Source organism: Aegilops tauschii, chromosome 5 (genome assembly GCF_002575655.3).
Source record: "Aegilops tauschii subsp. strangulata cultivar AL8/78 chromosome 5, Aet v6.0, whole genome shotgun sequence".
Taxonomy (NCBI): domain Eukaryota; kingdom Viridiplantae; phylum Streptophyta; class Magnoliopsida; order Poales; family Poaceae; genus Aegilops; species Aegilops tauschii.
In genome coordinates this window covers 245364065-245436153 of record NC_053039.3, presented here as the reverse complement: position 1 = coordinate 245436153, position 72089 = coordinate 245364065, and the positions used below count along the sequence as shown (strand labels likewise).

Here is a 72089-nt window from a genome sequence, read left to right as displayed (position 1 = left end):
CGAAACTATTCCACATTGTTTTAAATGAAGACCAAACTCGTAATTCAAATATTCGTCTCCGCGATCAGATCGTAGAAACTTTATTTTCTTGTTACGATGATTTTCCACTTCACTCTGAAATTCTTTGAACTTTTCAAATGTTTCAGACTTATGTTTCATCAAGTAGATATACCCATATCTGCTCAAATCATGTGTGAAGGTCAGAAAATAATGATACCCGCCAGGAGCCTCAACACTCATCGGACCGCATACATCGGTATGTATTATTTCCAAAAGTCTGTGGCTCGCTCCATTGTTCCGGAGAACGGGGTCTTAGTCATCCTGCCCATGAGGCATGGTTCGCAAGTATCAAGTGATTCATAATCAAGTGATTCCAAAAGCCCATCAGCATGGAGTTTCTTCATGCGCTTTACACCAATATGACCTAAACGGCAGTGCCACAAATATGTTGCACTATCATTATCAACTTTGCATCTTTTGGCATCAATATTATGAATATGTGTGTCACTACGATCAAGATTCAATAAACCATTCACCTTGGGTGTATGACCACAGAAGGTTTTATTCATGTAAACAGAATAACAATTATTCTTTGACTTAAATGAATAACCGTATTGCAATAAACATGATCCAATCATATTATGCTCAACGCAAACACCAAATAACATTTATTTAGGTTCAACACTAATCCCGAAGGTAAAGGGAGTGTGCGATGGTGATCTTGTCAACCTTGGAATTACTTCCAACACATCGTCACCTCGCCCTCAACTAGTCTCTGTTCATTTTGTAACTCCTGTTTCAAGTTACTAATCATAGCAACTGAACCAGTATCAAATACCTAGGGGCTACTATGAACACTAGTAAGTACACATCAATAACATGTATATCATATATTCTTTTGTTCACTTTGCCATACTTCTTATCCACCAAGTATTTGGGGCAGTTCCGCTTCCAGTGACCATTTCCTTTGTAGTAGAAGCACTCAGTTTCAGGCTTGGGTCTAGCTTTGGGCTTCTTCATGGGAGTGGCAACTTGCTTTTCATTCTTCTTTAAGTTCCCTTTCTTTCCCTTGCCCTTTTACTTGAAACTAGTGGTCTTGTCAACCATCAACACTTGATGCTTTTCTTGATTTCTACCTTCGCCGATTTCAGCATCGCGAAGAGCTCGGGGAATCGTTTTCGTCATCCCTTGCATATTACAGTTCATCATGAAGTTCCAGTAACTTGGTGACAGTGACTAGAGAACTCTATCAATCACTATCTTATCTGGAAGATTAACTCCCACTTGATTCGAGCGATTGTAGTACTCAGACATTCTGAGCACATGCTCACTCGTTGAGCTATTCTCCTCCATCTTGTAGGCAAAATACTTGTCAAAGGTCTCATACCTCTCGACTCGGGCATGAGTCTTAAATACAAATTTCAGCTCTTAGAACATTTTATATGTTTCGTGGCATTCAAAAAGTTTTTGAAGTCCCAGTTCTAAGCCATAAAGCATGGTGCACTAAACTATCAAGTAGTCATCATATCGAGCTTTGCCAAACGTTCATAACGTCTACATCTGCTCCTGCAATAGGTCTGTCACCTAGCGGTGCATCAAGGACATAATTCTTCTGTGCAGCAATGAGGATAATCCTCAGATCACGGACCTAGTCTGCATCATTGCTACTATCATCTTTCAACATAGTTTTTCTCTAGGAACATATCAAAAATAAAAAGGGGAAGCTATACACGAGCAATTGATCTACAACATAGATATGCAAATACTATCAGGACTAAGTCCATGATAAATTTAAGTTCAATTAATCATATTACTTAAGAACTCTCACTTAGATAGACATCCCTCTAGTCATCTAAATGATCACGTGATCCATATCAACTAAACCATGTCCGATCATCATGTGAGATGGAGTAGCTTTCAATGGTGAACATCACTATGTTGATCATATCTACTATATGATTCACGTTCGACCTTTCGGTCTCAGTGTTCCAAGGCCATATCTGCATATGCTAGGCTCGTCAAGTTTAACCCGAGTATTCTGCATGTGCAAAATTGGCTTACACCCGTTGTATGTGAACGTAGAGCTTATCACACACGATCATCACGTGGTGTCTCAGCACGAAGAACTGTCGCAACGGTGCATACTCAGGGAGAACACTTATTCCTTGAAATTTTAGTAAGGGATCATCTCATAATGCTATCGTCGTACTAAGCAAAATAAGATGCATAAAAGATAAACATCACATGCAATCAAAATATGTGACATGATATGGCCATCATCATCTTGTGCCTTTGATCTCCATCTTCAAAGCACCGTCATGATCTCCATCGTCATCGGCATGACACCATGATCTCCAACATCTTGATCTTTATCAATGTGTCGTCACATGGTCGTCTCGCCAACTATTGCTTTTGCAACTATTGCTATCGCATAGCGATAAAGTAAAGCAATTACATGGCGCTTGCATCTTATGCAATAAAGAGACAACCATTAGGCTCCTGCCAGTTGCCAATAACTTTAACAAAACTTGATCATCTCATACAACAATTTATATCTCATCACGTCTTGACCATATCACATCACAACATGCCCTGCAAAAACAAGTTAGACGTCCTCTACTTTGTTGTTGCAAGTTTTACCTGGCTGCTACGGGCTTCTAGCAAGAACCGTTCTTACCTACGCATCAAAACCACAATGATTTTTCGTCAAGTGTGATGTTTTAACCTTCAACAAGGACCGGGCATAGTCAAACTCGATTCAACTAAAGTTGGAGAAACAGACACCCACTAGCCACATGTGTGTGAAGCACGGTGGTAGAACCAGTCTCATGAACGCGGTCATGTAATGTCGGTCTGGGCTGCTTCATCCAACAATATCGTCGAATCAAAGTATGACATGCTGGTAAGCAGTATGACTATTATTGCCCACAACTCTTTGTGTTCTACTCGTGCATATAACATCTATGCATAGACCTGGCTCGGATGCCACTATTGGGGAATGTAGTATTTCAAAAAATTTGCCTATGATCACGCAAGATCTATCTAGGAGAAGCATAGCAATGAGCGGGGAGAGTGTTTCCATGTACCCTCGTAGACCGAAAGCGGAAGCGTTTAGTAACGCGGTTGATGTAGTCGAACATCTTTGCGATCCAACCGATCCAAGTACCGAACGCACGGCACCTCCGCGATCTGCACACGTTCAGCTCGGTGACGTCCCTCGAACTCTTGACCAAGTTGAGGCCGAGGGAGAGTTTCGTCAGCACAATGGCGTGGTGACAGTGATGATGAAGTTACCGGCGCAGGGCTTCGCCTAAGCACTACAACGATATGACCGAGGTGTGTAACTGTGGAGGGGGGCACCGCACACGGCTAAGAGATTGTCTGTTGTGCCTTTGGGGTGCCCCCCTGCCCCCATATATAAAGGAGGGGAGGAGGAGGCCGGCCAACAAGGGGCGCGCCATGGAGAGGGGAGTCCTACTAGGACTCCAGTCCTAGTAGGATTCGGCCCCACCCTTTTTTCCTTCTACTTGAGGGGGAAAAGGGGAAGGAGAGGGAGTAGGAGAAGGAAAGGGGGTGGCGCCCCCTTCCCAAGTCCAATTCGGCCTCCTCCCTTGTGGGGGGCGCACCAGCCCCTTGTGGGCTGGTTAGACTCCCTCCTATGGCCCATAAGGCCCATATCTTTCCCCGGGGGGTTCCGGTAACCCCTCCGGTACTCCGGTATTAACGCGATACAGTCCGGAACCCTTCCGGTGTCCGAATACTACCTTCCAATATATCAATATTTACCTCTCGACCATTTTGAGACTCCTTGTCATGTCCGTGATCTCATACGGGACTTCGAACAACCTTCGGTCATCAAATCACATAAACTCATAATACAATTCGTCATCGAAAGTTAAGCGTGCGGACCCTACGGGTTCAAGAACTATGTAGACATGACCGAGACACATCTCCGGTCAATAACCAATAGCGGAACCTGGATGCTCATATTGGCTCCTACATATTCTACGAAGATCTTTATCGGTCAAACCGCACAACAACATACGTTGTTCCCTTTGTCATCAGTATGTTACTTGCCCGAGATTCGATCGTCGGTATCATCATACCTAGTTCAATATCGTTACCGGCAAGTCTCTTTACTCGTTCCGTAATGCATCGTCCCGCAACTAACTCATTAGTCACATTGCTTGCAAGGCTTATAGTGATGTGCATTACCGAGAGGGCCCAGAGATACCTCTCCGACAACCAGAATGACAAATCCTAATCTCGATCTATGCCAACTCAACAAACACCATCGGAGACACCTGTAGAGCATCTTTATAATCACCCAGTTACGTTGTGACGTATGTAGCACACTAAGTGTTCCTCCGGTATTCGGGAGTTGCATAATCTCATAGTCATAGGAACATGTATAAGTCATGAAGAAAGCAATAGCAATAAACTAAACGATCGTAGTGCTAAGCTAACGGATGGGTCTTGTCCATCACATCATTCTCTAATGATGTGATCCCGTTCATCAAATGACAACACACGTCTATGGTTAGGCAACTTAACCATCTTTGATTAACGAGCTAGTCTAGTAGAGGCATACTAGGGACACTCTGTTTTGTCTATGTATTCACACATGTACTAAGTTTCCGGTTAATACAATTCTAGCATGAATAATAAACATTTATCATGATATAAGGAAACAAAAATAACAACTTCATTATTGCCTCTAGGGCATATTTCCTTCACTCCTCTGAAACCCTAGTTCATCTCTTGTATCCGATCTTTGCTCAAAACCTCAGATTGGTACCTGTGGGTTGCTAGTAGTGTTAATTACTCCTTGTAGTTGATGCTAGTTAGTTTATTCGGTGGAAGATTATATGTTCAGATCCTTTATGCACATTAATACCCCTCTGATTGTGAACATTAATATGATTTGTGAGTAGTTACGTTTGTTCCTGAAGATATAGGAGAAGTCTTGTTATAAGTAGTCATGTGAATTTTGTATTCGTTCGATATTTTGATGAGATCTATGTTGTCTTTCCTCAAGTGGTGTTATGTGAACGTCGACTACATGACACTTCACCATTGTTTGGGCCTAGGGGAAGGCATTGGAAAGTAATAAGTAGATGATGGGTTGCTAGAGTGACAGAAGCTTAAACCCTAGTTTATGCGTTGCTTCGTAAGGGGCTGATTTGGATCCATATGTTTCATGCTATGGTTAGGTTTACCTTAATTCTTCTTTCGTAGTTGCGGATGCTTGCGAGGGGGTTAACCATAAGTGGTATGCTTGTCCAAGGAAGGGTAGTACCCAAGCACCGGTCCACCGACATATCAAATTATCAAAGTAACGAACGGAATCATATGAGCATGATGAAAACTAGCTTGACGATAATTCCCATGTGTCCTCGGGAGCGCTTTCCTTTATATAAGAGTTTGTCCAGGCTTGTCCTTTGCTACAAAAAGGATTGGGCCACCTTGCTGCTGTAGCGACCAGACCTCAAACAGTCTGTGCTGCTGTGCACCAGTGTCATCCCTGCATCAGTAATGCTGACACACACAGTACAAATGGAGGATTTATAACAGAGTAGCAATCACACACTTATTACAACGAGTATCTCAAAAGAGAATAAGTATGATAAATATGGCTTAAGGCCATCTAAATACGATAACAGCGGAAGACTTGGAAGATAAGTGAGTCCATCAACTCCAACGGCATCACTGAGTATAAGACCACGACCTAAGGCACCTTACTCGTCGTCTGAAAAGTCTGCAACATGAAACGTTGCAGCCCGAAACGGGTCAGCACATGGAATATGCTGGCAATGTAACACATAGAGAGTAATGAACATAATAATGCTATACTGCATGCATATATGGCTGGTAGAAGGCTCTATGGTTACAGTTTTGCAAAAAGCCAATTTTTCCCTACTGCAAAGGAATAAATTTTATTTAACTATCATGGTGGTTGTTAAACATTGAGAATGGTTGACAGCATTCTCAATCCCAATTAAGTATCATCATTAACCCAACAAAATTAATTAAAGTAACATGATGATGAGATTCACATGATAATCCAAGTACTAGATACTCAAGATGTCCATAACCGGGGACACGGCTAACCATGATTAGATTGTACACTCTGCAGAGGTTTGTGCACTTTTACCCATAAGACTCGATCTCCTCCGTTGGGATTCTCGCACTTCATGGTGTTTGAGAAACGGATGACCGAGACACAGTCTTTCAGAAGCGTTAACTCTCTACTCCGGGTAGACAGTACCACCTACAACCCCTACATCTGCTAGTCTACCTCTTCAAGAGCTCACACAACTTAATCAACTATGCTAGAGCCCATAATAGCTTGTGGCTGCACACGGAAGTTTCTAGCAAGAATAATCTCATGATCCCTTTGAACCTGGGTGGCGGTCCTTAGAAAAACAGGCAATCCTGGAATACCCAGGTACCTCAATCCACCCAGATGTGAGTTTTAGTTGCCACCTTAAGTTTAACCATATATTAACAATCTCACATCTGTCATGGATACACTCAAACCCAGTCCACGTCTACTAGCATAGCATAGCAATATAAGCAAACGTAGAAGTAACTCCCAAGGGTTTGATAATAAAACAGGTAATAGGTACTACCTCAACTACTTCCCAATACCCTCAATTTAATTAGATCCTAACCATGCAATGTTTGAGGATTTGTCTAATGCAATAAAACTGGGTAGTAAAAGAGGTATGATCAAAATGTTACTTGCCTTGCTGATGATCCGTGAAACTTAGAGATTCCAAGTAGCAAGCGGCGCACTCCGGGTACTCTATCGCAAACAAACAAGCATACAATAAGCACTCATCAAATGCACAGGTAAAACTCAAATAAAAGATCTAACCAGAAAGTTCAACTTAAGAACTCCGGTTTGCAAAAAGAAACAAATCGAACGAAGCAACGAAAGTCAAACGGCGAAAGAAACAAGCTTCGTTTACTAATCTGGATCTAGGTCAAATTTTACAGTAGCAAAAACTTGTTTGAGTAGGTTAAACGGAAAGAGAATTTCGAGACGAAACTCTAGGCGCTTGAATCGCCTGATTCCGATAAACGAGCGAAAAGATAAACCAGAACGAAAATCTGATCAGAAATCGCGATCTGGAATAATCGCGGAAAAACCGACGAAAAAAAACTGACGAACAGTTAAACGAACGGACGTTCGTTAACAGCGACTAACCGACGAACACGTTCGTTAAAATGAACAGATCAGTGAACGTTCACTAATTAATTAAACCAGAAAAATAATAAACTGATCTATAAAAAAATAAACCTAGGGTTTCAAAATAAATAAATAAATAAACCTGGGCGGTTTTTGAAAAAAAACGGACGGTCGGCGGCGGCTGCGGCTACCACGTCGGGGCAACTCCGGCGGGGCTCGGGACGGGCTCCGGCGGGGCTCGAGGGGGTGCGGCGAGGGGCGGCGGGGCTCGGGCGGCTCTGGTGGCGGCTTCTGGCGGCGGGGCGGGTCGGGGTGAGGTGGGGAGAGGCGGCGGGGTCGGGGGTATTTAAGGAGGGGAGGGGGTGCCGTGGGGGAGGGGGCAAGGCGGCGGCGGCGTCGTCCCCGACAGGGACTCGGGCCACGGCGGTCTCCAGGAGGGAGACGGCTCGGGCGGGGCAGCTGGGCCGTCGGCTAGGCTTCGGCCCAGTCGGCGCGCTCGGGCGTTTTTTTTTAAATAATTTCGCCGAACATAAAAAAATCGTAGAAAAATAAATAAAAATCCAAAAATGCCAAAACAAATTTTCACCGTCTAATTAAAATAATTAGAATGAGATGAACATTTTCTTGGCCCAAAAATGAAGTTTTCAAAACGTGCAATTTTTCTAATGCAATTAAAATTGCAAATAAAATCCGAATAAAATCAAATATTTGATTTTAATATTTTTCCTCCAATATTTAAATTATTTTTGGAGAAGTCATATTTTCTCCTCTCATTTATTTTAATATGAAATATTTTTCGGAGAGAAGAATAATTAAAACCAAAAATCCTCGTTTTATTATTTGATAAAAATCAAATATGAAAACCGGGAAAAATCCCCAACTCTCTCCGAGGGTCCTTGAGTTGCTTAGGATTTTCGAGGATTTGCCAAAATGCAATAAAATATGATATGCAATGATGATCTAATGTATATCATTCCAAATTGAAAATTTGGGATGTTACAAACCTACCCCCTTAAGATGAATCTCGCCCTCGAGATTCGGGTTGGCTAGAAAATAGGTGAGAGTGGTTTTTCTGTAGATCTTCCTCTCGCTCCTAGGTGGCTTCATCTTCAGTGTGGTGACTCCACTGAACTTTGCAGAACTTGATAACCTTGTTGCGGGTGACTCGGCTGGCATACTCAAGAATCTTAACTGGTTTCTCCTCATAGGTCAAGTCACTTTCCAACTGAATCGCTTCCAGCGGCACTGTATCTCTCAGTGGTATATCGGCCATATCTGCGTGGCACTTCTTCAACTGGGAAACGTGAAATACATCATGAACTTCTGACAATCCTTCAGGCAATTCCAGCTTGTAAGCAACTTCTCCCATACGCTCCAAAACTCTGTATGGTCCTACAAAACGTGGCCTAACTTTCCCTTAACTCCAAAGCGCTTCACTCCTCGAAGTGGTGATACTCGAAGATAAACTCTGTCTCCAACTTCGTGAACTATCTCCTTACATTTAGAATCCGCATAACTCTTCTGCCTGGACTGGGCTACCTTGAGCCTATCGTGAATCAACTTCACTTTCTGTTCTGATTCCTTAATCAAGCCTGGTCCAAACAACTGGCGGTCTCCAACTTCGTCCCATAACAATGGTGTCCTACACCTCCTTCTGTACAAAGCTTCGAAAGGGGCCATCTTCAAACTGGTTTGATAACTGTTGTTGTAAGAAAACTCTGCATATGGCAAATTGTCGTCCCAACTAGATCCATAATCTAGCGCACAAGCTCTCAGCATATCTTCCAATATCTGATTGACTCTCTCGGTCTGTCCATCTGTCTGTGGGTGAAAAGCTGTACTGAATTCTAGCCTGGTTCCCAAGGTTTCATGTAACTGATTCCAAAACTTTGAGGTAAACTGGGTTCCTCTATCTGATACAATGGTCCTTGGAACTCCATGCAAACATACGATTCTGGTCATGTATATCTTTGCCAACTTAGCACTGGTGTAAGTGGTCTTCACTGGGATGAAATGAGCTACTTTCGTCAAACGATCGACTACAACCCATATTGAGTCATAGCCTGAACGAGTCCTGGGCAATCCCGTGATAAAATCCATGCCTAGTTTATCCCACTTCCATTCGGGTATCGGCAATGGCTGTAGCAATCCTGCTGGCTTCTGATGCTCTGCCTTCACTCTCTGACATACATCACAAACTGCTACATACTCCGCAATATCCTTCTTCATTCCGATCCACCAGAAAGTATCCTTCAAATCCAAATACATCTTGGTATTTCCTGGGTGAATCAAATACGGTGAATCATGTGCCTCTTGCAAGATCAACTTCCTGATCTCCGGATCATTGGGCACGTAAACGCGGTCCTCAAACCATAAGGTATCGAGCTCATCCTCACGAAATCCTTTGGCTTTTCCTTTGCTCATTCTTTCCTTTATCTCGTCAATCTCCTTGTCTGTCTTCTGAGCTTCTCTGATCTTTTCCATCAGGGTAGACTGAATCTCCAATGTTGCTAAATAGCCTCTTGGAACTATCTCCAAACATAGCTCGCGAAAATCCTCGGCTAATAATTTCGGTAACTCTCCGGTCATGAGGGTGTTGACATGGCTCTTGCGGCTCAACGCATCAGCTACTACGTTAGCCTTCCCTGGGTGATAATGCAATCTCATATCATAATCCTTAATGAGCTCCAACCATCTCCTTTGCCTGAGATTCAACTCCTTTTGCGTGAAAATGTACTTCAAACTCTTGTGATCCGTGTACACCTCAGAGTGATTTCCGATGAGAAAATGTCTCCATGTCTTCAACGCATGCACTACGGCTGCTAACTCCAGATCATGCGTGGCATAATTCTTCTCATGGGGTTTAAGTTGCCGTGAAGCATATGAAACAACTCTTCCTTCCTGCATAAGCACTGCTCCAAGTCCTCAACGAGAAGCGTCGCAATAAACTTCATAATCCTTGCGTTGGTCTGGCAGAATCAACACTGGTGATGTAACCAAACGTTTCTTTAACTCCTGAAAACTAGCTTCACAATCCTCAGTCCAGTTGAACTTGGTGTCCTTCTTTAACAGCTCTGTCATGGGCTTAGCAATCTTCGAGAAATTCTTAATGAACCTCCGGTAGTATCCTGCAAGTCCGAGAAAACTCCGGATCTCTCCAACTGACGTGGGTGATTCCGAGCTTGTTACTGTGTCAACTTTGGCGGGGTCTACTGCTATTCCTTCTCCGGATATAACATGTCCGAGGAATCCAACTTCCTTCAGCCAAAACTCACATTTGCTGAACTTGGCGTATAACTGATGTTCTCTGAGCTTCTCAAGTACCAAACACAAATGCTCCTTATGCTCCTCTTCGTTCTTTGAGTAGACCAAAATATCATCAATGAACACTACGATGAACTTATCCAAAAACTCCATAAACACTTTGTTCATCAGGTTCATGAAATAGGCAGGTGCGTTAGTCAGACCGAATGACATAACGGTATACTCATATAGCCCATACCTGGTGGTAAAAGCCGTCTTAGGTATATCCTGCTCTCGAATCTTCAACTGATGGTATCCTGATCGTAGATCTATCTTGGAAAATACCTTAGCTCCTTGTAAGCGGTCAAACAAATCATTGATCATCGGCAGTGGGTACTTGTTCTTGATGGTCACTTCGTTCAATCCTCGATAATCAACAACCATCCTCAATGATCCATCTTTCTTCTCCACTAGAAGTACGGGTGATCCCCAAGGTGACGAACTTGGGCGAATATAGCCTTTATCCAGTAACTCCTTAATCTGCTTCTTAATTTCCTCCAAATCTTTTGCGGGCATCCTGTACGGTCTCTTAGATATTGGTCATGTGCCTGGCAAAAGTTCAATCAGAAACTCAATGTCTCTATCAGGTGGCATGCCTGGCAACTCTTCTGGAAATACGTCAGGGAAATCCTTCACCACTGGTACTTCCTCCTGTACAACTCCTGATAAGGAATTCACCTGAGTCCTCTTCGGCATATGCCGGGATACATACTTAATCCTTCTTCCTTCTGGGGTGGTAAGCAAAATCGTCTTACTGGCGCACTCAATGTTCCCTCCATACTTTGATAACCAACCCATGCCTAATATCACATCCAATCCTTGCGATTCCAGTACTATTAGGTCCGAGGGAAACACGTAGTTACCAATCCTTAATGGTAACCGATCACACCATAAACTAGCCATATACTCTGCTCCTGGCAAGGTTACTAACATGGGTGACCTAAGGGCTTGGGTTGGCAGTTTATACTTATCCACAAATCCCCTTGATATGTATGAATGCGATGCACCAGTATCAAAAAGAACGAGTGCAGTAAATGACTTAACCAAAAACTTACCTATTACTGCATCTGGCTGAGCTTCTACCTCCTCCACGCTAACGTGGTTCACATGTCCTTTGTTGAAAGGGTTCGGCTTCTTCCCAGAGCTTCCATTTCCATTTCCATTCTGGGCTTCAGGGCATTCAGTTGCATAATGTCCAGTCTTCTGGCACTTGAAACAAGTAACGTGACTTAGATCCCTCTTGGCTGGGGTAGATGGGTTATTATGGTTCTGCCCGTTGCTTCCTCCATTCCCATTACCATTCTTGGGTCCACTATGGTTGTGTGAACTACCTCCTCCATGGGTATGCTGAAACTGTCCTCCCGATTTCGGGGTAAAACGTGGCTTCTGCTGAGCTCCAGAATTGTACTTCCCTTGTCCATACTTCCTCTTACGGTTTTCAATCTGCTGCTGCTTCCCTTCAATCATGAGTGCTCTATCTACCAACTCCTGGTAGTTGTTGAAGGTTGCTACCATCAGCTGCATGCTCAGCTCATCATTCAGTCCTTCCAGAAACTTCTCCTGCTTGGCTGCATCTGTAGCAACGTCATCTGGAGCATAACGTGCTAACTTACTAAAGTCCTCCACATACTGGCCTACGGTGCGTCCTCCTTGGCGTAGGTTGCGAAACTCACGCTTCTTCATAGCCATAGCTCCTGCTGAAACATGGGCAGTACGGAAAGCTTGCTGAAATGGGTCCCATGTGACAGTGTCAATAGGGTGTGTGGCTGTGTAATTCTCCCACCATGATGTTGCGGGTCCATCAAGCTGATGTGCGACAAAACGCACTCTCTCCGCATCTGTGCATCCTGCAGTGGTCAACTCCTTTCCAACTTTGCGGAGCCAATCATCTACAACAATCGGCTCGGTGCTGCTGGAAAACACCAGCGGATTTAGCCTCAAGAAATGGGCTAAGTGATCAACAGGTGGTGGTGGTGGGTTGGTGTTGTTGTTGTTGTTGCCTTGGTTCTGTACTAACACTTGCATCAGGGCATTCTGCTGCTGAATCAACTGAGTGATCTCTGGTGGGAAAACAAATCCGGTGTCGCGTCTCGGAGGCATCTGATAGGTTTAGAAAAGATGAGATATGGATAGAATGAGGTCTACAGAGAAAACACTACCCATATGCTCATGAGACAAACACAATCAATATCACTCAATCAATCAAACAAGGCATACAATCGATCTAACTATCGTTACAAAAGTGCTCGGACTATACTATTTACATGGGGAAATACTACTACTGATATGGTGGTCTACTAGAAATTTTGATCGGTCGAAGACTCCATGATATCTGCTCCAGCTTCATCAACAAAGTCATCTTCACTGGGGTCTGAGTCGGTGTCGTCGATGATGATGTAGTTATCCGGGCAAGTAGAATCGTCATCTTCTCCTCCTGGAGCTGGGTCTCCCATGAATACTCCGATCTTCTTTATCAGGTCGTCATTCTTTTCCAACAACGTGGCGATCTCCTCCTCATATCCATCATGCGTAGCCTTGAGTTCTTCCTCCAACTCCGTGATCTTGGTCAATGCCTTCTTTAGTTCTATCATGTCTGCGCACATCTGGTTTTCCTGGCGACGAATGTGTTGGTTTTGCTCCTGGATGAAAGCTGCAATTGATCCATCCTTCTTGGTGCTGATCATCTCCCATTGCTCATCTCGGTGTCCACAAATCTGATAAATAGTATCCTTAAGCTCCTTGCGATAGACTTCTCCAATGCGTCCCATAGAGATGTGGGCTGCCATGCTCTTCCCTAAACTCCAGGTTGGTGCATCAAAGGAAAACTCTATAGGCTCAGTGACTGGCGTAAACGTCCTTCCTGGAACTTGAACTTGAATCTTCCAGCGCTCATCTTCTGGTAGTGTGGCGTTGTAGGTTCCGGTGAAGCTTGGTATTCCGATGTTCAGGTACTTAGTGACTTCCTTCAAGTGTCATCCAAAAGGTGTCTCTTCATCCGGTTGCATGAACTTGTTCCTTGCATCCGCCATTCCTAAAAGAGTAGAAAGTGGAGAGGAGTCAGAAATGATAAGAGAGTAGTGTTCTAGGGTTTAAGGTTAGTGGTCGTGTCCTACAGTCAGCGTGTGCTCTGATACCACCTTTGTAGCGACCAGACCTCAAACAGTCTGTGCTGTTGTGCACCAGTGTCATCCCTGGATCAGTAATGCTGACACGCACAATACAAATGGAGGATTTATAACAGAGTAGCAATCACACACTTATTACAACGAGTATCTCAAAAGAGAATAAGTATGATAAATATGGCTTAAGGAATTCTAAATACGATAACAGCGGAAGACTTGGAAGATAAGTGAGTCCATCAACTCTAACGGCATCACTGAGTATAAGACCACGACCTAAGGCACCTTACTCGTCGTCTGAAAAGTCTGCAACATGAAACGTTGCAGCCCGAAATGGGTCAGCACATGGAATATGCTGGCAATGTAACACATAGAGAGTAATGAACATAATAATGCTATACTACATGCATATATGGCTGGTAGAAGGCTCTATGGTTACAGTTTTGCAAAAAGCCAATTTTTCCCTACTGCAAAGGAATAAATTTTATTTAACTATCATGGTGGTTGTTAAACATTGAGAATGGTTGACAGCATTCTCAATCCCAATTAAGTATCATCATTAACCCAACGAAATTAATTAAAGTAACATGATGATGAGATTCACATGATAATCCAAGTACTAGATACTCAAGATGTCCATAACCGGGGACACGGCTAACCATGATTAGATTGTACACTCTGCAGAGGTTTGTGCACTTTTACCCACAAGACTCGATCTCCTCCGTTGGGATTCTCGCACTTCATGGTGTTTGAGAAACGGATGACCGAGACACAGTCTTTCAGAAGCGTTAACTCTCTACTCCGGGTAGACAGTACCACCTACAACCCCTACATCTGCTAGTCTACCTCTTCAAGAGCTCACACAACTTAATCCACTATGCTAGAGCCCATAATAGCTTGTGGCTGCACACGGAAGTTTCTAGCAAGAATAATCTCATGATCCCTTTGAACCTGGGTGGCGGTCCTTAGAAAAACAGGCAATCCTGGAATACCCAGGTACCTCAATCCACCCAGATGTGAGTTTTAGTTGCCACCTTAAGTTTAACCATATATTAACAATCTCACATCTGTCATGGATACACTCAAACCCAATCCACGTCTACTAGCATAGCATAGCAATATAAGCAAACGTAGAAGTAACTCCCAAGGGTTTGATAATAAAACAGGTAATAGGTACTACCTAAACTACTTCCCAATACCCTCAATTTAATTAGATCCTAACCATGCAATGTTTGAGGATTTGTCTAATGCAATAAAACTGGGTAGTAAAAGAGGTATGATCAAAATGTTACTTGCCTTGCTGATGATCCGTGAAACTTAGAGATTCCAAGTAGCAAGCGGCGCACTCCGGGTACTCTATCGCAAACAAACAAGCATACAATAAGCACTCATCAAATGCATAGGTAAAACTCAAATAAAAGATCTAACCAGAAAGTTCAACTTAAGAACTCCGGTTTGCAAAAAGAAACAAATCGAACGAAGCAACGAAAGTCAAACGGCGAAAGAAACAAGCTTCGTTTACTAATCTGGATCTAGGTCAAATTTTACAGTAGCAAAAACTTGTTTGAGTAGGTTAAACGGAAAGAGAATTTCGAGACGAAACTCTAGGCGCTTGAATCGCCTGATTCCGATAAACGAGCGAAAAGATAAACCAGAACGAAAATCTGATCAGAAATCCCGATCTGGAATAATCGCGGAAAAACCGACGAAAAAGAAAACTGACGAACAGTTAAATGAACGGACGTTAGTTAACAACGACTAACCGACGAACACGTTCGTTAAAACGAACATATCGGTGAACATTCACTAATTAATTAAACCAGAAAAATAATAAACCGATCTATAAAAAAATAAACCTAGGGTTTCAAAAAAAATAAACCGAGGCGGTTTTTGAAAAAAAACGGACGGTCGGCGGCGGCTGCGGCTACCTCGTCGGGGCAACTCCGGCGGGGCTCGGGGGGTGCGGCGAGGGGCGGCGGGGCTCGGGCGGCTCCGGCGGCGGCTTCTGGCGGCGGGGCGGGTCGGGGTGAGGTGGGGAGAGGCGGCGGGGTCGGGGGGTATTTAAGGAGGGGAGGGGGTGCCGTGGGGGAGGGGGCAAGGCGGCGGCGGCGTCGTCCCCGACCGGGACTCGGGCGGCGGCGGTCTTCAGGAGGGAGACGGCTCGGGCGGGGCAGCTGGGCCGTCGGCTGGGCTTCGGCCCAGTCGGCGCGCTCGGGCGTTTTTTTAATAATTTCACCGAACATAAAAAAATCATAGAAAAATAAATAAAAATCCAAAAATGCCAAAACTAATTTTCACCGTCTAATTAAAATAATTAGAAGGAGATGAACATTTTTTGGCCCAAAACTGCAGTTTTGAAAACGTGCAATTTTTCTAATGCAGTTAAAATTGCAAATAAAATCCGAATAAAATCAAATATTTGATTTTAATATTTTTCCTCCAATATTTCAATTATTTTTGGAGAAGTCATATTTTCTCCTCTCATTTATTTTAATATGAAATATTTTTCGGAGAGAAAAATAATTAAAACCAAAAATCCTCGTTTTATTATTTGATAAAAATCAAATATGAAAACCGGGAAAAATCCCCAACTCTCTCCGAGGGTCCTTGAGTTGCTTAGGATTTTCGAGGATTTGCCAAAATGCAATAAAATATGCTATGCAATGATGATCTAATGTATAACATTCCAAATTGAAAATTTGGGGTGTTACAGCTGCACCTTGTTTACTTTTGTTACTTGTTACTCGTTACAAATTACCTTATCACAAAACTATCTGTTATTGATAATTTCAGTGCTTGTAGAGAATACCTTACTGAAAACTGCTTGTCATTTCCTTTTGCTCCTTGTTTGGTTCGACACTCTTACTTATCGAAAGGACTACGATAGATCCCCTATACTTGTGGGTCATCACTCATCATTCCACTTGGTGAGTTTCTGACCCACAAAAGTATCTACTCCACATAGTCTGAAACTTTCATGCACTCCTGGGAAGTGGTCTTCATTGTTGTCGATGTACTTCCAATCTACCCACTTCATGTCACACACTGTGGGTTTCTTGTCCAACAGAATAGTCTCATACAAGTCCTGCTGCTCCTTGGTGTGAAACCTATACTCCACAGCAGTCCTTCTCCTCACAGCATATGGATCTGATTCTCTCCACAATCTAAGTCATGCATCTTTTCTAACTTTCATATTTTTTGCCACTTGATGATTGTCATCATGGTCAAGGATCTTGGGCTTTAGCTTCCTAAGCACTTGGGCTTCAACATCTTCTTATTCTTCAATCTCAGGCACTGGAGCCTTGTTCTTCTCAGTAGCTGGTATGTTTCTTGAGCTCCTCTTTGGCGCAGTCTTGGGGGCTAGAGCAAAAGCTTTGGGGCAGTCTTGGGCTTAGATGAAGCAGCCCCAGACTTGATGGCATCCCCCATCTGCTTTTGTGCTTTGGGTGCTGGTGCAACATCCTCTTCTTCCTCATCAGACTGAATCATCATGGAGGGTTTTCCAATAACTCTGGCCATGGTCTTCTTGACCCTTTCCTTTCTCTTCTTGCCCTTACCAGCAGCCTCTCCACTAGTTGATTTGGAAGTTTCAAGAGTGGAGGCTCTGGCCTTAGACATGGGCACTCTTTTTGCAGGAGCCTTCTTGTTTAAACCAGGCTTGGTTGATGCAGCTGTGCCAAATTCCTTCTTGACAACCTTTTTCTTGGAGCTGACCTCCTCCTCAGCAGCAATATAATCTTCATCCTCAGAATCTGAATTTCTCTTCCTCCTCTGCCTAGTAGCAGCCTTAGGCAGGTTGCTAGGAGTACTTCTGCTACCTTCATCATAACTGCCAGAGGGACTAGTGCCCTCACTCAGATTCACTTGCTCCTCAGACTTATTCTGGCTATCACTTTGATCTGACATGTCTGACACTGCAAACTGAAGGTTGACCCTATGAATAGTTATAGATGAGATAGAGTGGATGAGCATCACAAAGTGCAGAGGTTTTGCAAAACACATGAGTCAAAAACTTAGTTTTAGTTTTCCACAGAAAGCATTTCGGAGCTACCGATTTGTTAAACTCGGTGACACCGAAGCAACTTTGGAGTCTAAACTAGTGGAATCGGTCAGACCGAGACATAGTTCAGTAACTCTGAGATTTCTAGGGTTTAACTGAGAGTTGAACTCGGTCACACCAATTTGCAAGTTTTGGTCAGACCGAAAGTTACAAGTGCAATGGCCTAAGCCAAATTGGTGAGACCGATTTCCACAACTCGGTCAATCCGAGATGAGTTCGGCTGAAACCTAACCCTAAATTTTCGAATCAAAACTAGTCTAAAGGAAGTTTTTATTGGATAGGATGATCTCATACGTGGTCAGAATCATGGCATTTTCTTCGTGCTAAGAATCGGAGGTAAGGATTGTACAAAGGTTCGAACTCATACCCTAGCTCGGTGATGAGCTCGCTAAAGTGGCGACGGTGGTGTAGAATTACGTTGACAGCGACGGAGACAAGCGGCGGGAGGTTGCTGGCGACGAGAGGGCGATCCGGAGACCTGAGTCGGTAGAGCATGACACGCGCGGGCGAAAGGTTTTGGAGAAATTTCCAAATTTTGACCCGTCGGTATATATATCCTGACCCTGTCGGTGTGACCGAGTGGAACAACTCGGTGGCACCGAGATGCAGAATCGCAAGTGGTTACTGCAACTCGGTGTGGCCGAACAGTTCTAATCAGTTGCACCGAGATTGAAAACCTAGATCAACCCAGTGAGCTCGGTATGACCAAAAAGGATGAATCGGTCAGACCGAAATGCACAGAGAGGTTTTGGAAGTTTAAGTCTATGACGAATCAGTGACTCCGAGTGCTCCTCACCCAGAGGGTTTGAATCTGACTTGATCAAACTTTGTGATGTAGCATGAATAGAGTTTGAGACGAGAAAATCATAGATAGCTAGAGGAAGTTCTTAGGCATTCTTGTCCATCCATTTGGCAAAAGAAGAGCCAAACAATCAAAGCAACAAATGGATGTCCTCGAATGGGAAAAATATGCAATCAACATGCTCACACAATAAAATGGTAAATGAAATATGTGGCAAAGCATGCACAAACACTCTAGCATCTATCAAGCAATTGGCGATGACTAGGTCATCTATATATGAGTATATTCACTTAGGAGTCAAATGAGAACATTTGATCATAGGTCATACTCATCGTTTAGGCACAAGTGGGGTTACCACTTTTACATAAAGCATTGTTGTGTTCACACCATTAGAGTTGCTTTAGCTCAATTCTTAGAGTAAAGCTCCCCCTAGATGTGATATCCCCCCTAAGAGGGATAAACTAACCTTGGGTTTTGTCGATGATGACTTCATGTAGATGTTGGAGATGTGGATGCTCAATGTTGATGTAGATCATTTGGAGCAATCCATTGGAGTGAGTTGCACTTTCAATACCTACACGGGTTAGTCCCACAAGGAACAAACAAGGATATCCATAGACATAGAGTGAAGTACACACAAGATGATGTCCATGAAAGCATTAGGTTACCTTGTCCCTTGACTTACCAACAAGAGGGTTTGTGACTCCTTGAACTAGTGCAAGATGTGGAAGTTGTTTGCACTTGTTCTTGCCAAAATGATATGAGTGAAGTATGTTGGCGGAGTCACCCTCAAGAACTCTCTAGTTCTTCTTCTTCGAGATCCACATCAACTTGATGGGAATCCTTGGAGTTGTAGTCATACTTGATGAAGTAGAACTTGATGTAGTCTTGGGACCCACTTGACCAAGGCCTTGGGAGCTTCTTAAAATGCATCAATCTCCTCTTGAAGCTTGTCCTTGCCTTTTTGCTTGTGGTATTGTGGTGGAAGATCATCTTGAGCTTGTGTTCCCTTGAAAGAAGTAGGATCATACTTCTCTTGTTGAGGAACAAACTTCGTCTTGGGGTATTGATCTTCTTCCCACTCAACTCCATCGGCATTGAACTTTCGTTCAAAACCAACACCTTGATTCTTCCGGTGCCTTCCTTGCTTGCGTACAATTTCCTCGAATTGCTTACTTCCGGCAAGGCTCTTGTAAACACCTTTCTCTATAATTCCCTTCAATAAGCTATTTTCTTGCTCAAGTGTAACTTGGCTAAGAGAATCATTAGTGGAATCAAGAGAACTACTAGAAACAACAACATTGGATTTAACATGATTATTGTTACTACCAGAAGAAGAATCTATCTTGCTATTGTTACTAAATTTTACTTGTGGCCTGTAAGTAGACAAGAGTAAAAGCATGGCAATGTAAGAAGAACTTTTCTTACAAAGATCATCATTGATTTCTTTTAAGAACCCATTCTCTTGCTCTAGATTGAGCTTTTCAAAGCGTAGCTTCTCATGCATCTTTAAAAGCTCTCGATGATCTTCTAAGGTAGTTTCATGAGCTAAGTTAAGAGTGTTTAGTTCTTTAGTTAGACGCTCAATCTCCTTCTTATCATCGTCATTCGTTTTATCTTGATTAGCATGATTAATAGCAAGTTCATCATAGTTTTAATCACTAGAGTTGTCAGCAAGTAAATCATCATCACCTAGCAAATCATCTTCATCACTATTGAAATCAACATACTCTGGGTGTGATACCATTGGGCCTTTAGCCATGAAGCATCTTCCAATTCCTTCATTTGGTGAGTCAAATATGTCATAGGAGTTGGTTGACACAAGTGCTAGACCGACAACACCTTCATCTTGAGTATATTCGGAGTCGGAGTGATAACTTCTCTCGGATTGATGGTCAGATTCAGAGTCGAATACCCATTCACCAACGTGACCTTGATGTCTTCGTTTTTTGTAGCTCCTTGATGACTTGTCCTTCCTTTCCGAATCCTTGCTTCTGCGAGAGGTTCTTCATTCATAACGATCATCTCTACTCCTTCTCTCTCTTGGAGGTGATTCTTCTCTTCTACTTCTCCTTTTACGTGAGTCTTCTCTTCTTTTATAGGGAGTCGTACACTCATTGGAGTAGTGTCCGGGTCTTCCACAATTGTAACAATTTCGCTCACGACTAGAAGATCTTTTGTCATTGTAGGACCTTGACTTGGAACTTCTTTCTTTGCTTCTACTCTTGTAGAACTTGTTGAAATTCTTCACCATTAGGGTCAATTCCTCATTGAAGGCTTGTTTCTCACTTGATGATGTAGGAGCATCAGATGAGGCTTTGTAAGCACCACTTGACTTGTTGTGAAGCTCTTCTTTATCCTTGAGTGACATCTCATGAGCAACAATTCTACCAATGACTTCAGTTGGCTTGAGATCTTTGTAGTTGGGCATCATTTGGATCAATGTGCACACGGTGTCATATTTTCCATCCAAGGCTCTTAAGATCTTCTTGATGATGAATCTGTCGTTCATCTCTTCACTTCCTAAGGCGGCAATCTCATTTGTGATGAGGGCAAGCCTAGAGTACATTTCAGCGACACCTTCACCATCCTTTATTTTGAACTTGTCAAGCTGACTTTGAAGCACATCCAATTTGGATTCCTTGACGGAGTCGGTACCTTCATGCATATCAATCAAAGTATCCCAAATTTCCTTTGCATTCTCAAGACGGCTGATTTTGTTGAATTCTTCGGGGCACAATCCGCTGAAGAGGATATCGCAAGCTTGAGCATTGTATTGCAGCATCTTCAACTCTTCCACGGTAGCTTCGCGATTCGGTTCTCTCCCATCAAAGAATTCACCTTGCAAGCCAATACACACAATACCCCAAACGGCGGGGTTATGTCCAAGAATATGCATTTTCATCTTATGCTTCCAACAAGCAAAATTAGTACCATCAAAGTAAGGACCTCTACGGTGGTAATTTCCCTCGCTAGGCACCATACTCTCCTAGGTTGTGAAACAAAGGCCATGATCGCCAAAGCTATGGAAATCAAGGCAAATGGAGACCAAAGCTCTGATAACACTTGTAGGATCGAAAGTATGTCTAGAGGGGGGGTGATTAGACTACTTGACCAAATAAAAATCTAGCCTTTTCCCAATTTTAAGTTTTGGCAGATTTTAGCAACTTAGCACAAGTCAAGCAATCAACCTACACATGCAAGTCTAAGAGTATAGCAGCGAAATGTAAATCATTGCATATGTAGGTAAAGGGGAGGAGTTTGGAGGGAGCAAACGCAATGTAGACACGGATATTTTTGGTGTGGGTCCTATAGATGGTGCTATCGTACATCCACGTTGATGGAGACTTCAACCCACGAAGGGTAACGGTTGTGCGAGTCCACGGAGGACTCCACCCACGAAGGGTCCACGAAGAAGCAACCTTGTCTATCCGACCATAGCCATCGCCCACGAAGGACTTGCCTCATTTGGGTAGATCTTCACGAAGTAGGCGATCTCCTTGCCCTTACAAACTCCTTGGTTCAACTCCACAATCTTGACGGAGGCTCCCAAGTGACACCTAACCAATCTAGGAGACATCACTCTCCAAAAGGTAATAGATGGTGTGTTTATGATGAACTCCTTGCTCTTGTGCTTCAAATGATAGTCTCCCCAACACTCAACTCTCTCTCACAGATTTGGATTTGGTGGAAAGATGGTTTGAGTGGAAAGCAACTTGGGGAAGGCTAGACATCAAGATTCTTGTGGTTGGATTTGAATATCTTGGTCTCAACACATGAGTAGGTGGTTCTCTCTCAGAAAATGAATGCTAGAAGTGTAGGCACGTTCTGATGGCTCTCTCTACGAATGGAGGAAGGGTGGAGGGGTATATATAGCCTCCACACAAAATCTCACCGTTACACACAATTTACCAAACTCGGTGAGACCGAATACTCAAACTCGGTCAGACCGATTTAGTTCAAAATGTGAACGTCAGGATTTTGGTGGGACTGACATGTCAATTCGGTGGGACCGATTTCAATAGGGTTAGGGCATAACGTAATCTCGGTTAGACCGATCACATGAACTCGGTGAGACCGATTTCTGTAATAGGCAAACAGAGAGTTGGTCACGCAAACTCGATGGGACCGATCACTGATATGTCTTGCTACCTCGCCTTTAGAAATCCTTCTTGGTACCTCTTGAGCATGTGTTGGTTTTCCCTTGAAGAGGAAAGGGTGATGCAGCAAAGTAGCGTAAGTATTTCCCTCAGTTTTTGAGAACCAAGGTATCAATCCAGTAGGAGACTACACGCAAGTCCCTAGTACCTGCACAAACAATCAAGAACCTTGCAACCAATGCGATAAAGGGGTTGTCAATCCCTTCACGACCACTTGCAAAAGTGAGATCTGATAAAGATAATAAGATAAATATTTTTGGTATTTTTGTTGTATAGATTGGAAAGTAAAGATTGGAAAATAAACAATGATAGAAATAGCTAGCTGATAGGAAAATAATATGATGGAAAATAGACCCGGGGGCCATAGGTTTCACTAGTGGCTTCTCTCAAGATAGCATATTCTATGGTGTTGAAAAAATTACTGTCGAGCAATTATAGAAAAGCGCATAGTTATGAGAATATCTAGGCATGATCATGAACATAGGCATCACGTCCGTGACAAGTAGACCGAAACGATTTCGCATCTACTACTATTACTCCACACATCGACCGCTATCCAGCATGCATCTAGAGTATTAAGTTCATAAGAACAGAGTAACGCATTAGGCAAGATGACATGATGTAGAGGGATAAACTCAAGCAATATGATATAAACCCCATCTTTTTATCCTCGATGGCAACAATACAATACGTGCCTTGCTGCCCCTACTGTCACTGGGAAAGGACACCGCAGGATTGAACCCAAAGCTAAGCACTTCTCCCATTGCAAGAAAGATCAATCTAGTAGGCCAAACCAAACTGATAATTCGAAGAGACTTGCAAAGATATCAAATCATGCATATAAGAATTTAGAGAAGAATCAAATATTGTTCATAGATAATCTTGATCATAAACCCACAATTCATCGGATCTCGACAAACACACCGCAAAAAGAATTACATCGAATAGATCTCCAAGAGAATCGAGGAGAACTTTGTATTGAGATCCAAAGAGAGAGAAGAAGCCATCTAGCTAATAACTATGGACCCGAAGGTCTGTGGTAAACTAAACACACATCATCGGAGAGGCTATGGTGTTGACGTAGAAGCCCTCCGTGATCGATTCCCCCTCCGGCAGAGCGCCGGAAAAGGCCCCAAGATGGGATATCACGGGTACAGAAGGTTGCGGCAGTGGAAATAGGGTTTCGTGGTGCTCCTGGATGTTTTCAGGTTATATGAGTATATATAGGCGAAAGAAGTAGGTCGGTGGAGCCACGAGGGGCCCACGAGGGTGGGGGCGCGCCCTCCTACCTCGTGGCCGCCTCATTGCTTCCTTGACGTCCACTCTAAGTCTCCTGGATTGCGTTTGTTCCAAAAACGATCCTCGCGAAGGTTTCATTCCGTTTGTATTCTGTTTGATATTCCTTTTCTGCGAAACACTGAAATAGGCAAAAAAACAGCAATTTGCGCTGGGCCTTCGGTTAATAGGTTAGTCCCAAAAATAATATAAAAAGGTATATAAAAGCCCATTAAACATCCAAAACAGATAATATAATAGCATGGAAGCGAACGGGTCTGTAGCCTAATGGTTGCAGCGACCTAAGTAGCACCCCAGGTCCTGGGTTCGACTCCCGATGGGAGCGGATTTAAACAGGCCTGGGCAAAAATTTCTGGAATAAAAAGGGCTGTGGGGCTGTTGCTCTACAGTAAATATTCACAAAAAAATAGCATGGAACAATCAAAAATTATAGATACGTTGGAGACGTATCAAGCAATATGCGGTATCTACCTGTCGTTCCAAGTAAATTTGTATGTGCCAAACTCTAAACCTTCAAATGAAATTCTGTTTTGTATGCTCGAATAGCTCATGTATCAACTAGGGTTGTCTGTATCTTCCATGCTAGGCGGGTTATTCTCAAGAGGAGTGGACTCCGCTCCTCACTCACGAGAAAAGGGCTGGTCACCGGGATGCCCAGTCCCATGCTCAAATCAAAATAATTGCAAACAAAACTCCCCCAGGATTGTTGTTAGTTGGAGGCACCCGTTTTTTCGGGTAAGCCATGGATTGATGCTTGTTGGTGGTGGGGGGGTATAAACTTTACCATTCTGTTTGGGAACCGCCTATAATGTGTGTAGAATGGAAGATATCAAGATCTCTCGGTTCTTATGTTGACAATGAAAGTGTGCCGCTCAAAATATTATCTATCTCTATCTCAAAAATTGAGCTCTCGCACCTCTACAAATCCCTGCTTCCCTCTGTGAAGGGCCTATCAATTAACTTTTATGCTGAGTCATCATCCTCTTATTAAAAAGCACCAGTTGGAGAGCACTACTGTCATTTGCATACATTACTATTAGTTTATATTGAGTATGACTATGACTGGATCTCTTTTACCATAAATTACAATGTCTAGTCGGTCCTTAATCTCCAGAAGTGCTCTGCATTTATGTTTTGTGGTCTCAGAAAGGGCTAGCGAGATACCATCTTGTTATATCATATTATGATTGTTTTGAGAAAGTGTTGTCATCTGAGATTTTTTATTATTGCTCGCTAGATGATTATGCCATTGATATGAGTAAATATGAGACCTAAGTGTTATTGTGAATATGGTTAGTTCATAATCTTTGCTGAAAACTTGAATGCTGGCTTTACATATTTACAACAACAAGAGCAAGCAGAGTTTGTAAAAGTTTTTCTTTATCACTTTCAGTTTGTCAACTGAATTGCTTGAGGATAAGCAAAGGTTTAAGCTTGGGGGAGTTGATACGTCTCCATCGTATCTACTTTAACAAACACGTTTGCCCTTGTTTTGGACTCTAACTTGCATAATTTGAATGGAACTAACCCGGACTCACGCTGTTTTCAGCATAATTGCCATGGTGTTATTTTTGTGCAGAAATAAAAGTTCTCGGAATGACCTGAAACTTCACGGAGAATATTTTTGGAATATATAAAAAATATTGGCAAAAGAATCGAGACAAGGGGGCCCACACCCTGTCCACGAGGGTGGGGGTGCGCCTACCCCCCTGGGCACGCCCCCCTGTCTTGTGGGCCCCCTAAGGCTCCACCGACCTCAACTCCAACTCCATATATTCACGATCGGGGAGAAAAAATCAGAGAGAAGGATTCATCACGTTTTACCATACGGAGCCGCCGCCAAGCCCTAATCTCTCTCGGGAGGGCTGATCTGGAGTCCGTTCGGGGCTCCGGAGAGGGGAATCCGTTGCCGTCGTCATCATCAAACTTCCTCCATCACCAATTTCATGATGCTCACCGCCGTGCGTGAGTAATTCCATCGTAGGCTTGCTGGACAGTGATGGGTTGGATGAGATTTATCATGTAATTGAGTTAGTTTTGTTAGGGTTTGATCCCTAGTATCCACTATGTTCTGAGATTGATGTTGCTATGACTTTGCTATGCTTAATGCTTGTCACTAGGGCCCGAGTGCCATGAGTTCAGATCTGAACCTATTATGTTTTCATGAATATATGTGAGTTCTTGATCCTATCTTGCAAGTCATTAGTCACCTACTATGTGTTATGGTCCGGTAACCCCGAAGGTGACAATAATCGGGACCACTCCCGGTGATGACCGTAGTTTGAGGGGTTCATGTATTCACTAAGTGTTAATGCTTTGGTCCGGTACTCTATTAAAAGGAGGCCTTAATATCCCTTATTTTCCAATATGACCCCGCTGCCATGGGAGGGTAGGACAAAAGATGTCATGCAAGTTCTTTTCCATAAGCACATATGACTATATTCGGAATACATGCCTACATTACATTGATGAACTGGAGCTAGTTCTGTGTCACCCTATGTTATAACTGTTGCATGAGGAATCACATCCGACATAATTACCCATCATTGATCCAATGCCTACGAGCTTTTCACATATTGATCTTTGCTTAGTTACTTTACCGTTGCCACTGTTACAATTACTACAAAACTGCTACTGTTACTTTTGCCACTGTTATCGTTACTTCCATACTACTTTGCTACTAAATACTTTGCTGCAGATATTAAGTCTTCCAGGTGTGATTGAATTGACAACTCAGCTGCTAATACTTGAGAATATTCTTTGGCTCCCCTTGTGTCGAATCAATAAATTTGGGTTGAATACTCTACCCTCGAAAACTGTTGCGATCCCCTATACTTGTGGGTTATCAAGACTATTTTCTAGCGCCGTTGCCGGGGAGCATAGCTCTATTCTTTGAGTCACTTGGGATTTATATCTGTTGATCACTATGAGGAACTTGAAGGACGAAAAAACCAAGATTTATCCCTCAACTACGAGGGGAGGTAAGGAACTGCCATCTAGCTCTGCACTTGATTCACCTTCTGTTATGAGTAAATTTGCGACACCTACACCTGCTATTGATTCTGATAGGTCGCATGTTACTAATGATGCCACTTCTGCTTTGCATGATACTTATGATGAAACTACTTCTATGCTTGATACTACTGTGCCACTAGGTGAATTTCTTGATGAACAACTTGCTAAGGTTAGAGAGAATGAAATTATTGAAACTGATAATATTGATGAAAGTGATGATGAAGATTCTCCCCTTAGATATGAATTTCCTGATGTACCTGAGGGTTATGTTATGGATGAAGAAACTGCTAGAGACTTTCTTGCTTGCAATGATAGATATGATCTTAAGAAATTATTAGCTAAGCTGAAAGAAAAATCTGTGAATGCTAGAATGAAATATGACCCTGCTTTTGCTACTTCACCTATCTGTATTTCCGATAAGGATTATAATTTCTCTGTCGATCCTGAGATAATTACTTTGGTTGAATCTGATCCTTTTTATGGCTATGAATCTGAAACTGTTGTGGCACATCTTACTAAATTAAATGATATAGCCACCCTATTCACTCATGAGGAAAAAATTCGCTACTACTATATCCTTAAGTTATTTACGTTCTCATTAAAGGGTGATGCTAAAATATGGTTTAATTCTCTTGATCCTGATTGTGAGCGTAGTCCCCAGGATATGATTTATTACTTCTCTGCTAAATATTTCCCCGCTCATAAGAAACAAGTTCCCTTAAGGGAAATATATAATTTTGTGCAAGTTGAAGAAGAGAGTCTCCCACAAGCTTGGGGGAGGCTTCTCCAATTACTTAATGCTTTGCCTGATCATCCTCTCAAGAAAAATGAAATACTTGATATCTTTTATAATGGACTAACTGATGCTTCCAGAGACCACCTGGATAGTTGTGTTGGTTGTGTTTTCAGGGAAAGAACTGTTGATCAAGCTGAATTGCTATTGAATAATATGTTGAGTAATGAAAATGATTGGACACTTCCTGAACCAACTCCTAAGCCAACTCCGAAGAAAAGGGGTATTCTTTTTCTCAGTTCTGAAGATATGCAAGAAGCAAAGAAATCTATGAAAGAAAAGGGTATTAAAGCTGAAGATGTTAAGAATTTACCACCTATTGAAGAAATACATGTTCTTGATAACCCGACACAGGTAGTAAAGGTAAATTCTCTCTATATATATGATAAGGGTGAAATCCCATCTACTAAGTTCGCTAGCCAATGCTTGGATGAGTTTGATGATTTTATTGTTAAACAAGAAAACTTCAATGCTTATGTTGGTACACAATTGAAACGTAATGCTTATATGATTGAACACTTGAGTGATTATATGTCTAGAGTTAAAGGTGAACTTAAACTTATTAGTAAACATGCTTCTATGGTTACCACTCAAGTGGAACAAGTGCTTAAAGCTCAGAATGATTTGCTCAATGAATTAAATAATAAGAAAAATGATAATGATGTTAGAGTTATGACTAGAGTGGGTAAAATGACTCAGGAACCTTTGTATCCTGAGGGCCACCCTAAGAGAATTGAGCAAGATTCTCAGAAAACTAATGTTGAGGCACCTAGTTCTTCTAAAAGGAAGAAAAAGAAAAATGATAGGACTTTGCATGCTTCTAGTGAACCTGTTGTTGACACACTTGAGAATCCCAATGATATTTCTATTTTTTATGCTGGAACACAATCTGGTAATGAACATGAACCTGGTGATAATGTTAATAATGATGTTCATGTTGATGCTCAACCTAGCAATGACAATGGCGTAGAGATTGAACCTGCTGTTGATCTTGATAACCCACAATCAAAGAATCAATGTTATGATAAGAGAGACTTCGTTGCTAGGAAGCATGGTAAAGAAAGAGAACCATGGGTTCAGAAACCCATGCCTTTTCCTCCTAAACAATCCAAGAAAAAGGATGATGAGGATTTTGAGCGCTTTGCTGAAATGATTAGACCTATCTTCTTGCGTATGCGTTTGACTGATATGCTTAAAATGAATCCTTATGTTAAGTATATGAAATATATTATTACAAATAAAAGAAAGATACCGGAAGCTGAAATTTCCACCATGCTTGCTAATTATACTTTTAAGGGTGGAATAGCAAAGAAACTTGGAGATCCAGGAGTACCAACTATACCATGCTCCATTAAAAGAAACTATGTTAAAACTGCTTTATGTGATCTTGGAGCCGGTGTTAGTGTTATGCCTCTCTCTTTATATCGTAGACTTGATTTGAATAAGTTGACACCTACTGAAATATCTATGCAAATGGCCGATAAATCAACTGCCATACCTGTCGGTATTTGTGAGGATGTGCCTGTTGTGGTTGCAAACGTTACTATTTTAACGGACTTTGTTATTCTTGATATTCCCGAGGATGATAGTATGTCGATTATCCTTGGTAGACCCTTTTTGAATACTGCAGGGGCTGTTATTGATTGCAACAAAGGCAATGTCACTTTTCATGTTAATGGTAATGAGCATACGGTACACTTTCCGAGGAAACAACCTCAAGTCCACAGTATCAATTCTATTGGAAAAATTCCAACGTTTACTATTGGAGGTTTTGAATTTCCTCTTCCTACTGTCAAGAAGAAATATGATATTCTTATTGTTCGGGATGTGCATATCCCCGTTGAGGTAACTTAGTGTTATTCGAAAATTCTCCGGTTTCATGCGATTCGGAAAGAGTTTGTTAACAAGACTTGATCAACCTTGTTAGTGGATTCCTTTTGATGAGCATGATATGGATGAAGTTAGAAAGCACAACTCTCTGTACCCTCCTTTTACTTTTTGTTATTTAGATTAAATAAAGCAAAATTAGTATTTTCTGTCTATTTTCTGAATTATCCTTGCTTTAAAAAATACCCTGAAAATAGAAGTTCTCCAAATGTCCTGAAAATGAAATATGATTTTTTGTAGAATATTTAAGAATATCTGGCACTAAGAACATACTAGGGGGAGCCACCACCTGGCCATGAGGGCACAGGGCGCGCCCCCCCGCCTCATGGGCCCCACGTGGCCCCCCTCCACTTATTCTTGCACCCACACACTCCTTCTTCCTCCAGAAAAAATCAACCACACAGCTCAAACCTGTGTTCTTGCTCGTTTTGCTGCGATTTTCGATCTCCTTGCTCAAAGCTCCACTCACAAAACTGCTTTGGGGGATTGTTCTTCGGTATGTGACTCCTCCAATGGTCCAATTTGTTTTTGTTCTAGTGCTTTATTTATTGCAAATTTTTGCTACTTAGGTGACCCTGTTCTTGAGCTTTCATGTCAAATATATATGGTCCCAAGTAGTTCTAATGCATGATATAGCCTCTAGGCACTTGTGGGAGTAGTTGCTATCAATATTGTTGAGTTTGGTTCACTTTTATTTTGAGTCACTAAAAATTTTAGAAATTTTTCAGAGGAAGAAATATGTTTAGGAAAATGTACCAAGGTGGTTCCTCAAAGAAGCAAGGACCCAGTCTCGCGATACGTGAGCCAGACTATGAACTACCAAGAGAAGCTCAAGTGCGGCCTTGTGAATGGCCGTCAGAAGATTTTATGGCCCAAGCAGGCATTAAGGAGGAATTTGACGCGTATGTGCGTAATGCTGAACTTGAGGGCTTCATGTCAGATAAGTGCCCCCAATATTACTACCTGACTGATTCCTTTGTGAGAAGGTTTAAATTTACATCATCACGCAATTCTCACACTGTCCTATTTGATCTTTATGATAAATCTTATACCATGGACTTAGAAGATTTTAATATTGCTTGCAAGCTCCCACAGTGGTCTTAGTGAACCTCGCAAATCTGAATATAAAGACTTTCTTGCTAGTATAAGTGTGGGGGAATCTAGAGAAATAACACAAGCTACCATAGGGAGCATTCATTTTCCTACCATACACTATTTTGCTCTCTTTATAGGTAGATGTATTAACGGTAAGGATGAGGAATGTCACATGTGTGTTCCCGATCTTAGTGTTCTCAAGAGTGCAGTATTAGGAGATAAACAATATAACTTGGGGGCTATCGATGCACGAAGGTTGCATCATAACAGTATAAGTGGGGATTTGTTCGGTGGAATTTATGCAACTCGTTTAGCTAATTATCTTGAGGTACCCATACATGAAAATGATATGGAGTTGCCTCCTGCTTATCTAGATTTTAATGCTATGGTTCGCCTTCAGTTTATTGAGAGGAATGAACAGCCTCTCCAGTACCGACTAATCTTTGATAGACGTCGCGCTGTCCATATTGCTTTCCCTGCTCCTACTTTCTTTGACTTTCAGGCAAAGGGGAGATATGTCATAACCAGGGAGGAGGCAAATGAGTACGAGAGGAGGGTGGAAGCAACTCGCCTCCAAGCTGCAGCTCGTGAGGCAGTAGCGGCTGCATCTCAGTATGACCCCAGTTACAACTTTGGATATCCGCTAGGCCATCCATGGGCATAGACCAACTTAGGCCAAAACCCTAAGCTTGGGGGAGTACGTATTTCTCACCGATATTACATTCATGTTCACACACTCATTCCAGTTGTCGGTGCTCATACTTTTTTATTGTAATATCCATGCTAGTTTATTTTCCTTTTTCTCGCTTTCTTCTTGTGTGTTTGAAAAACCTTAAGAAAAACAAAAAAAATAGTCGTAGCTTTTAGCTAGTTTACTTTCCATGCCTGTAGTAGTAATAATTAAAATAAAATCCCAAAAGATTTCTCGTTCTTCTTTTGCTTGTTGGGAGCTTTCCCGTGTAAATGGTCTTATTTCTTTTCTTTGGGGTCGAGAGGAGAAGACCATAATGAAAATGTTGAAGTGGCTCTTATATGCATTATTGTTGATTTAACCAAGATCCCATATTACCTTGTCTTCTCCCTTGTATTAAATGCTTGCAGATTCCAGCTTAGTCCAATGCACATGCACTATTATTATTATCCACACCGTTCGGTCGTGCAAGTGAAAGGCAATAATGACGATATATGATGGACTGATTGAGATGAGAGAAGCTGGTATGAACTCGAACTATCTTGTTTTTGAAAATATGATTAGTTCATCGTTCCTGATTCAGCCTATTATGAATGAAAAATGTTTGCAATGAAAATTAGAGATTATATTGCTCATGCCATTCTTAATTAGCTAGGAGTTTATAATGGTTTACCTTGCGTGCCAACATGCTATTAAAATGGTTGTGATGTGGTATGATAGGGTGGTATCCTTCTTTGAATGATTCGAGTGGCTCGACTTGGCACATGTTCACGCATGTAGTTGAAACAAAATCAACATAGCCTCCACGATATTTATGCTCATGGTGGATTATATCCTACTCATGCTTGCACTCAATGTTTATTAATTTTAATGCATGTTCATGACTGTTGTCGCTCTCTAGTTGGTCACTTCCCAGTCTATTTCTAGCCTTCACTTGTACTAAGCGGGAATACTGCTTGTGCATCCACTTCCATAAACCCCAAAGTTATTCCATATGAGTCCACCATACCTTCCTATATGCGGTATCTACCTACCATTCCAAGTAAATTTGTATGTGCCAAACACTAAACCTTCAAATGAAATCCTGTTTTGTATGCTCGAATAGCTCATGTATCAACTAGGGCTGTCTGTATCTTCCATGCTAGGCGGGTTATTCTCAAGAGGAGTGGACTCCGCTCCTCACTCACGAGAAAAGGGTTGGTCACCGGGATGCCCAGTCCCATGCTCAAATCAAAATAATTGCAAACAAAACTCCCCCAGGACTGTTGTTAGTTGGAGGCACCCGTTGTTTCGGGCAAGCCTTGGATTGATGCTTGTTGGTGGTGGGGGAGTATAAACTTTACCATTCTGTTTGGGAACCGCCTATAATGTGTGTAGCATGGAAGATATCGAGATCTCTCGGTTGTTATGTTGACAATGAAAGTATGCCGCTCAAAATATTATCTATCTCTATCTCAAAAATCGAGCTCTGGCACCTCTACAAATCCCTGCTTCCCTCTGCGAAGGGCCTATCTATTTACTTTTATGCTGAGTGATCATCCTCTTATTAAAAAGCACCAGTTGGAGAGCACTGTTGTCATTTGCATGCATTACTATTAGTTTATATTGAGTATGACTGGATCTCTTTTACCATGAATTACAATGTCTAGTCGGTCCTTGGTCTTCAAAGGTACTCTGCATTTATGTTTTGCGGTCTCGGAAAGGGCTAGCGAGATACCATCTTGTTATATCATATTATGATTGTTTTGAGAAAGTGTTGTCATCCGAGATTTATTATTATTGCTCGCTAGTTGATTATGCCATTGATATGAGTAAACATGAGACCTAAGTGTTATTGTGAATATGGTTAGTTCATAATTTTTGCTGAAAACCTGAATGCTGGCTTTACATATTTACAACAACAAGAGTAAACAGAGTTTGTAAAAGTTTTTCTTTATCACTTTCAGTTTGTCAACTGAATTGCTTGAAGACAAGAAAAGGTTTAAGCTTGGGGGAGTTGATACGTCTCCATCGTATCTACTTTTCCAAACACTTTTGCCCTTGTTTTGGACTCTAACTTGCATGATTTGAATGGAACTAACCCGGACTAACGTTGTTTTCAGCAGAATTGCCATGGTGTTATTTTTGTGCAGAATAAAAGTTCTCGGAATGACCTGAAACTTTACGGAGAATATTTTTGGAATATATAAAAAATACTGGCAAAAAAATCAAGACCAGGGGGCCCACACCCTGTCCACGAGGGTGGGGGCGCGCCCCCTGTCTTGTGGGCCCCCTGAGGCTCCACCGACCTCAACTCCAATTCCATATATTCACGCTCGGGGAGAAAAAAATCAGAGAGAAGGATTCATCACATTTTACGATACGGAGCCGCCGCCAAGCCCTAATCTCTCTCGGGAGGGCTGATCTGGAGTCCGTTCGGGGCTCCGGAGAGGGGAATCCATTGCCGTCGTCATCATCAACCTTCCTCCATCACCAATTTCATGATGCTCACCGCCGTGCGTGAGTAATTCCATCGTAGGCTTGCTGGACAGTGATGGGTTGGATGAGATTTATCATGTAATCGAGTTAGTTTTGTTAGGGTTTGATCCCTAGTATCCACTATGTTCTGATATTGATGTTGCTATGACTTTGCTATGCTTAATGCATGTCACTAGGGCCCGAGTGCCATGAGTTCAGATCTGAACCTATTATGTTTTCATGAATATATGTGAGTTCTTGATCCTATCTTGCAAGTCATTAGTCACCTACTATGTGTTATGATCCGGTAACCCCGAAGTGACAATAATCGGGGCCACTCCCGGTGATGATCGTAGTTTGAGGAGTTCATGTATTCACTAAGTGTTAATGCTTTGGTCCGGTACTCTATTAAAATGAGGCCTTAATATCCCTTAGTTTCCAATAGGACCCCGCTGCCACGGGAGGGTAGGACAAAAGATGTCATGCAAGTTCTTTTCCATAAGCACGTATGACTATATTAGGAATACATGCCTACATTACATTGATGAACTGGAGCTAGTTCTGTGTCACCCTATGTTATAACTGTTGCATGAGTAATCGCATCCGACATAATTATCCATCATTGATCCAATGCCTACGAGCTTTTCACATATTGATCTTTGCTTAGTTACTTTACCGTTGCCACCATTACAATTACTACAAAACTGCTACTGTTACTTTTGCCACTGTTATCGTTACTTCCATACTACTTTGCTACTAAATACTTTGCTGCAGATATTAAGTCTTCCAGGTGTGGTTGAATTGACAACTCAGCTGCTGATACTTGAGAATATTCTTTGGCTCCTCTTGTGTCGAATCAATAAATTTGGGTTGAATACTCTACCCTCGGAAACTGTTGCGATCCCCTATACTTGTGGGTTATCAATCGCTCATTTCGGTGAGACTGAAACGTTACAAAAAGGAAACAGAGAGTTTGCATTGCGAACTCGGTGGGACCGATCTGTCATCTCGGTTAGACCGAAACGTTACGAAGGGAAACAGAGAGTTTGCAATCCCATCTTGGTGAGACCGAGATCCCTATCGGTGAGACCGAACTAATTATGGGTTTCTGGCAGTGGCTATGTCAAATGAACTCGGTGGCGCCGGATAGATCAAATCGGTGGGGCCGAGTTTGACTTTTGGTTTGGGACATATGTGGATGTGAGAAAGTGGTTGAGGGCTTTTGGAGCATATCACTAAGCATTTTAAGCAAGCAAGCCATTAAGCAACACCTCATCCCCTTTTAATAGTATTGGCTTTTCCTATGGACTCAATGTGATCTTGGATCACTAAAATGAAAATATAGAGTCTTGAGCTTGAGCCAATATGTGTCCTTAGCATTTTGAGGGGTCCACATCTCTAGTCCATGCCATGCCAATCATTGAACTTTCTGAAATGATCATCTTGAAAGAGTATTAGTTCAATGAGCTATATGTTGTTAAGAATTACCAAAACCACCCAGGGATTAGTTGCACTTTCAGCATCGCAACCCCAATCTTTAAGAAACGACAACTTAGGTTTCTTGCCAAACCACAGTTCATACGGTGTCGTCTCAATGGATTTATATGGTGCCCTATTTAACGTGAATGCAGCTGTCTCTAATGCATAACCCCAAAACGATAGTGGTAAATCGATAAGAAACATCATAGACTGCACCATATTTAATAAAGTACGGTTATGACGTACGAACACACCATTACGATGTGGTGTTCCAGGTGGCATGAGTTGTGAAACTATTCCACATTGTTTTAAATGAAGGACAAACTCGTAACTCAAATATTTGCCTCTGCGATCAGATCGTAGAAAATTTATTTTCTTGTTACGATGATTCTCCACTTCACTGTGAAAGTCTTTGAACTTTTCAAATGTTTCAGACTTGTGTATCATCAAGTAGATATACCCATATCAGCTCAAATCATCTGTGAAGGTCAGAAAATAACGATACCCGCCGCGTGCCTCAACACTCATTGGACCGCATACATCGGTATGTATTATTTCCAATAAGTCATTGGCTCACTCCATTGTTCGGGAGAACGGAGTTTTAGTTATCTTGCCCATGAGGCATGGTTCGCAAGTATCAAATGATTCATAATCAAGTAATTCCTAAAGCCCATCTGCATGGAGTTTCTTCATGTGCTTTACACCAATATGACCTAAACGGCAGTGCCACAAATATGCTGCACTATCATTATCAACGTTGCATCTTTTGGCATCAATATTATGAATATGTGTTTCTCTACGATCGAGATTCAATAAACCATTTACATTGGGTGTATGACCATAGAAGGTTTTATTCATGTAAACAGAACAACAATTATTCTCTGACTTAAATGAATAACCGTATTGCAATAAACATGATCCAATCATATTCATGCTCAACGCAAACACCAAATAACATTTATTTAGGTCCAACACTAATCCCGATGGTAGAGGGAGTGTGCGATGATGATCTTATCAACCTTGGAATCACTTTCAACACACATCATCACCTCGCCCTTAACTAGTCTCTGTTCATTCTGTAACTCCTGTTTCGAGTTACTAATCTTAGCAACTGAACCGGTATCAAATACCCTGGGTTACTATGAACACTAGTAAAGTACACATCAATAACATGTATATCAAATATACATTTGTTCACTTTGCCATCCTTCTTATCCGCCAAGTATTTGGGGTAGTTCCGCTTCTAGTGACCATTCCCTTTGCAGTAGAAGCACCTAGTTTCAGACTTAGGTCTAGCTTTGGGTTTCTTCATGGGAGTGGCTACTTGCTTGCCATTCTTTCTTGAAGTTTCCTTTCTTTTCCTTTTCCCCTTTTCTTGAAACTAGTGGTCTTGTTAACCATCAACACTTGATGCTCTTTCTTGATTTCTACCTTCGTCGATTTTAGCATCGCGAAGAGCTCGGGAATCGTTTTCGTCATCCCTTGCATATTATAGTTCATCACGAAGTTCCAGTAACTTGGTGACAGTGACTACAGAACTCTGTCAATCACTATCTTATCTAGAAGATTAACTCCCACTTGATTCAAGCGATTGTAGTACTCAAACATTCTGAGCACATGCTCACTAGTTGAGCTATTCTCCTCCATATTGTAGGCAAAGTACTTGTCAGAGGTCTCATACCTCTCAACTCGGGCATGAGTCTGAAATACCAATTTCAGCTCTTGGAACATCTTATATGCTCTGTGGCGTTCAAAATGTTTTTGAAGTCCCGGTTCTAAGCCGTAAAGGATGGCGCACTAAACTATCATGTAGTTATCATACCGAGCTTGCCAAACGTTCATAACGTCTGCATTTGCTCCTGCAATAGATCCGTCACCTAGCGGTGCATTAAGGACATAATTCTTCTATGCAGCAATGAGGATAATCCTCAGATCACGGACCCAGTCCGCATCATTGCTACTTTCATCTTTCAACTTATTTTTCTCTAGGAACATATCAAAAATAAACGGGGAGCTATATCGCAAGCTATTGATCTACAACATAGATATGCAAAAATATCAGGACTAAGTTCATGATAAATTAAAGTTCAATTAATCATATTACTTAAGAACTCCCACTTAGATAGACGTCCCTCTAGTCATCTAAATGATCACGTGATCCATATCAACTAAACCATGTCCGATCATCACGTGAGATGGAGTAGTTTTCAATGGTGAACATCTCTACGTTGATCATATCTACTATATGATTCACGTTCGACCTTTCGGTCTCAGTGTTCCTGAGGCCATATCTGCATATGCTAGGCTCGTCAAGTTTAACCCAAGTATTCCGCATGTGCAAAACTGGCTTGCACCCGTTGTATGTGAACGTAGAGCTTATCACACCCGATCATCACGTGGTGTCTCGGCATGACGAACTGTAGCAATGGTGCATACACAGGGAGAACACTTATACCTTGAAATTTAGTGAGGGGTCATCTTATAATGCTACCGCCGTACTAAGATAAATAAGATGCATAAAAAGATAAACATCACATGCAATCAAAATATGTCACATGATATGGCCATCATCATCTTGTGCCTTTGATCTCCATCTCCAAAGCACCGTCATGATCTCCATCGTCACCGGCTTGACACTTTCATCTCCATCGTAGCGTCGTTGTCGTCTCGCCAACTATTGCTTCTACGACTATCGCTACCGCTTAGTGATAAAGTAAAGCAATTACATGGCGATTGCATTTCATATAATAAAGCGACAACCATAAGGCACCTGCCAGTTGCTGATAACTTTTACAAAACATGATCATCTCATACAACAATTTATATCTCATCACGTCTTACCATATCACATCACAATATGCCCTGCAAAAGCAAGTTAGACATCCTCTACTTTGTTGTTGCAAGTTTTATGTGGCTGCTATGGGCTTCTAGCAAGAACCGTTCTTACCTACGCATCAAAACCACAACGATTTTTTGTCAAGTGTGTTGTTTTAACCTTCAACAAGGATCGGCCGTAGTCAAATTCGATTCAACTAAAGTTGGAGAAACAGACACCCGCCAGCCACCTATGCGCAAAGCACGTTGGTAGAACCGGTCTCATGAACGTGGTAATGTAATGTTGGTCCGGGCCGCTTCATCCAACAATACCGCCGAATCAAAATAAGACGTTGGTGGTAAGCAGTATGACTATTATCGCCCACAACTCTTTGTGTTCTATTCGTGCATATCACCTACGCATAGACCTGGCTCGGATGCCACTGTTGGGGAACGTAGCATGCAATTTCAAAAAAAAATCTACGATCACGCAAGATCTATCTAGGAGATGCGTAGCAATGAGAAGGGGAGAGTGTGTCGATGTACCCTGTAGATCGAAAGTGGAAGCGTAAGGTTAACGCGGTTGATGTAGTCGAACGTCTTCGCGATCCAACCGATCAAGTACCGAACGTACGGCACCTCCGAGTTCAGCACACGTTCAGCTCGATGGAGTCCCTCGAACTCTTGGTCCAACAGAGGGTCGATGGAGTGTTTCGTCAGCACGACGGCGTGGTGACGGTGATGGTGATGTGATCCGCGCAGGGCTTCGCCTAAGCACTACGTGAATATCACCGGAGGAGTAAACTGTGGAGAGAGACGCCGCACACGGCTTGGAACAATTGGTGTGTCTCCAAGGGGTGCCCTGCCCACGTATATAAAGGAGGGAGAGAGAGGAGGCCGGCCCTAGGGGGCGCACCATAAGGGGGGAGTCCTACTAGGACTCCCAGTCCTAGTAGGATTCGCCCCCCCCCCTTCTTTTCCTTCTCATGGAGGTGGAAAGGGGGAAGGAGAGGGAGAAGGGGAAGGAGAGGGGGTGGGGCCCCCTTCCCTAAACCAATTCGGCCTCCTTCCTTGAGGGGGGCGTCCCAGCCCCTTGTGGACTGGTTAGCCTCCCTCCTATGGTCATATCTTTCCCCGGGGGGTTCCGGTAACCCCTCCGATACTCCGGTATGTACCCAATACACTCCGGAACCCTTCTAGTGTCCGAATACTACCTTCCAATATATCAATCTTTACCTCTCGACCATTTAGAGACTCCTTGTCATGTCCGTGATCTCATCCGGGACTTCGAACAAACTTCGGTCACCAAAACACATAACTCATAATACAAGTCGTCATCGAACGTTAAGCGTGCGGACCCTACGGGTTCGAGAAGTATGTAGACATGACTGAGACACATCTCCGGTCAATAACCAATAGCGGAACCTGGATGCTCATATTGGTTCCTACATATTCTACGAAGATCTTTATCGGTCAAACCGCAATAACAATATACGTTTATTCCCTTTGTCATCGGTATGTTACTTGCCCGAGATTCGATTGTCGGTATCATCATACCTAGTTCAATCTCGTTACCAGCAAGTCTCTTTACTCGTTCCGTAATGCATCATCCCGTAACTAACTCATTAGTCACATTGCTTGCCAGGCTTATAGTGATGTGCATTACCGAGAGGGCCCAGAGATACCTCTCCGATACTTGGAGTGACAAATCCTAATCTTGATATATGTCAACCCAACAAACACCTTCGGAGACACCTGTAGAGCATCTTTATAATCACCCAGATACGTTGTGACGTTTGATAGCACACAAGGTGTTCCTCCGGTATTCGGGAGTTGCATAATCTCATAGTCAGAGGAATATGTATAAGTCATGAAGAAAACAATAGCAATAAAAATTAACGATCATTATGCTAAGCTAACGGATGGGTCTTGTCCATATCACATCATTACACATGTCTATGGTCAGGAAACTTAACCATCTTTGTTTAACGAGCTAGTCAAGTAGAGGCATACTAGCGATACTCTGTTTTGTCTATGTATTCACACATGTACTAAGTTTCCGATTAATACAATTCTAGCATGAATAATAAACATTTATCATGATATAAGGAAATATAAATAACAACTTTATTATTGCCTCTAGGGCATATTTCCTTCAGTGCCCCCCTCGGGGCACCCCCCAGGTGCTGCTCTTGCCCATCGGGAGTCCTCTGGTCCATTAAAAATCCACAAAAAGTTCCGCGGTGTTTGGACTCCGTTTGATATTGATTTCCAGCAATGTAAAAAACAAGCAAAAAACAACAACTGGCACTGGGCACTGGTTATAAAATGATTGTAAAATAATATAAAGTTGCTATAAAATGATTGTAAAACATCCAAGAATGGTAATATAATAGCATGAAGACTTCATAAATTATAGATATGTTGGAGACGTATCAATGTACAATATATGATGACAACAATGATCATGTTCTTATTAGAACATCATAAATGGACATAAATAAATAGATCACTAAGGAGACTAAGGGACTAAATGTATATAGTCTCCAAACATGTCGGTTGATGCATATTCAACCATCATGCTCTCCATGCTCATAGGGTCTCGTGATAGCTTGATGGTGTCAGGGTGAGGGTTTGAAGTGAGTTTCAAACCATTACCCTTGAGGTCCTTTGCGTCCTGGTGGCGTGGATTGGATTGCACGCGCTATCCCATGGGATGCAAGACTGATCTTGATGTCCATGACCCGCTTAAGTAAGTTGTAGCCATTGAGGGCAAGAGCCTCAAATTGTTAGCCGTCGATTACTTATAGGGGCAAGCCAGAGATAATTAATTTACAAGAAGTAAATTAAAAACCATCATGGTTTTGTAATAAGAATGCAAAAATTTGACTCAAGTGTATAACTTGAAAATGCTCAACCTCAATTGTGGGAACATAACACATTGAAGATCATACGGATCTCACAGTAATAGAGATAGTCTGCACATGGGCAGTAGATCCAACTCATTACCTCGTGTTGATAACGTGTTGTAAGTAATCGAGAGGGAACGAGAGACCAACAACAGAATGAACTTGTGTAGTCTTTATTGATCATCTTTCATAGATTATATATACAAGGTGAAGAGGCGCCTCCTGGGATGCGCCGGTTCGCAAGGGATGGGATAGGAAAGGAACTGTCGCGACGGTTGGTGGGGTTGCAACCGCACGTGAGGGAAATCGGGGATTTCCCTGATTAACCGCTGGGTTAATTATCCTTAACAAAACCCTAGCCCACAGCCACTCTTGAGAGCTCTGCTCCACTGTATGTCCCCTTCGCTCCCCACATGATGTCCAACTCCGGCAGCGAACCTAACGACTGCGCTCCTGAAGGAGGAATCCAGCTCCTCCGCCACAGGCGACGTGGAGCTCACCCTTCGCATTGCCCTTCATCGGTTGTGGATAGATACTGGTGGGAGCTCGAGCTTCGCAACCTCCCGGGGAGGGGGGCAGCTACAACCCACATGTTGTGTTCCGTGCAATCCTTAGTCAGGCACTCGGTACCTCCAAACCCTGTTCCTCCTAGACGGCACATCAGGTGCTCGTGCCCGCGAATGCCCGAGTCGGAGGTCCGGTTGCGGGTCTCGCAGATCCGCTTACGCCCGCCGCCAATGATGACATCCTACCCGACGTCATCCGTTGGTCCTTCACCTCGGCCGAGATGGGCACCCATTGCCGCTGCCGCCGCAAAATGCGAAGGCGCTTCAAATCAGCATAAGGAGTCCGAGTGCCTCGCGAAGCAGAAGGCAGCCATCACGAAGAAATTCGCTCGACTCGAAGAAGCAGGCCCGCGTCGCCATACATTTTCCCGGGATCCGCTCCTCCTCCACTGACGATGACAACGACAACGCCCTTCCTGCCGTTGATGCCTACACCAAAGACTGCAACCGCCGGCGAAGAAGTGGTGAAGGCCAGTGATATCCTCCGCAAGCATCTATCCATCTACTCCCTCCGTTCCTAAATATAGGTTTTTCTAGAGATTTCAACAAGTGACTACATACAGAGCAAAATGAGTGAATCTACACTCTAAAATATGTCTATATACATCCGTATGTGGTAGTCTATTTAAAATCTCTAAAAAGACTTATATTTAGGAACGGAGGGAGTAGTTTACTATCGTATATTTGTTTGCTATTGCTATGTTCAAGCTTGTATCTACATAAATGTTGATCATGTTTCATGGGTAGCATGGATTTAACTATTGCTATGTTCAAGCTTGTATCTACATAAATGTTGATCATGTTTCATGGGTAGCATGGATTTAACTATTGCTATGTTCAAGCTTGTATCTACATAATTGTTGATCACGTTTCATGGGTAGCATGGATTCTATTGCTATGTTCAAGCTTGTAGAAATAAGGGGTGTTGTCCGGCTTGTAGAAATAAGGGGCGTTGTCTACGGACGCGGACGTATAGGAGTGCACATCTGCGAGTAGCGGTTGTAGTTGCTCTTAGAGCCCGATTAGAGCGGCCGCAAATGCAGGAACAAAATGGCCCTAAATGAAATTCCTGAGTTGTAAACATGTTCAATGGCAAAAAAAAATGCAATGAACGTGTCCATATAATTTGTCCATAAATATACTCCCTACTTGCTTTCCTTGGAGACTGCATATACCGATGGTTACTACTCCCAGAAAGAAAAGGGGAGATGTCCATCGTCTGTGTATCAGGAAATATATAGCAAGTATACACAATAACATGATACAAATGAGTGAAAATATGGTCTATAAAACCCTGATAATGAATTACATTCAGTCATGACAATTCAGAAATGATCCTAACGTGTAGTCCATACTTCCATAAGATCAAAACAATGCCTTAACTTCCAACAATCTTCACCACAATTCCACAACCTTCACATACGACTTACTTCTAAAGGATTATACTATACTCAAACCTTGTAAAACACCTGGTGACTATGAATGTATCGAAAAAATGTGACGGTAATGTATGTAACCTATAACGAGAACGGTGCCGAGTTCCTAGGGTAAGGTTCAGCTTCTGTAGTAACCTCTATCAAGAACAATACCAGACTGTCTTCCTTCGGCTGTGTTGTGTGTCACCAGAAACCTCAAGGGAAAAAATATGCACGCACTGCAGCTACCGATTGCAAAAATCACTTCTCACCACCATCCTTGTCTTCTGAACCTCCATTGTGCCTCTCGGACCTCACTGGGAGGACACTCCGACGCTCTTTGCCGCCTGGTTTGGCTGATGCGTTCCCATACCACATCATTCCAAGAACAGCGAGGATCATCCCAAGGACTACGTGAAGGTTCAGGCCCTCCTTGCCAAAGAAGAGAAAGCCAAGGAACAGGACCAGCACAGTCTTCATGTGGCCTAAGACTTGGAAAGATACAGCAGAGAACCGGCCGATGCAGATGAACTGGCTCAGATTAACGCCGATGGCGATGATGCATGAGAGTACGACGAATAACTGCAGTCACAAAATGCAATGATAAGATAGATGACAAGATAAAGAGGTGGAATGTATAGACAAACTAATCTTGAAAACACTAATATCAAAATTCTAGTCAAGCTAGTCATGTGAGGAAATGAAAAGCCACTAATTCAACTAAACATGAGATACAACAAAGCAGCGCAACAGAAGTTTTCCACGATAATGTTTCCTAAATCGCTGGCCATTTCCCACCTTATCTCTAAGCAAACATAAACCAGCTAAATCAATTGCTTTTTACAGAACCTGCAACATAGATCACCATCGGTTCAGGGACATGAAACACTGTTACAATATTGATTTCTTACCAGAGAAAGCGATGTGAAATTGAAGTGATCCACCCTTTTGCCAGTCAACAAGTAATCCACAAAGGGCCCTACTAACAGGAGGGAACCTGCTTGGGCTGGAGCAGTGTGGCCTAGGAGATTGAATGAGTTCAGAGAGTACTTCCGCTGGAGGTAATGAACATACTGCAAAAAAAGGGAAAAAAGAATTAACAGAATTTCAAGCGTGTACTCTTTCCAATACATGATAAGAACAAATAACAGAATGGCAGCAAACATAGTCAAATAACATGCAGTCATGGGATTAAACAACAGAATGCATTGCATACTTCAAAACTGGAATGATTATGTTCTTAATGTCTGTAAACATTATAAAGATTGGCCTCTTATCTGATCATTGTTTCAAGTCCTCTAATAGGTAAGCATTGTAACACTATCATGATTATTATTATTTTTGTGTGTGTGTGTGTGATTTGTCTTTCAGCAACAGGATTCTACTGACTTGGAAGACATATACAAGTAACCATACAGTATAGGAATTTCAACTTACATATTGTTGGAAAGCTGTGCTCCAGACAGCTATAACAGCTGCAAGCATGCCTTTTGCATTCACACTGACATCAGTAACAGTGCAAACTGCAACGCCTACAAGTACAACCATTATGCTCAGCTTTGTGTCCCGTGAATAATGTACACGATCAAAGACAACTTCCAGAAGACATGACGCGGGTATCATGCACAGCTTTGCTATCTGAACAAGAGAAAAGAATTAATTAAGAGCTAATGATGCAAAGATACATAGCTTAGGTAACAGAAAGTCAGAAACTACACTGACCTGATAAAACCCCACAGAATTCCACATCAAGCTCACATTCATGCCAACGATCGACAAATTTGAAAAGATTACGAACTTAATCAGATCTGGTAGCGGTAAGTGAGAGGGCTGGCTCAGGCCTAACCACCGAAACACAATAGTCATCAAGGTCGTTGTCAATAAATGAAGGCCAGTTAATGTTGTGGCTGCAAAAGGCATAAATCATAATCAGTGACATGGCAGGAGTGTATCCAGGTTTTAACATATGTGCAGTTTGTTGAGGGTCAGTGCAAAACCTTATAGAACTTGTAAGTTATCGCTACCTAGTATAACAATAAATCATATTAGATTAGCATGCTTCTTATGTTCAACAGACGCATCCCAAGTTTACGCCAAGCAGGTTAGCATAGCAGCAGACACCTAGGATTGCCTAACAGTCAAATCCCTAACTCTCAGATCACCATAAAAGTAAATCTAGTGGGGGAAAATTTGTATGAGTTGGTCAAACGCTGACGTACTCATCTGTAAAATATTATCAACAAAAGAGCATCTAGCATTTACATGGATGGAATTTGCAGTACCATTTTGGGATCACAAAAGGTATAAAATAAGTTCCTGATCCCTTCGTACACTAAAATCAGCAGAGCAATACTAATGCGCAATTCAGAAGGAGAAGCCTACGATAGTCAAATTGAAGTCAGACAGAAGTTGAAAGATACAGAACAAAATACAGCATAACATAATCCTACTCACTGCCAAAAGTGAAGAACAAGATGTCAATAGATTGAATTAATGATGTATGTGACTACATAATTCTTTACCAAAGCTAAAAACATACCAAAACTGAATCCATGTGTAGCCATTAGGGCTTTGTTGACCATGATGATCCCAACGGATGAGGTGATATTGAAACCCCATGCTGCAAAGTCTAAGGCGGCCTTCTTGTCGGATTTTCTCGGAGAACCCATCTCTATCTTCACAGGTTCAAATCAACACTTGGTGAGCTACAGTCTCTGAGGCACAAATGCCATCCACACAAGATACAGAGCCCAGGATTTAACTGCAGTAAGGAATTAAAGCCATTTCAGATGATTACACAGTGAGCAAAGATGGTGCTGCTTGCACCTGAGTTAAATAAAATGCCCCAAGATTAAGCAGAAATTTGTGTAAACAGCGCACACTACTACTATTTACCTGAGCCCTACTGGTTCTGAACGCAACTAGCAACATATGATACATGAGCCCTACTGTTTCTTTCTGCTCCGCTAAAAACAAGCCGGATGCAGCTACTCGTGAGAAGCGAATGTTGTTCCTCCACGGAATAACAGCAACAACTGCTCCAACAACGCAGCTCTAACCCCAAACCCCTCCTAGCCCAGTAATCCACCCACGAATCCGAATTCGTGCCTCTACTTGCAAAGCTGATAGACAACAAACACTACGCGACGCAGCAACCCTACTGATCCCGAACGCTCTGCTACACACAACCCTGCTGATCCCGGACGCTCTGCTACACACAACCCTGCCCTGCTCATAGTCCGGATGCTCCTCCACGGAGCCCCGTCAGGGAGTGCACCAGGAGCGCAGCTCCGCACCCCGGAAACTCTCCTAAATCCAGCAAACCGACCAACGAACCCGCCCCCAAATCGCAGCTGCTCGCGCCAAAAACCCGCGCCAGATCGCGCGTCCCCCCGAAAAAGCTGCGGCCGAAGGAAGGGAAGGGGATGGGGAGGCAGAATCCTTACTCGAGAAGCGCGGGGCTCGATCCCTCCACCCGGAAATGGCAGATCTCCCGGCGCTCTGATCTGAGATTTGGGGCGGGAGGGGTGGTGTGTCGCCGGGGTGGGGGGTGTGGTGTTCTGTGTGAGTGTTTCGGTTTCTTCCTCGCCCCACTTTTTTTATTTTTGTTTTTTTTTCCGCGACGCTAACAACTACCTTCGGCATCAGATCTGCGCCCCCTTCTTATAGGCCTCCGGGTGCACGCATTTTTGTGAGTCCAGAGTTTTATTTACGCTAATCTTGGGGTTTTATCGCTAAGTTGTCCTCGGTTGAATCGCCACGGTTTGGTTTTCGTGAAGGTGACAAGAAATCCATGATGAGAAAACAATAACAGCGTGAGAGGAATATGCAAGGTGTCATACATTGAGAAAAATGAACGTCCTGTTAGGGTTAGCATCATTTTCACTTCTCACTCCAAGCGACTTGGCACGGCAGTGATACTCCTTTGTTGACACCAAGTTTGTTTTGCATCAGAATAACATTATCTAGTAAGTTAAGTTTAAAAATAAAACATCTAGTAAGTTCCATCCCAAAAAGTTCTTCCCCAATATACCGAAGTTAAGAATTAGCCACAAAGAAAAGGGGTGGTAAGAACATCTCGGGCAATTTAGTCTGTATTGAGGAAGTTTGGCAAAAAAAACTTGTTTCGATAAATTTATTTTTTTCATCTCTTTTTTATCACCCAATACTTCCCCAAGACTATGGGGACCACGTTTCACCCAGCGGCCCCCTGATGTCCCATGTTCGCTCCATCCCTCGTCGTCAAGCGTCGCCCGGCCACCGGAGCATCGTCATCGACCATCGGGTTGTCGTCGATCTCCCACACTGTTCCTTATCCTGAGGGTCTAGTGTCAGTGCGCCGCCTACCCAGCCAACAACCGTCACTCTACCCCTCTAAAATGCAGAGGGTACACAATAACCACGTGGAAGATGTTTCAGGCCCGAAACAAATAGACGATTGTCCTTCGTATGAGAAAAGAAACTATGAGCATGATTGTCCCTAGAAAATACCATTAAAATGAAGAGACAACACTTTGTTTATATATGATGCATGTCATGTTATGTCACCATGGATGCATGACTATATTCTTTACCAACTACCATTGAACGTCCTAAAAAGAAAGGCAACATGTCACAGCTTAAATTTCGCTATAGTACCAATAGCGTGTTGTAGTTTTATTGACCATGTTTGTTTAGATTCTACCTAACTATAACAACATTAAAGTGCATCCAATAGCTAACTCGCGCATTACAACTATTCATTCGACTATAGATGACAAAAAGGTCACTCTTTTCATGCACGCATAGAATCAAGAAGCACTTTAATATGCAGATGCATTTGCAACTAATTAGGAACTTATGCACGCCAACTAATGCATGGGCCAACCCGTTCCGATAATAAATTTGGTGTAACCTCTTTTTATGTCACAAGCCATCTATATCTTCAAATAAACATCACAAATCATCCCAACAAAAATGAACATCCAAGTTAAAGCAACTGAGATTCCATGCGTATATACTATATATGTGGGGGGAAACAATAAATGTAGACCATGTGAATATAAGTACCAATTTTAGTTTACACGTTGGCAAGAATTGTGATCTTAGCCTAGAATGACAATGGAAGTTATGATTAAGAAGAAAGTCAACAAAGTAGCTCACAAACGGGAAAGGAAACTCCATCAAGCAAATATATCAAGGAATATATCATATTCATTTATTTGCCAAAATAAATCTTGTTGCATTTACCTTTAGACTATGTATGTTGTCTCGGTGTGATTACTTTCACACTAGACTCGGGTTTTATACTACGAATGGCAGGGCTGGGCCGGGAAAATCCGGGCCCTGTGCGAAATTATAAAATGAGGCTTATCTTACTAGAAAAATAGACACCATGCAGTGTCTAGACACCATTTAACACTAGACGTCTAAAATGATTGATGCACACCTATAAAAAATGTCGAAAAGAACAAAATTAAAGGAATACACATCAAAGAAGAACCACAGAAAATGAGATGAATAAACTTTGTCCGGGCTCCCGGACGTGAACTCTTGCAGTTTACATCCATCTTCTCCTTATCCGGCACTTCGACCATGTGCTCTACTTTGTGAAAAAGGAATTTTCACCGGCCACTGAATCAATCACAATCCAGGATCAATCACTGATTTATTATGGGAGAAAGAGTTAAAGAAGCCCCAGCTCACAATTTCAGAAGGAGGCGAGGTGCGTCTAGGTCGAACTCATGGACGAAGGCAGGTGCGACCTCAACTCAATCGCACGGCGGATCGTGGGGGCTGGAGCTCGTCCAGAATTTTTTTAGGGCATCCCCATATACGAACCGGCTACTAGCAAACAGGCGAAGAGTGCAGGCGTTCCAGGTGGCAAGGTGGGATTACGAGGTGTGCCGTGTCGGCCTGCTGGACTCCCCCAAATGGGTTGAAGTCGTATATGCATGTAGACTAGCGCCGTAGTCTTTTTTCTCCTAGAAAAAAATCAATACAAAGACATACATGTAGCATTAGCGTTTCGGGGCCCCCGTGACCCGGGGGCCTTGTGCCTTATGCCTTATGCACAGGTTGCACACCCCTAGGCCCGGGCCTGCGAGTGGTAGTGCTAGCGTTGTTGCTCATAATTCGAAGGGGGTGGTCAACATATCAATATAGGAAATGTTGCTTTGTGTGGTATTGTTGGCACAGCTAGGATACACACTTTTTTCACAGGTCTTCCCTTCACTTTCGCCGTGTAGTAATCATTAAATCTGATAGTGCGCATGATTTGCTCTCGACAAGGTCTCTAGACTCCCTACTACATCTATAGGTAATATAGCCATTATTTTTGGGAGCAACAAGAATCATAAAAGAGGACCCAGATGGAAAACACGAGCTCGAAGGCTTATCTCGACTGTTAAGGGCATGTGTGGTTACCTTCACCGATTTTTGCTCCCTTGCATCACCAATTCAACTTGGCTGAGCTAATACAGACTATAGGCCATGTCACGCATTGTTTGGTTGGCCATAGAGCACAAGTTGCATTAGGGCAGCAACTAACCCACCAGCGCTTGGTTGCCCGTGTTTTGTGATTTGGGGTTGGACTGATGCACTGCGCTTGTTTGGTTGCTCACATTCGACCCGATGTAGTTACCTTGCACGGTTGCACCCCAATGTGGTGAGCTTATTAGCAACCACCCTAACCACTCTTAACATTGTGTGATACATACAAACACAAGGGCATAACAGATCCAAAGCGATGATGAACTGGACGCAGATGATGTGAGCCTGACTACACGAGGAGAGCCTCACTAAGTGGAAACTACTGATTGGGACGTTCCTCACAGGCCTGGTTGAAAAGTGCTTTGGGGTTCGTGTGAGCCAATATTTTGGTGCAGCCTAGCTAGCCAAACAAGCCAAAAACGCATCTAAAAGGTATGATCGACTAGATGGGGTGAATACGTGACTAACAATTTTTAGCCTCTTTACCAAATTTTAGGTTCAACAAGAAAGTAGGTTGTCTGGATATGTAACTAGATGGACAACCTATATGACAAGCAACACAAGAACAAGTTCAAGCAAGAGTAAATAGACAATAAAATATTGCACAAAGTAAAGGCACGAATTAACCGCAAGTGGAGTTGATGGAGACGAGGATGTGTTGCCGGACTTCCCTCCTTTGAGGTAGGTACGTCTCCATTGAAGAGGCGTGGAGGCATAATGCTCCCCAAATGTCCCTAGGACCACCTTATTCTCCTCACAACCTTGTGCAATGCAAGGTGTCGCGATTCTACTAGCGATGCCCTTGAAGGCGACAACCAGAACCTTTACAAACAAGGTTGGGTCTCTCTCCACAACTTAATTGAAGGCTCCCAGCACCACCATGAAGCTTCACCGCAATGAATTTTGGCTCCGAGGTGAACTCTTCCGTCTAGAGTGCCCAAGCACCCAAGAGTAACAAGATACACAAGTGAAAATATGGGGAATCAAATTTCTATTAGTGAAAGTGTAGATATAGGTCTCCTCCCTAAATCCCTAGCAAATCAACAAGTTTGGTTGGCTAGAAGGAGATTGGGCAAGAACGAGCTTAGGGAAACAATGGAGGAGAGAGAGAGAGCGAGCCAAGAGGTAGGTGGGAGGTGGAAGAACCACCTCCTTATATAGTGCATTCCCAAATCCAACCGTTACACACAAAAATACACTGGGCGGTACAACCGCCCAAGGCATATATGTGCACACGGAGAACCGCCACGGTACAACCGACGGGTGTGGCTTGACAGTACCGGTTTATAAAGAAACACCGGAACTACCGCATAACCACCACCCGATACCGCACCTAAGACCCGAGTGGAATCACCCTACTCACGGTGATTGGGGCGGTAACTAAAGCGGTACAACCGCCAGTATCCACGCTCCGATGGCTGATGACCCACAAGTATAGGGGATCTATCGTAGTCCTTTCGATAAGAGTCTCGAACCCAACGAGGAGCAGAAGGAAATGACAAGTGGTTTTCAGCAAGGTATTCTCTGCAAGCACTGAAATTATCAGTAACAGATAGTTGTGTGATAAGATAATTCGTAACGGGTAACAAGTAACAAAAGTAAACAAGGTACACCAAGGTGGCCCAATCCTTTTTGTAGCAAAGGACAGGCCTGGACGAACTCTTATATAAAGCAAAGCGCTCCCGAGGACTGATGGCAGCTGGAACTACGTCGGTATTCCCCCAGCGAGGGGGGGATGATGTAGCACAGCGACGGTAGGTATTTCCCTTAGTTATGAAACCAAGGTATCGAACCAGTAGGAGAACCAAGCAACACAACACAAACATCACCTGCACACAAACAACAACACCTCGCAACCCGACGAGTTAAAGGGGTTGTCAATCCCTTCCGGGGTACGGCGCCTCAAGATAGGCAAGCGTCCATGAGATAAATTGTAGTAGATTGATAGATCGAATGTCAAATAAAATAAATAAAGATAAAACGCAGCAAGGTATTTTTGTATTTTTTTTGGTTTAATAGATCTGAATAAAAATGCAAAGAAAAGTAGACCGCAAGGCAAATATATGAGAAAGAAGACCCGGGGGCCGTAGGTTTCACTAGTGGCTTCTCTCGAGAAAAATAACAAACGGTGGGTAAAAAATTTACTGTTGGGCAATTGATAGAACTTCAAATAATTATGACGATATCCAGGCAATGATCATTACATAGGCATCACGTCCAAGATTAGTAGACCGACTCCTGCCTGCATCTACTACTATTACTCCACACATCGACCGCTATCCAGCATGCATCTAGTGTATTAAGTTCATGGAAAAACGAAGTAATGCAATAAGAACGATTACATGATGTAGACAATATCCGTTTATCTATATGGCGGTAGATATAGTTCTTGTCTTTTTATCCTTAGTAGCAACGATACATACGTGTCGTTTCCCTTCCTGTCACTGGGATCGAGCGCCGTAAGATCGAACCCACTACCGGGCACCTCTTCCCATTGCAAGATAAATAGATCAAGTTGGCCAAACAAAACCCAAATATCAGAGAAGAAATACGAGGCTATAAGTGATCATGCATAGAAGAGATCAAAGAAACTCAAATAACTTTCATGGATATAAAAAGATATAACTGATAATAAACTCGAAGTTCATCAGATCCCAACAAACACACTGCAAAAGAGTTACATCATATGGATCTCCAAGAGACCATTGTATTGAGAATTCAGCGAGAGAGAGAGAAAGCCATCTAGCTACTAACTACGGACCCAAAGGTCTACAAGGAACTACTCACGCATCATCGGAGAGGCACTAATGGAAGTGGTGAACCCCTCCGTGATGGTGTCTAGATTGGATCTGGTGGTTCTGGACTCTGTGGCGGCTGGATGAATATTTCGTCGACCGTCCTAGGTTTCTGGAATATTGGGGTATTTATAGAGCAAAGAGGTGGTCTGTGGGGCACCCGAGGTGGGCACAACCCACCAGGGCACGCCTGGGCCTCCTAGAGCCCCCTGGTGGGTTGTGCCCCCCCTCGGGGCACGCCTGGGCCTCCTGGCGCCCCCTGGTGGGTTGTGCCCCCCCTCGGGGCACCCCCAGGTGCAACCAGGGCCTATTGCCTTCCTTCTGGACCATAAAAAATCATCATGGAGTTTCGTGGCATTTGGACTTCGTTTGATATTGATTTCCTGTGATGTAAAAAACAGCAACTGGCACTTGGCACTATGTCAATAGGTTAGTACCAAAAAATGATATAAAATGATTATAAAACATTCAAGATTGATAATAAAACAACATGGAACAATCAAAAGTTATAGATACATTGGAGACATATCAACATCCCCAAGCTTAACTCCTACTCGTCCTCGAGTAGGTAAGTGATAAAAACAGAATTTTTGATGTGGAGTGTTGTTCATCAAGTCATAACATATTCTTTTCTTTATAGCATGGACATTTGGACTTTTATGTGATTCAAAGCAATAGTCTAGTTTTGACATAATAATTTAGATAATCAAGCATATCAACAAGCAACCGTGTCTTTCAAAATATCAACGCTAAAATAAGTTATCCCTAGCCCATCATGCTCAAACATTCATCCATTCATGAAACACACTCGAATATTAACTACGCCCAATACTTGAGCACGGTCATATTGCCTCCTAGTTGGTGCTTTTTATGAGAGAAGATGGAGACTCAAATTTCAAAAATAAAAATTGCATAAAGTAAAAGAAAGGCCCTTCGCAGAGGGGAGTAGGGATTTGTAGAGGTGCCAGAGCTCAAAGCGAAAAATTAGAGATAAAAACATTTTGGGAGGTGTATCCATCCCACCAACGAAAATGACTTAGAGTTCCCAACACTTCTATGCTAGATATGCCATAGGCGGTTCCCAAAGAGAAAATAAAGTTTATTCCTTTTTCCACCATTCTTTCACTTTCCATGGCTAGCCGTATCCACGGTGAAAGGATCGATATAGTTGACTAGAGGGGGGGTGAATAGGCAACTAACAATTTTTAGCTTTTCTTTACCAATTTAAACTTTGCATCAAAGTAGGTTGTCTAGATATGCAACTAAGTGAGCAACCTATATGATGCAATGACAACAAGCACACAAGCAAGCAAGGGATTTAACACAAGTAAGCCTGCGAAAGTAAAGGGACGAGATAACCAAGAGTGGAGCCGGTGAAGACGAGGATGTGTTACCGAAGTTCCTTCCTTTTGAGGGGAAGTACGTCTCCGTTGGAGCGGTGTGGAGGCACAATGCTCCCCAAGAAGCCACTAGGGCCATCGTATTCTCCTCACGCCCTCACACAATGCGAGATGCCGTGATTCCACTATTGGTGCCCTTGAAGGCGGCGACCGGACCTTTACAAACAAGGTTGGGGCAATCTCCACAACTTAATTGGAGGCTCCCAACGACACCACAAAGCTTCACCACAATGGACTATGGCTCCGCGGTGACCTCAACCGTCTAGGGTGCTCAAACACCCAAGAGTAACAAGATCCGCTAGGGATAAGTGGGGGGGGAATCAAATTTCTCTTGGTGGAAGTGTAGATCGGGGCCTTCTCAACCAATCTCGAGCAAATCAACAAGTTTGATTGGCTAGGGAGAGAGATCGGGCGAAAATGGAGCTTCGAGCAACAATGGAGCTTTTGGGGGAAGAGGTAGGTCAACTATGGGGAAGAAGACATCTTTATATAGTGGGGGAACAATCCAACCGTTACCCCCCACAACAGCCCCGCAGAGGGCGGTACTACCGCACAAGGCAGCGGTACTACCGCTCCCCTGGCGGTACTACCATGGAGATTGGAGAGCAAAGGGAGATACGGACTTGGGCGGTACTGCCGCGGTGGTAGGGCGGTACTACCGCTCATGAGCGGTACTGCCGCTCTACTGCCGCTGCGAAGTACCGTACAATCCGACACGAAAAAGACCCCTCGAGTCGACGCGGTAGGGGCCTGGTACCGTAGCGGTACTACTGCTGAGGACCCACCGGCGGTACTACCGCTGCGGAGCGGTACTACCGCTGGGACCAGACTCAGCCCAAAGAGAGAGGAAAGATATCTCCAAAGAAGCGGAAAGGCTCAGAGGGTGTAAAGAGGATGTGTACGTGTTGATTCCACCCTAGCCTTACCAAAGCGGACCCCCTCTTGATAGTACGGTGACTCCTACGAAACTAATCCACCAAAAGAAGCGAAAGAGCTACACCGTCTTGAATGACACTCCGAGGGGAAAGAAATCGTCTCGTGCCAAATGATGAATCTCTGAAATGCTCAAAGCACACGATTAGTCCGCAAACATGTTGTCATCAATCACCAAAACTGCATCTAGAGAGATATGCCTTAACAATCTCCCCCTTTTTGGTGGATTGATGACAACCAGGGATTTGCACAAGGATATATCATGAAAGTAAAGATACTTAGAACTACAAAATATAGACGGGCTCCCCCTGAATGTGTGCACCTAGTTGGTAGTGCCTTTGGAATGTAGGACACACACATTAGGATCAACACTCCCCCTATATTTTATAGGCCAACAACCTAAGCATAGGATACATGAGAGCAGGTAATATAACAGGATAGACAAGCAACTCATAAGATACCAAAGTACTAGAAAGACAGATAAAGATAAGGTAGCATATGCCTTACACCATATATCTGGAACTTAGGTCTCACTGGCACACAACCAAACAAGGCAAATCGCGAGAAAACACAACGACACAACACAGAAAACGACGACACCATAAAGCACACCATAAAGCAAATCCCTAAGCTCTCTCCCCCTTTGGCATCGAGACACCAAAAGGGCAAAGAGCGACGCTACGGCTCCAGGTGAAGGCAAACTGAGGAGCTCTCTCATCACATCCCAGCAGGGTTATCTGCACTGCCATCCTCAGTCAAAAACTGCTCGGTGTCGGAATCGGTCCACGGACAGTGCTGCTGAATCCACTCCTCTTCCTCAGTGATCTGGCCCTCAGACCCACTGACAACGGTCGCACCTAGCTGACGCATGAGCTCCTTGTGACGCCCCTGGCCTTCTTCTCAGCCACATGAGTCATGTACTGACCACGAGACTCCATGCAGAAGAGCTTCTTCATCTTGCGCTTGATCTTCTTTGCCCAAGAGGGCTCTGTCCCAGAAGGCTCATAATCCTCATCGTCATCATCGGCCTCAGCCCCATCCTCGGTCTCCATGTCAGCAGCAGTAGATGGACCCCCGGATTTAGGGGCTGGGACGCCCCAACTGTCCTTCTTCCTCAGACGCCTGATCTCATGAGAAACCAATTCTCCAGTTTCCAGCATCACCTGGGGATGGACACGTGCCCATGCCTTCTCAATGAGCAGCATGATGAACGGACCATAGATCGGGCACTTGCGCTCAGAAATGGCAGTGAGAAGTTCAGACCACATAACATGAGAAATGTCCAGGGACTCGCCAGTGTTTGCTTCCTTCTCATGCTGGCAGAAGAGAAGCATATCCACGAGATAGGAGTGGACCATATCCAGATTCCCAATGCGAGGAAAGAGGGTCTCTCGAAAGACACGATGAAGGATGTCCAGGTAGGTAGACAACTCATAGGTTTCCTTCTTAGTCACAGGGTGAACCTTCACAGTGCAATAGGGCCAGAGGGCTTACTTGTGAGTGGAGTTGACGTTGCGGTGAGGGCGAAAGCTGACAGGAGTCTCAAGACGGCGATCTTCCACCTGAAGTAACTCCATGAAGGCCTTCCACTTGACAGACAGTAACTTGCCATTTGTCATCCAGGTCAGAGTCCTTTCTTCATCAGTGCCAAGATGGACAGTAGCATAGAATTGAGCCATCAAATCTGCATCAAAGTCCTTGTTGAACTACATGATTCTGAGAATGTTTAGCTGAGCACACATCTGAAGAGCTTCACCAAAGTATTCAGGATCCTTTTCCATGGCATCCGTGTCGATGGAGCGAACATCAACATAGAGATTCTTCTTGGCCTTGATCACATCAAAGTAGATGGCAAACTGAAAGCGGTTCCAGAATGGGGCGTTGACAAAATTGGGTTTTTGGTCTTCCGCATAGGGGTTGCGGCGACACCTTTCCCAGAACTCCTTAGTAGACAACTCAGTCACAGTCTTGCCCCTTGGCTTCGGCCTGTTGGCAAGTTTCTTCTAGTGTGGAGGCGGAGGTGCCGCACTCGAGGAAGCACCTACTGACTCAGAGGTGCGGTAGCGCTTTGATGTTGCACGACCGGGGTTGACACGGCGGACTTGCTCCTCAGGACGTTCACCACCTGGAACCAAACACACGAACAGAAAAACCAACACGAAAGAAAAAGCGTAAGCCTCCAAACAAAACAACATGGATCAAACAGTGGTAGAGGAATGATGGAATCTGGCAGGCAGCGGTAGTACCGCTGGCCATAGGCGGCAGTACCGCGCAAGCGGTAGTACCGCTCCAGCGGGAGCGGTAGTACCGCGCGAGACTGGGAACCGGCGGTTCCTACTGCCGTGGTCAGATCCGGCACTACCGGACTGCCAAATTCAAAAATAATCCCACCAAAACTTAATCCACACAGTCTAGACGCCTTCTCCAAACTACTCAAGTCGAGATTTAGCCAAAAATCTAGAGATGCAACCACTATTGCCCCAAAAACGCTAGATCTGAGAACTAGACAAAAAGAGAGAAGGAACGAGGGCAATACCGGCATCCATGGCAAGAGGACGAGGTGGGGATCGACTCCACCGAAGGGAATGGAGAGGGATGGCCCGGAGACGGCGGCCCGCCAGAGCCCTCCCGCGGCGAGGAGTCGCTGGAGAGAGGAAGAGGGACGAGGGGCGGTGTGAATGGGTATGGGGGAGGAGAAACCTCCCCCTGCCCCGACATAACCCCCTGATCCCGCCCCCCAGCGGTAGTACCGCTCGGGTGGGCGGTAGTACCGCTTGTCAACATAAGCGGTAGTACCGCGCACCACCAGCGGTAGTACCGCCCAGGCAATACCCCAAAGACTAGACACACGAGTCTTAGCTCAAAGAGAAAGGAAAAACAAAAAGGCAAGAAAAGGAGACTAAGACAAAGCAGAGAGAAAGAGAAGCAAGAGACAACAAGGACCAACCACAAGACACAGCCTCTCCAAAGGAGAGGGCGGTGGCCGGAGCCACCTATGTTTGAGTCAATTGGTATGGCACCGCAAAGAATTATCCTTGGGCCCATGACCAAAACTCGTCTTTGAAGCACAAGTACCATCGAAAATGGCTAATGTGAAAGAGTTGATCAATTTATGCATAATAAGGGGAGGGAGAGTTCATTAAGAGAACAACACTCCCCCTATGTCCATGCCTACACCTAAACAAGATAACAAGTTGAGTATGGTGGGGAGTGCAAGTGTTCAAGCAACATTGCTCGAATCAATGATATTTAGCTCATGCCTTAACTCGCGAAATCTTGCTTCATCCAACGGCTTCGTGAAAATATCTGCAAGGTTATCATGAGCGTTGACATAGTTGAGCTCAATCTCCCCTCGCCTAATATGATCCCGGAGGAAGTGATACCGAATCTCAATATGCTTCGTCTTGAAGTGTTGCACTGGGTTGAGAGAAATCTTGATGGCACTTTCATTGTCACACCAAAGAGGCACTTTGTCACAAATGACACCGTAATCCTTTAAAGTTTGCCTCATCCATAAGAGTTGTGCACAGCAACTCCCGGCCGCCACATACTCCGCTTCGGTGGACGAGAGAGACACACAACTTTGCTTTTTAGAAGACCAACTTACCAAAGAGAAACCAAGGAATTGGCACCCTCCGGAAGTGGACTTCCTATCCACTTTGTCTCCCGCCCAATCCGAGTCCGAATACCCTACAAGCTTGAAGTTTGCTCCTCTTGGGTACCATAAGCCAAAGTTTGGGGTATGAGCCAAATATCGAAAGATCCGCTTGACCGCCACAAAGTGGCTTTCCTTAGGTGCGGCTTGAAAACGTGCAGAAATTCCCACACTCAACATGATATCCGGTCTAGATGCACAAAGGTAAAGTAATGAACCAATCATGGAGCGATATACCTTTTGATCCACCGCTTTACCATTGGGATCAATGTCAAGTTGGCACTTGGTGGGCATTGGAGTGGACGCCGGCTTGACATCACTTAGCTTGAATCTCTTGAGCATGTCTTGAGTGTATTTGGCTTGGTTGATGAAAGTTCCTTCTCTTCTTTGCTTTACTTAGAAACCGAGAAAGAACTTCAACTCTCCCATGGAAGACATCTTGAACTTTGAGGTCATGAGTGCGGCAAATTCCTCATTGAAAGCTTTGTTAGGGGAACCAAAGATAATGTCATCAACATATAGTTGGCACACAAACAACTCCCCTTTGACCTTCTTAGTAGAAAGAGTGGGGTCGATTAGCCCAACTTCAAACCCACGATCTTGTAACAACTCGGTAAGGTGGTCATACCACACACGTGAGGCTTGTTTAAGGCCATAGAGTGCCTTATCGAGTTGATACACATGATCGGGAAAGTAGGGATCCTCGAACCCGGGGGGTTGCTTGACATACACCAACTCATTAATAAGACCATTAAGAAAAGCACTCTTCACATCCATTTGTTGCAACTTAAAGTTGTGATGAGAAGCATAAGCAATCAACAAACGAATAGATTCAAGGCGAGCAACGGGAGCAAAGGTTTCACCATAGTCGATACCCTCGACTTGGGAGTAGCCTTGTGCCACCAATCGTGCCTTGTTGCGGATGATGATACCATGAGCATCTTGCTTGTTATTGAATATCCACTTGGTTCCAATGACATTGTGGTTCCCCATTGGCCTTGGCACTGATCTCCACACCTTGTTGTACTCGAAGTTGTTGAGTTCTTCATGCATGGCATTGAGCCAATCCGGATCTTCGAGAGCTTCATATACCTTTTGGGGTTCCACACAAGAGACAAACGCGTGATGTTCACAATAGTTTGCCAATTGTCTACGAGTGCTTACCCCCTTTTGAATGCTTCCAAGCACATTCTTCATGAGATGGCCCTTGGTGGAGAGCTTGGAAGCAATCTTGGCGGCACGACGCTCCAATTCCTCCTCGGAGGTGAGTTGCCGAGCGGTCACTTGATCATCTTGAGCTTGTTCTTGATCTTGAACTTGCTCGGAAGAGAGAACTTGACCTTGGGCATCACTTGGTGTGTCCCCACCGTCTTGAGCATGATCTTGCCCTTGGTCTTGTTCATGAGGTTGAGGGCCTTCACTTTGTTCTTCGGAAGCGTGTGGGCCTTGGGTTGGTGATGGCTCCACTTGAGTGGAGCATTGTCCTTCTCCTTCGGCCACAAGGGGTTCCTCAATGGGTAGGATAAAACCAACACCCATTCTTCTTATGGCTTGAGGAGGAATTTCATCACCTACATCACAAGTGCCACTTTGCTCCACTTGGGAGCCGTTATTCTCATCAAACTCCACGTTACACGTCTCCTCAATAAGTCCCGTGGATTTATTGAGGACATGGTCAGCATGAGAGTTTGTAGCATAACCAACAAATATGCCCTCATATGCTCTAGCCTCAAATTTAGACAACCGAACACCTTTCTTGAGAATGAAACACTTACACCCGAACACCCGAAAGTACTTGAGGTTGGGATTGTTACCGGTGAGTATCTCATATGGAGTCTTGTTCAAGCCCTTGCGGAGGTAGAGCCGATTGGATGCATGACACGCGGTGTTGATGGCTTCGGCCCAAAAGTTGTATGGAGACTTGAACTCCGCCATCATGGTCCTTGCGGCATCCATCAACGTCCGGTTCTTCCTCTCCGCAACACCGTTTTGTTGAGGGGTGTAAGGTGCGGAATATTGATGCTTGATCCCCTCATCACTAAGAAACTCATCCAAGGCGTAGTTCTTGAACTCGGTGCCGTTGTCACTTCTTATTGTCAAGATCTTTGCATTGTGTTGACGTTGGGCTTCATTTGCAAAGTCAATGACGGTTTGTTGGGTCTCACTCTTCCTCTTGAAGAAATACACCCAAGTGTATCTTGAATAGTCATCCACAATCACCAAGCAATACTTTCTACCCCCAAGACTATCAAAGGATGGAGGCCCAAAGAGATCCAAATGAAGGAGCTCCAAAGGCCTCTTCGAGTAAATGAGAGTCGTGGGAGGGTGAGACTTCTCATGAAGCTTTCCTTCGATACAAGCACTGCAAGCACGATCTTTAGCAAAACTAACGTTCGTTAGTCCACGGACATGGTCCCCCATGAGAAGACTTTGCAAAGATCTCATATTGACATGGGCTAAACGGCGATGCCAAAGCCATCCCACGTCAACTTTAACCATTAGGCATGTCGCAGTCTTAGTGGGTCGCTCCGAAAAGTTAATCACATAGAGACCGTTCTCGACATGCCCAACAAAGGCTACTTTAAGAGTCTTGCTCCACAAGAGGGCCACGGTATCAATATCAAAGAAGGTGGCAAAACCCATGATTGCAAGTTGACGAACGGAAAGTAAATTGTATGCAAGGGACTCAACAAACATGACTTTCTCGATCGTGAGATCATGAGAAATGACTACTTTGCTGAGTCCCAATACCTTAGAAGACGAGGCATCACCCCATTCGACATTGGTGGGCATAGATGGAATCTTGTGCACGTCCACCACCAAGTCCTTGCTTCCGGTCATATGATTTATAGCTCCACTATCGAGCAACCATGATCCCCCACCGGAAGCAAACACCTACAAGAGATCAATGCTTGGTTTTAGGTACCCATTTTGTAATGGGTCCTTTGATGTTAGTAACAAGGGTCTTAGGAACCCAAATAGACCATTCAATATACTCATGAGGAGAACCAAAAAATTTGGCATAAACATGCCCATCACTAGCACGGCATAACACATAAGAAGGATTAAAGTCGCCGGCTTTGTTGGAAGGGGTGGCATTGCCCTTCTTGACACCGCCACCCTTCACATTGTTCTTCTTCTCCTTGGAAGCACCCTCTCCCTCCTTCACAAAAGTTTGCTTGAGAGGAGGAGGTCGTTTGGTCTTGTCATTCTTCTTCTTGTTCTTGGGCTTGAGTGCGAACCCAATCCCCTCCTTGGCCACAACTTCCTTTTGATTGCTCAAAAGGTCGTTGAGGTTCTTATCACCTTGTATGCATGACACAAGGCCTTTCTCAAGTTGCTCCTTCAACTTAGCATTCTCCTCAACAAGATGCACATGCTCACAACAAGGGTTAGTAGCATTTGCATTATCAATTAACACCATATGAGGAAAGGTGGCTTTCTACTTAGTTAGCTTCACTTGGAGTTGATCATGAGACTCCTTGAGGCTAGCATGAACACCCTTCAAGACTTTGTGAGCCTTGTCGAGAATGTCAAACTCCTCTTTGAGTCTAGCAAGATCAACCCCAAGCTTTGCCTTCTCGGAGTTTAGCACACGAGACACAACAAGAGCATGATTAAGATCTTTCTTTAACTTAGCATGATCATCGTTGTATGACTCCTCAAGAGCCAAACGAAGACCACGCTCTTCGTCAAGAGCATTGGAAAGATCCGAAATCTCATCGGCATAGTCACGACTATGCCCCTCCATCTTAGAGATGGTGTCTTCATGAGCCTCGATCATGTCATTGGCTTCACCAAGTTGTTCCAAGAGAGCAACGAAGTGCTTCTTGGATTTACCCTTGAGTTTACCCATAAAGGTCTCAAACTCATTTTCCTCCACATTTTTCCCCTCATGTTCATCAATGCTATCCGTCGAAGAAGGATGATTAATGATGGTAGTTTTGATGTTGGGGGTTACCTCGTTGGTGGCTTTAGCCATGAGGCACTTGGCTGTGATGTTCTCATTGGGTGAGTCGAAGAGAGACATCCGTGGAGTCATCGCAATGGCAACGGAGGCCATGGCAACCGACTCACCATCTTCATCATCATCATCATCCTCGTTGTACTCTTCTTGTACGACTAATGCCTTGGGAGGAGTCTTCTTGATGAAGTTGCTCTTGTTGGGGAACGACTTGGCCTTGTCCTTTCGGATGAGCTTGCCACCATTGTCTTCCCTCTTCTCGTAAGGGCACTCCGCAACAAAGTGGCTCACATTGCCACAATTGAAGCAAGTCCTCACCCGTTGCTTGCCCTTTGCGCCACTTGAATTGTTCTTGTTGAAGTTTGGCCTTGAGTTCTTCTTGCTCCAAAATTGCCTTGAAGCAAGAGCCATGTGTTCATGATAGGCATACTTCGTATCTTCGAGGTTGCCCTCCTCTTCTTCCTCTTCATCCTCTTCCTCCATACTAACCTTGGCCTTTAGAGCAAGGTTGGGCTTCTTTACTCTTTGAGAGCGAAGAACCGCATTGTCGGCGGTCTTGTCCAAGATGCTCATAGCAACGAACTCATCCAACACTTCACTTGAGGAGAAGGTGTGGAAGTCCGGCCTTTGACGAATGACGGAGGACATGGCTTTGTGGTAGGGCATCATTGCCTTGAGGAATTTGCGCTTGATCCAATTGTCATCCATGTCTTTACTTCCATGATCTCGGAGAGAGACCGCGAGTTTGGTTACTCTCCAAAAAAGCTCACGAGGTTCTTCATCTTCTTTCATTGCAAACTCATCGGCTTCATCTTGCACCACTTCATAGTTGGAGCGTTGAATGCTTGTGCTTCCCCGATAGAGGGAAACAACTTGGAGCCAAGCATCTTTGGCCATGGTGTAGGGCCGGAGATGAGGAAGATCTTCGAGTGGGATTGCTTCTTGGATGATGAAGAGAGCATTCTCATTGAATTGATGATCCACAACTTCTCTAGGGGTGAAGTTACTTCGGTCATGCGGATAAAAACCTTCTTCAATGATTCTCCAAAGGTTAGTGTTCACATGATTTAAATGACGCTTAAAACAATAGACCCAAGAATCAAAATCTACATTCTTCTCAATCTTAGAGGCCGGGCCGACATGATTCAAATGAGTGGAAGGGAGCGGTCCACCATAGACAGGTGGAGGTTCCACATGGGCAAAGATGCCGGTGCCATTTTACCACTAGAAGAAGGAGCTTTCTCGCTAGTAGCTTCCCCTTTGTCGGAGGTAGCATCCGTCACCTTGTTGGCGGGATCACCCACTTTCAACGGTGCGGTGGAAAGTTTAAGCCCTTCTAAGTATTTATTAAACATGCTTTCGACCTCGGTAGTCATGGAGGTTTTCAATGTGTCCAACGCCACATTAATTCCTCACGAGAGACCGCGGTTCCCCCATCTCCCGTAGACGAGACCGGATTCACACCGGAGTGCTCCTCCACACCGTCTATGACGTCAACCATACTCTTCGAATGATAAAGTCCTTAATAAAGAGACGAGGCTCTGATACCAATTGAAAGGATCGATATAGTTGACTAGAGGGGGGGTGAATAGGCAACTAACAATTTTTAGCTTTTCTTTACCAATTTAAACTTTGCATCAAAGTAGGTCGTCTAGATATGCAACTAAGTGAGCAACCTATATGATGCAATGACAACAAGCACACAAGCAAGCAAGGGATTTAACACAAGTAAGCCTGCGAAAGTAAAGGGACGAGATAACCAAGAGTGGAGCCGGTGAAGACGAGGATGTGTTACCGAAGTTCCTTCCTTTTGAGGGGAAGTACGTCTCCGTTGGAGCGGTGTGGAGGCACAATGCTCCCCAAGAAGCCACTAGGGCCACCGTATTCTCCTCACGCCCTCACACAATGTGAGATGCCGTGATTCCACTATTGGTGCCCTTGAAGGCGGCGACCGGACCTTTACAAACAAGGTTGGGGCAATCTCCACAACTTAATTGGAGGCTCCCAACGACACCACAAAGCTTCACCACAATGGACTATGGCTCCGCGGTGACCTCAACCGTCTAGGGTGCTCAAACACCCAAGAGTAACAAGATCCGCTAGGGATAAGTGGGGGAAATCAAATTTCTCTTGGTGGAAGTGTAGATCGGGGCCTTCTCAACCAATCCCGAGCAAATCAACAAGTTTGATTGGCTAGGGAGAGAGATCGGGCGAAAATGGAGCTTGGAGCAACAATGGAGCTTTTGGGGGAAGAGGTAGGTCAACTGTGGGGAAGAAGACCTCTTTATATAGTGGGGGGAACAATCCAACCGTTACCCCCCACAACAACCCCGCACAGGGCGGTACTACCGCATAAGGCAGCGGTACTACCGTTGAGACCAGCGGTACTACCGCTCCCCCGGCGGTACTATCGTGGAGATTGGAGAGCAAAGGGAGATACGGACTTGGGCGGTACTGCCGCGGTGGTAGGGCGGTACTACCGCTCATGAGCGGTACTGCCGCTCTACTGCCGTTGCGAAGTACCGCACAATCCGACACGAAAAAGACCCCTCGAGTCGACGCGGTAGGGGCCTGGTACCATAGCGGTACTACTGCTGAGGACCCACCGGCGGTACTACCGCTGCGGAGCGGTACTGCCGCCTGTGACCCCTAAGCGGTACTACCGCTGGGTACCGCGGTACTACCGCTGGGACCAGACTCAGCCCAAAGAGAGAGGAAAGATATCTCCAAAGAAGCGGAAAGGCTCAGAGGGTGTAAAGAGGATGTGTACGTGTTGATTCCACCCTAGCCTTACCAAAGCGGACCCCCTCTTGATAGTACGGTGACTCCTACGAAACTAATCCACCAAAAGAAGCGAAAGAGCTACACCGTCTTGAATGACACTCCGAGGGGAAAGAAATCGTCTCGTGCCAAATGATGAATCTCTGAAATGCTCAAAGCACACAATTAATCTGCAAACATGTTGTCATCAATCACCAAAACTACATCTAGAGAGATATGCCTTAACACACGGGTGCCCTCCATACCAACACTTTCCAAGGAATTTATTATTTGACAACATAAAGTAAATTCATTTTTTTTGCATTTCAGGACTGGGCATCCCTAAGACCTTTGCCTTACTCTCATGCAATGACAAGTGAATAAACACTCATCTTGAGAATAACACATCCAGCATGGAAAATATTAGCCACCCGCTACCGTTCCACGAGCGAAACAAACACACAAAAGAGAAGTTTATTTTGAAAATTAGAGATGGCACATGCAAATTTTCTTAGAACGGCAAAAGAATACCACATATAGGTAGATATAGTGGACTCATGTGGCAAAACTGGTTTAAAGGATTTTGGATGCACAAGTGGAGGTCATACTTAGTGCAAAATGAAGGCTAGCAAAAGATTGGGAAGCGACCAACCAAGAAACGAATAATCTCATAAGCAAGCATTAAGCATAATTAACACCGAATAGTGCACCACAAGTAGGATATAATTTTCATTGCATGATTATTGACTTTCGTGCATGCATAGGGAATCACAAACCTTAACACCAATATTCTTACTAGAGCACAATTACTCATCAACATAACTCACATATCACATCATTATATCTCAAAACTATTACTAAGAATCAAGTTTATTTTGTCCAATGATCTTCATGAAATTTTCTTTTACTTTATCCTTCTTGGACATCTATCACTTTGGGAATAATTTTCATGTGTTGCTTTTCATAAGCTCAAACAAATATAAGTGAAGATCATGACCATAACAAAATTTCTTTCTCTCAAAATAATCTAAGTGAAGCAAGAGAGAATTTCTTCAAAATTTTACTAACTCTCAAATAAATCTAAGTGAATCAAGAGAGCATTTCTTCAAAAACAACAAAGCACACCGTGCTCAAAAAAATATAAGTGAAGCACTAGAGCAAGTCCTAGCTCATAAAAGATTTAAGTGAAGCATAGAGAGCAATTCTAACAAGTCATGATATAAATTTGGCTCTCTCAAATAGGTGTGTCCAGCAAGGATTGATGACGTAAAACACAAAAAAAGCAAGCAAAGACACATATCATCCAAGACGCTCCAAGCAAAACACATATCATGTGACGAATAAAAATATAGCCTCGAGTAAAATACCGATAGTTGTTGGAAGAAAGCGGGGATGCCACTCGGGGGCATCCCCAAGCTTAGTTGGTTGCTCATTCTTGGATAATAGCTTGGGATGCCGGGGCATCCCCAAGCTTAGGCTCTTACATCCTTCCTTCATCCATCATAAGATAACCCAAAACTTGAAAACTTCAATCACACAAAACTCAACAAAACCTTCGTGAGATCCGTTAGTGTAAGAAAAATAAACCACTACTATAAGTGTTGTATCAAACCAATTATTATTTTGTTTTTGTATTATATTTACTGTATTCCAACTTTTCTATGGCAAAAACTCATCAAAGAAAACCATAGGGCCATCAAAATAAGCACACAACACAAAGAAAACAGAATCTGTCAAAACAGAACAGTCTGTAGCAATCTGATTTAAACGAATACTTATGGAACTCCAAAACTTGTGAACAAATAGGACAACCTAGATAATTTGTATATTGATCTTCTTCAAAAAGAATTAGCATTTTATCATGTTCTGGTGAATTTTGGCAATTATTTTCGTGAGCATAAAGTTTCTGTCTTTTTCAGCAAGATCAAACAACTATCACCCAAGAAGATCCTATTGGTTCTACTTGGCAAAAACACTAACTAAAACACAAAAAACACAATCATAACAGTAGCATAATTGTGCTAACACACAAGAACAGAAAGCAAAAAGCAAAAATAAATTTTATTCATTGGGTTGCCTCCCAACAAGCGCTATAGTTTTACGCCCTTAGCTAGGCATAAAGCAAGGATCTAACTTTTGTCATCTTTCTTTCGAGATCCATAAGATGCCCTCATGATTGATTCATAAGGTGGCTTAATTCTAGTTCTAGGAAAGTGTTCCATACCCTTCCTCAAAGGAAATTGGAACTTAATATTGCCTTCTTTCATATCAATCACGGCATCGATAGTGCGTAAAAACGGTCTACCAAGAATAATTGGACAAGAAAGATTGCAATCAATATCAAGAACAATAAAATCTATGGGCACATAATTCCTATTTGCAAGAATGAGAACACCATTAATTCTTCCCATAGGCTTTTTAATAGTAGAATCCGCCAAGTGCAAATTCAAAGAGCATTCTTCAAGATTGGTAAGACCAAGCACATCACATAAAGATTTCGAAATTGTAGAAACTCTAGCACCCAAGTCACACAAAGCAAAACACTCATAATTTTTAATCTTGACTTTGATAGTAGGTCCCCACTCATCATGCAATTTTCTAGGAATTGAAACTTCTAATTCCAACTTTTCTTCCAAAGCTTTCATCATAGCATCAACAATATGTTTAGTAAAAGCTTTGTTATGTTCATAAGCATGGGATGAATTTATCATGGATTGCAACAAAGAAATACAATCAATCAAAGAGCAACTATCATAATTAAAATCTTTGTAATCCAAAAGAGTGGGCACATCACTAGCTAAAGTTTTGACCTCTCCAAACCCACTTTCATCAATTTTTTAACAAGATTTTCACCCTCCGAAATATTGGGAGGCCTTCTTCCTAAAGTTGACACTTCTCCAGTCCCTTTTTCATCATTCTTATCTTTATTAAGCAAGGAATCAATAGAAGAAACACCAATAATTTTAAGATCTTCATCACTTTTATCTTCTAACGAGATTGGTTTAGCAGCCATTTGATTTACTAAGGTAGCTTGTGCATCGGATATTTTTCCTAGCAAACTTTCAGCAAAAGCATACTTAGATTGAAGATTACAAACTTCTCTACTAATATCATCAAGTTGTTTTGTGATAGCATCTAGCACAACGGAGTGTTCCTTAAGTTCTTCAGTAAAATACTTGTTATGCTCAAATTGTGTAGTCATATACTCCTTAGTACTTTTCTCAATTTCAAGCAAAATATTGGGGTAAGGAACATCATAATATTTTGTTTGAGGCATCATGACTACGCAAACAAGCAAGCACACAAAAACAGATCCGGCAAGAAAACGGCGAACGGAAAAAGAGAGGCGAATAAAACGGCAATTTTTTGTGAAGTGGGGGAGAGGAAAATGAGAGGCAAATGGCAAATAATGTAAATTGTTATGTTAAAGATCCTCCCCGACAACGGCGCCAGAAATTGGCACGTGGCCGGGAGACTATCTTGACTTGATCCTCCCCGGCAACGGCGCCAGAAATTCTCCTTGATGGCAGCTGGAACTACGTCGGTATTTTCCCGGAGAGGGAGGGATGATGTAGCACAGCGACGGTAGGTATTTCCCTCAGTTATGAAACCAAGGTATCGAACCAGTAGGGCAACCAAGCAACACAACGTAAACAACACCTGCACACAAACAACAACACCTCGCAATCCGACAAGTTAAAGGGGTTGTCAATCCCTTCCGGGGTACGACGCTTCAAGATAGGCAAGCGAACGTGAGATAAATTGTAGTAGATTGATAGATCGAATGCCAAATAAAATAAATAAAGATAAAACGCAGCAAGGTATTTTTGTATTTTTTTTGTTTAATAGATCTGAATAAAAATGCAAAGGAAAAGTAGATCGCAAGTCAAATATATGAGAAAGAAGACCCGGGGCCGTAGGTTTCACTAGTGGCTTCTCTCGAGAAAAATAACAAACGATGGGTAAAAAATTTACTGTTGGGCAATTGATAGAACTTCAAATAATTATGATGATATCCAGGCAATGATCATTACATAGGCATCACGTCCAAGATTAGTAGACCGACTCCTGCCTGCATCTACTACTATTACTCCACACATCGACCGCTATCCAGCATGCATCTAGTGTATTAAGTTCATGGAAAAACGAAGTAATGCAATAAGAACGATGACATGATGTAGACAAGATCCGTTTATCTATATGGCGGTAGAAATAGTTCTTGTCTTTTTATCCTTAGTAGCAACGATACATACGTGTCGTTTCCCTTTCTGTCACTGGGATCGAGCACCGTAAGATCGAACCCACTACCGGGCACCTCTTCCCATTGCAAGATAAATAGATCAAGTTGGCCAAACAAAACCCAAATATCGGAGAACAAATACGAGGCTATAAGAGATCATGCATATAAGAGATCAAAGAAACTCAAATAACTTTCATGGATATAAAAAGATATAACTGATCATAAACTCGAAGTTCATCAAATCCCAACAAACACACCGCAAAAGAGTTACATCTTATGGATCTCCAAGAGACCATTGTATTGAGAATTCAGCGAGAGAGAGAGAAAGCCATCTAGCTACTAACTATGGACCCAAAGGTCTACAAGGAACTACTCACGCATCATCGGAGAGGCACCAATGGAAGTGGTGAACCCCTCCGTGATGGTATATAGATTGGATCTGGTGGTTCTGGACTCTGCGGCGGCTGGATGAATATTTCGTCAACCGTCCTAGGGTTTCTAGAATATTGTGGTATTTATAGAGAAAAGAGGCGTTCTAGGGGCACCCGGGCCTCCTGGCGTGCCTTGGTGGGTTGTGCCCCCCTCGGGGCACCCCCCAGGTGCAACCAGGGCCCATTGCCTTCCTTCTGGCCCTTAAAAATCATCATGGAGTTTCGTGGCATTTGGACTTCGTCTGATATTGATTTCCTGTGATGTAATGGAAAAAACAGCAACTGGCACTTGGCACTATGTCAATAGGTTAGTACCAAAAAATGATATAAAATGACTATAAAATGATTATAAAACATCCAAGATTGATAATAAAATAGCATGGAACAATAAAAAATTATAGATACATTGGAGACGTATCAAGGACACATGGGAATTGTTGTCAAGTTAGTTTTCATCATGCTCATATGATTCGCGTTCGTTAATTTGATAAGTTGATATGTGGGTGGACCGATGCTTGGGTGCTGCCCTTCCTTGGAAAAGCCTCCCACTTATGATTAACCCCTCTCGCAAGCATCCGCAACTGCGAAAGAAGAATTAAGATAAATCTAACAAATAGCATGAAACATATGGATCCAAATCAGCCCCTTACGAAGCAACGCATAAACTAGGGTTTAAGCTTCTGTCACTCTAGCAACCCATCATCTACTTATTACTTCCCAATTCCTTCCCCTAGGCCCAAATCATGGTGAAGTGTCATGTAGTCGACGTTCACATAACACCACTAGAGGAAAGACAACATACATCTCATCAAAATATCGAACGAATACCAAATTCACATGATTGCTTATAACAAGACTTCTCCCATGTCCTCAGGAACCAACGTAACTACTCACAAAGCATATTCTTGATCAAGATCAGTGGAGTATTAATTATCATTAAGGATCTGAAAATATAATCTTCCAGCAAATAAACCAACTAGCATCAACAACAAGGAGTAATCAACACTACTAGCAACCCACAGGTACCAATCTGAGGTTTTCAGACAGAGATCGGATACAAGAGATGAACTAGGGCTTGGGAGGAGATGGTGCTAGTGAAGATGTTGATGGAGATTGACCGCCTCTCGATGAGAGGATCGTTGGTGATGACGATGACGATGATTTCCCCCTCCTGGAGGGAAGTTTCCCCGGCAGAATAGCTCTGCCGGAGCCCTAGATTGGTTCTGCCCAAGTTCCACCTCGAGACGGCGGCGCTTCGTCCCGAAAGCTTCCTTCTGATTTTTTCCAAGTCAAAACACACCATATAGCAGAAGATGGGCGTCAGGGGCCTACCAGGGGGCCCATAAGGACGGGGGCGCGCCCTCCACCCTTGTGGCTGGCACATGGCCCCCCTCTGGTGCTTTCTTCGCCTAATATTTTTTATATATTCCAAAAATATTCTCCATGAAGTTTCAGGACTTTTGGAGTTGTGCAGAATAGGTCTCTAATATTTGCTCCTTTTCTAGTCCAGAATTCCAGTTGCCGGCATTGTCCCTCTTTATGTAAACCTTATAAAATAAGAGAGAAAAGGCATAAGTATTGTGATATAATGTGTAATAACATCCCATAATGCGATAAATATCAATATAAAAGCATGATTCAAAATGGACTTATAAATGGCCGCTATGTCCGGAGCGGTACAACCGCCCCTGACCCCGGTAGTAACGTTGTAAAAATGTCATAGCCGGAACATCCGATAGACCACCACCCTATACCTACCCTCATATCCGAAAGGAATCACCCTTTTGTCGGTACAAGAAGCGGTACACGGGCCGGAACAACCGCATGGTGATGATAGGAGGGGTTGCTAAGTTCGAAGCAGTAGAATCGCTATAGGGAGCGGTAGAACCACTCAGTCACCACCCTGAGCACTACCTGAACCGCATGGTGATGATAGGAGGGGTTCATAACAAGATTCAACAAAGTGGCATTAATTTCATAAGATTCTGCACTAGTGGCGGGAGCAATCGGAGTACTAATAAAATCATTATTATTAGTGTTGGAAAAGTCACACAACTTGGTATTTTCTTGACACATCGTGACAAAGCAAGCAATCTAGCACACAAGCAAACGGAAAGGTGAACAAAAGAAGGGCGAATAAAAAGGCAAATATGTTTGTATTTTTCTGAAAACGTTTTAGAAGTGGGGGAGAGGAAAATGAGAGGCAAATGGCAAATAATGTAAGTGCAAGAGATGAGAGTTTATAATGGGTACTTGGTAGGCTTCATGTAGAACTTCCCCGGCAACAGTGCCAGAAATTCTTCCTGCTACTTCTTGAGCTTGCGTTGATTTTTCCCTTGAAGAGGAAAGGGTGACGCAGCAAAGTAGAGATAATTATTTCCCTG

General features: G+C 43.3%; 1 protein-coding gene across 1 annotated transcript; it reads right to left on the bottom strand.

Moving 5' to 3' along the window:
• Positions 1-42909: 42909 nt before the first annotated feature.
• On the bottom strand, positions 42910-46695 carry LOC109769939 (UDP-rhamnose/UDP-galactose transporter 6). Its single transcript, XM_020328642.4, has 6 exons — positions 46503-46695; positions 45596-45817; positions 44779-44963; positions 44494-44694; positions 43968-44129; positions 42910-43638 (listed from the first exon to the last, which is right to left on the bottom strand). Exons 2-6 carry the CDS (start codon positions 45723-45725, stop codon positions 43318-43320), a joined length of 999 nt encoding a protein of 332 aa, XP_020184231.1. The 5' UTR covers positions 45726-45817; positions 46503-46695; the 3' UTR covers positions 42910-43317.
• Positions 46696-72089: the final 25394 nt, after the last annotated feature.

Coding starts and splice junctions, on each gene's coding strand:
- LOC109769939 (XM_020328642.4), bottom strand. CDS start 45,725: ATGGGTTCTCCGAGAAAATCCGACAAGAAGGCCGCCTTAGACTTTGCA. Junction 44,695..44,778: donor ATTCTGTGGGGTTTTATCAG/GTCAGTGTAGTT, acceptor TCTCTTGTTCAG/ATAGCAAAGCTGTGCATGAT. Junction 43,639..43,967: donor ATTTCACATCGCTTTCTCTG/GTAAGAAATCAA, acceptor TTGTGACTGCAG/TTATTCGTCGTACTCTCATG.